Source organism: Dendropsophus ebraccatus, chromosome 2 (assembly GCF_027789765.1).
Source record: "Dendropsophus ebraccatus isolate aDenEbr1 chromosome 2, aDenEbr1.pat, whole genome shotgun sequence".
In the NCBI taxonomy this organism is placed as follows: Eukaryota; Metazoa; Chordata; class Amphibia; order Anura; family Hylidae; genus Dendropsophus; species Dendropsophus ebraccatus.
The window spans coordinates 62,944,129-63,016,217 of NC_091455.1; the positions used below are offsets into that span (position 1 = coordinate 62,944,129).

Consider the following 72,089-nt stretch of genomic DNA (forward strand, 5'->3'; position numbering starts at 1 on the left):
GTTCATCCTCGTGCCACTGTCCAATCAGGTCCCGATAGTTTTTCCTTACTTACTTCCATGTAGTCAGTTCTGCAATCTTCTTATAGAGTCCACAGGCAAACTCTATTTAAAGATTGCAGATAACACTGATCAATGCTATACACCCAAACAGCCCTGTAAAGTTGAAAAATAAAAGCACTTTGGGTCTTAAAAGGCGAGGAGGAAAAAAATTTAATTGGCCTGGCCCTTAAGACCAAATTCCACTGTGTTCTTTAAGAAGTCTAGCAAGGAAACAAAAATTCAGATCGGGCAGGGGGTGGGGCAACATAATAAAGAACTCTTATTTCCTGTTCCCCGTGCCTGTCCTATGCTGCACGGCGTCGCGCTCCAGGGCACCCATCTGCATTCTCCAGCTCTTCAACGTCACGACCCGGTTGATAGATGCCCTGCTCAGCCAGTCATTGACGGGACACGATTGCAGTCACTGAGTGGCTAATGGGGCATCTATCAGCCATGTCAGGCATTATCGTTGTGACGTCAGAACTGAGGGTAAAAATGCCTTCCAGCGGGGGTCCCAGAACTTATGACACAGCAATTTGCAGACATGGGGAGAGGTAAGTAGCTGTTGCTTATTATGTTCCTTCCTGCTGGCCTGCAAATTTTCAAAAGAGCCAGACTCTTTTAAGGAGATAAAAATACTTTTGACATAGAACCTTGATTTAAACAATAGGTCATTTTCTGAAGATGCATTTCTCCGAGCATGCTTTGCTCTGTCAAGATGCATCATACTCTTAAGTTTGTTTCTCATTCTGAAATGCCTAAAGTGTCTAAAATTTTAATTACTTTTTATCAAAAGTTACATACAGCTGACTGGGAACAACCAAAATCTTATCCCACACTCCACGTTGGACTCCAAAATTGAGATTTCATGATCATTTTCATTGGTCAAATTGACAACAATCTTATCAGGGCCATGTTCTCCTTTCATTAGCCTACAGCTCTGTAAAGTCTGTAGCCACCTTTCCTTTTGTAGAATAATTAGTATTTTTAGATTTGTACCATGGGCATAGCCACGATTCATTCATTTCATAGCAAAAAATGTATGGGGCCCATGAATCCTGTACGCCCCCCCCCCCCCCCACATACATACATACACTTGGTCTAAGTGCCACTGCGTTCCTTCATTCTACCAGCTCCCTAGCGCACAAGTGATGCCACTGTTAATGGTGACTCCCGAACACACAGAATGACACAAATACACACACTGATGCACATATATGCACACACACAAACACACATACACACTGACCCATATATATATATATATATATATATATATATATATATATATATGTATTTATATAAACACACACACACACACACATATACACGGAGACACCATTAACATCTACCATGAATAGACCATACACAAGGAAATCATATCCCAAGTTTAATAAAAACTATTGCTGCAAAACATCTTTATAAGCAGATCTGTCAACCAATAAATTGTTGCCATGAGAGGCAGTATAGGCTGGGGAGCATTTTCTTTTTGTAGTGTAGCTGCAGAAGAACATCTTTAGGAGCAAACATGTCAATCACTTGAGGCACTGCTGACAGACAGACAGACACAAAGATACATACATACATACATACATACATACACACACTGACATATACATAAATAACCACAGATACATACATACATACACACACACACACACACACACTGACATATACATATATAGCCACAGATACATACATACACACACTGACATATACATATATACCCACAGATACATACATACATACACTCACATATACATATATTGCCACAGATACATACATACACACACTGACATATACGTATATACCCAAAGATACATACACACACTGACACACATACATAGACACATCACTTACAGCTCCCAGGCATCCCCCTCCTCCTCCTGTAGTCGGCTGATCTCCACACAGTAGTATTCAGGACCAGCAGGTCATGTGATGAGGTCCTTCAACACTCTCCTCTGTGTGCAGGAAGTTGGCAGGTCCTTTTCCTCTGTTCCTCTTCTTCCGATGTTCAGCCCACTCACCCTGCACTACAGTGAGTGGGCTAAACATCCCAGTGGCTGATCCCTCTTCGGGCCAGTGGGGCAGAGATGCTGTAGCTTCTCTGTGTCCCCTTACTTCACAGGCCTCATAGCAGCTGCCTGGTCTGCCTTCATGCTAGCTAACCACTAATTTGTACCATTGTTTTAGAAATGCAAGTCATAATATAATTATCTCTTCAGTATTGAGAGATTCCAGCATTTGTTCTCCACTTTATCTGAAAAGAAAAAAAACATTGTTTTGTGTTATATCTATGATTTGTGTATTTCATCCTGTAAGTGTGGTGATTCTTTAAAAGCTTTTTTTTTAATAAAAGAGGGCAGAATTAAGCAGAAATAAAGCACGGTCCCTGCCAGCCTGCTACATATACAGTGGTGCCTTGGATTACGAACATAATTCGTTCCGGGACTGCGCTTGTAATCCAAATCCACTCTTAAACCAAAGCAAATGTTCCCATAAGAAATCATTAAAAATGCAGACAATTGGTTCCACCCCCCAAAAATAATGATTTATTATTCTGAATAACATGTAAAAGAAATGAAACAAACATTCAGAAACAGCAGAATATGTGATATTAAAAGTTACTGTACAGTAATGGAGAGGATGGGAAACACAAGGGCTGACAAAGACTGCAGGGAGCATGAAAGAGTGAGCAGGACAGATGTGTGCACATACATGCAGCACTCTCTGTCCGGGGAGAGAGGGGTTACAGCTATAAAGAGATTACCTCCACAGTCCTGTCCCCTGATGCAAGCCCCAGCCTGAAGTGGATCTGCTATGATTTGGAAGGTGAGGGAGACTTCCTGGGTCAGAGTACAGTGCTGTAGACCCCGCTATGCAGACCATGCCCCTCCTCCACTCCCCCTCCCACCCAGTACAGGGAGCTCTTAAACCAAAGCAATGCTCTTAAACCAAGTCACAATTTTGAAAAACTGTGAGCTCTTAAACCAAAACGCTCTTAAACCAATTTACTCTTAAACCTAGGTACCACTGTACTATAATTTGTAGTTGCCATCTATACCAGCTCATTGTTGGTGAAGATTCCAGCATTTAGGGCACTGACATCTACAGAAATGCTAATATTACTAACAATTATGATCCCGATAAGAAGTGCTGTTTTTGTCTATATAAGGTAAGTGCATTGAAAAAAAAAAATCCTTGATTATTGTGCAGCCATATGGTCACTACCATTATGGTTTAGTTATGTTAAGAGTCTTACAGAAACCAAATATGCAACATCACATCAGAATATTTGCTCTGTGAATTTGAATATTTGTATTATCATAAATGGATATTACAAGCAAATACTGTACAAGCGAATGGCAGAGAGCAAATCAAATGTATATGCTGCATAGTTAAGATAACATCATACAGGTTTGAAATGTATTCAATGGCTGCAAGGGGAGGTGGGGGCTGAGGGAATCATTTAAGTGGGTAAAGAGAATGAAGTCAAGAAGAATAGAAAATGTATGTAAGTGAGAAACTCTTGATTATTCCAAAAATAAACTTTCAAAAAAACTTTTAGAATAATGATATTTTTCCTGTTGAGCGCTGTATTTTAGTTCTGTTTAGTTCTATACAGCAATAAAAGATATAAAAGAACTGGTAAAACTACCGCTGTAGCCGCCACAGATATAAGACATAGTTCACGTACAGGGCCCAGAGCGGATTCTAAGGTGTCACTAGTGGAAAAGATGTTTTATCATTTATGCAACAATAAACAAATTCAGTCCATATGTATTTATGTCAATGACAGTTTCAATGCAATAAATAAATAAATAAATAAATTAATTACCTTGTTTGCAAGGCTGTGTAGAGGCATATACATAGTAATCCCGGAGGCTTGTAAAAGGCCCCCGGGATTACCATGGAGACGATCAGGAGCCAGGACCTCGCCGCGGGAGGCCACCGCTACCCCTATTTCTGAAATCCCACTCAGCCAATCAGTGGCTGAGCGAAACGTCAGGGAGATGGGAGCCACAGAAGCGGAACGTCAGGGAGATGGGAGCGCGGATGGGTAAAGTATTCACTGGTCAGCAGTGGGTTAATGGGAACGAGGCTTTACATACTTGCAGCGGAATGGAAAATCCGCTGTGAGTATGTAAACCCATACAGAATAACAGAACCAGGAGCAGCAGAATATTTGAGCCCACCGGAACATTAAGAAACAGGAGAACACTGACTGGTGCAAATAACTATAGATCTGGTAGTCCTGGTATGGTGGACAATATATGACTGTACTGCAAAGTCTTCTATAACAAAAACCCATTCTAAAATTCTGTAACTATGATAGTTAGGCTGGGTTCACACTACGTTCTTTTCATCCACTTCTTTGCTTTGGGGAAATGGTACATAGAATAAATAGCACCTATGATTTGCATAGGGAGCAAAAATATTTAGGAACTTCACTCATGAAAGGCCAGCTGACTCAACTGAAGACCTTCTGGGCATTCATGCCAATAAGGATAATAAGAATCAAGGAGGCTTTGGCATTATTAACAATTGTAATACTCTGCATGCGAAGTTCAAAGAATCTGTTAAGGCCAAATTCCCACTGTGCTGACGGTAATGGGTTAGATGTGATAAGATTAGATCAGTCATAGCAGAATTTCCAAAATACATCTGCAATGGAATTGATGTTATAAAGTTGCTGACTATTGGCTAAGCACAGGACAGGGATGAAAACATTTTCTTTCCTCTATTTCATTTGGCAGTTCATGAATGTTGTAGGGATGTGTCTACTGGCAGGGTCAGGAAAAAAAGGCTAAGCAGAGGTAGGTGCCCCAACTCATACATTGGATTTTGGGCAGGGGGTGCATGCTTAATAAGGAAAAACTAATATATATATATATATATATATATATATATATATATATATATATATATATATATATATATATATGTTTATCAATAAATTTTAGAACTACAATTTATCAGCACTGCTGCCATACAGGCCTGGGAGAGTTTAGCCTGCTCTCTGGTCTATTATCCCTGAGCAGGGCTCATGTCGGTGAGTTGTTCATGATTCATCTGACTGGCTGCAAGTAATGCAAAGTATGGCCGCTGCAACCTGAACAGTTTGGTTAAAAACTGACAGGCACACTAAGGGCTTTTTATGTGTAGGACAGTGGCGTACTACGGGGGGGGGGGGGGGATTATAAAGTGGGATAAAGAACCTACCTTATGGGGAACATTATTGAGAGGTTTACATACTAAGTTAGATGTCACTGCCTAACTGTATGTGACAAGTTCTATGGTCTGTACAGTCTGTTTAGCGCTAGTATATATCACTATGTATATCTCCTTCCTCCTTCACCCATCCGCACCCTTCTGATGGAAGCCAAACCTTGTTCATTATTAATACAGCACATAGAGCAGTGGGGAAGGGAGAGGATGTGCATGCTGCAGCTCAGCCCAGCCCAGCTTCAATGACTTTTCAGCTTATAAAAAAAACAAAAACATCTTTTTATTACTCTGCAAACAGCCATCAGCTAAGAGACAGGCATCAGTTGTTTGTCTCGCTATCCGCACATTTCCGCAGCTCTGAGCATGATAAGGAGCTGACAGATCCCCTTTAAATGACCTCAAAGACTATTTCTTTAATTGCACGTAATCATTTAAATGATTTCCTGGATCTGTAATCACTCACTGTGATAGGTATGATGCAATTAATAAATTAATAAGCCAATCTTACGTACTTTCATACAGGCAGACTAGCTTATCACATTAAGGAAGATACTATCTCAGTAAGAAAGCGTTCACGTCTGTCATCAAATATTATATCATTCCTAACATGAAGTCATTCTCTAAGCATCTAGATTTTATTATTCAGATTTTTAGATTCTAATTTCTTCATTTAATTTATCCATTATTGTCCTATTCCTTTAGGCAGTCTGTGGACCCGTGGGACAGTGTTACAACCACTAAACATTTTCATACTATACAATAAAGTTCAGTTTAGAGATGATAAATTGCTTTGAACTGAATTTAGAGCAATGTCCCTAGTCAGCTTTGTATGAAGGGCATCTGCTTAAGAGACAATACATTTGAATACGCCGAATAGTATATTGTCATACATAAATCACATATACTTACATGTTTAGATAGTCACAGTACAGCAGACAAATATCTTAAAGCAATATATGACTAAATATGCCGTCTACTTGATGAGGAAAGTCTAAAGAGACATAGATAAGCATGCACAAAAGCTATCATGTGCATAGAAGCAAGCACGTAACACACTTCTGCAAAAGAGGAACAAATACAAAATAAGAACAGAATTACAAAGCAGTCAATTAAATTTAACCAAACCAGATGGATTCCATCACTATTATGATACTGTAGGTGAGCTAAACATCTATGTGAAAAATGTAAAGCAAACCTGATGAAAAGACATATTCCTGCCTAAGGATACCATAAATAACAGAAAAAATGCAAATCTTGTTGATATACCGACATCAAAGGCATATAGGAACACCTGATTTCATATTGTCATCTGTGTCACCAGACACAGTCAACTAAAACAATCTTCAAGAGTAATCCAAGAGAAGTGGGTCTTGAGTGTCCATTGAAAACAAAGTATGAACCCGACAATAGAAGGTCAGGAGTCCATGTGTGTGTTTGGTAAAAATACATGCCTAAGAATTTCATTTTTCTCCATATTTGTGATATCCCTTGGTGGAAATATGTCCTTTATTTTATAAAAGTGCTGAGTTTAATGAGAATTTTTTAAATGTTTTAAGTAAATAACTTTTTACTATCTCAGCAATGCTGATAAGCATAGAGGGATGCATTATACCTAAATTCTCAGTTCCCATTATCTGAATTCATAAGCAGATCATTGGTGCAGCATTTATTTCTTCCATGGGCCAGGTGACATAGGAAAACAATTATCTTTTAAGGCTCTTAAAGAAAAGCCATATTAACACTCTGCTCCTTCCCAGCTTTATATCTGGAGGACTCACATTGTGAAGAGAGTAATTCCCTTAGGTATTAGGCAAATTACTATACATATCTTTACTTAACCCTTTGAGGACCAGGCCCAAAATGACCCAGTGGACCGCGCAAATTTTGATCTTAGTGTTTCCGTTTTTCCCTCCTCCCCTCCTAAGAGCTCTAGCACTCTCAGTTTTTTATCTACAGGCCATGTAAGGGCTTATTTGTTACAGGAATAGTTGTACTTTGTAATGGCGTCATTCATTTTACCATAACGTGTATGATGGAATTCCAAATATATTATTTATGAAGATATAAATTGATGAAATCGCAAAAAAGAATGCAATATGGTAACGTTTGGGGGGTTCCTGTGTCTACGTTATGCACTATATGGTAACAGCGACATGACACTATTATTCTATAGGTCAGCCCGAACACAACCATATGCAGGTTTACACAGATTCTCTAATGTTATATATTTTTTTTAAATGAAATCCTTTTTTTTGGCAATTAATTATAAATAAAATTGGACTATTGTGACGCTTATAACGGTTTTATTTTTTCACCTACGGGGCTGTATGGGGTGTCATTTTTTCCGCCATGATCTCTAGTTTTTATTAATACCATATTTGTGAAGATCGGACGTTTTGATCACTTTTTATTAATTTTTTTATATATATAATGTAACATAAAATCGGTAATCTGCGCACTTTTTCCCCTCTTTTCGTGTACGCCGTTTACCGGTCACAATGACACTTGTTATATTTTAATAGATCGGACAATTACGCACGCTACGGTATATTATATGTTTATCTATTTATTTATTTTTATATGTTTTATTTATATAATGGGAAAGGGGGGTGATTTCAACTTTTATTGGGGGAGGGGTTTTGGGGTAGTGTATTAGTGTTTTTAACTTTTTTTTTTTTACACATTTGAAGTCCCTTTGGGGGACTTGTACATAGATTAGTTTGATTTTTACACTGATGAATGCTATGCCATAGGCATAGCATTGATCAGTGTTATCGGCGCTCTGCTCATTGAGCCTGCCTGTGCAGGCTTAGAGTAGCAGAGCGCCGATCGGACCGCATGGAGACAGGTAAGAGACCTCCAGCAGTCCGTTATACCGATCGGGACCCCCGCAGTCACACTGCGGGGGTCCCGATCGGTAAGTGACAGGGGACTCCCCCTGTCACTTACACTTAAACGCCGCGGTCGCGCCGTGATCGCGGCGTTTAAGGGGTTAATGACACGCGGCAGCGCGATCGCTGCAGCGTGTCATTGCCGGTGAGGTCCCGGCTGCTCACTGCAGCCGGCCCCCACCTCCTATGAAGCGTGCTCCGCTCCGGAGCGCGCTTCATAGCGGGAATAACACCCGTGACGTAAGGTTACGTCATGGGTCGTCTGGGGACAGACTTCCATGACGTAACCCTACGTCCAGGGTCGTCTAGGGGTTAATATAGTGTCTAGGTGGATAAATGTATACCTTATTTAAAAGCTCTGTACCCACAATCTGACCCCCCCCCCCCAAACCACTTGTACCTTCGGATAGCTGCTTTTAATCCAAGATCTGTCCTGGGGTTCGTTCGGCAGGGGATGCAGTTATTGTGCTAAAAATTTACTTTTAATCCTACAGCGCTGTGTCTAACGGCCGGGGCTTACATTTGTATATGCATTAGGATGGCACCACCTCTCCGTCCTTCCTTCCCACCCTCCTCTTCATTAGGAATGATCCAGAACATTTACTGCTGTTTGAGCTTTGCACAGGTGTATTAATGATCCAGCCCATGTTCATTATACACACAGGTTGGGAATAGGAAGCAATCTGCCTGGAGCATTCCTAATGATGAGGAGGGTGGGGAGGAAGGACAGAGAGGTGGTGCCAGCCTAATGCATATACAAATGTAAGCCCCGGCCGTTAGACACAGCGCTGCCGGACTAAAAGTTGTTTTTATGACAATAACTGCATCCCCTGCTGAACGCACCCCAGGACAGATCTTGGATTAAAAGCAGCTATCTGAAGGTACAAGTGATTTAGGGGGGTCAGATTGTGGGTACAGAGTCACTTTAAGACTCCAGAAGGCTCAGAAACACATAAAAATAATTCTAAGATATTAATGATCCCAGATATTTATACCAATAATTACTCAAACTACATATGCAAAACAAAGGAACAATAATCAAAGCATACAGCACCTGTCATTTCAAAAGGTGAAACTAAACTTCATAGTGTTGACAAGTTGATTTTAATGCTCCCATTGCTGTAGAGGCTGTTAGCCTTCTCCATGGAACACAACTATTTCATATGCTGCGTTTACACGAAACGATAATTGGCCCGATCGTACGATTAATGATGTTGGAGTAACGTTTTTTTTTATAACGGTCAGCGTTTAGACGGTACGATATATTGTACAGAAATTCATTTTGCGATTGTTTTATGATCGCTTAAGCCTATCTCACACATTGGTTAAATCGGCGAACGACTGTTTACACTGAATGATCTGCGATTTTTTTGCGAACGACGATTTTAGAACATGTTGTAAGAATATAATGAACGATTTCTCGTTCGTCGTTTGATCGTCCACAGCGTTTACACGTACGATTATTGTTCGAATTCGATCGTTATCGTGCGAATTCGCACGATAATCATTCCGTGTAAACGCAGCATTACTCTGATCAATCAAATCACGGCAAATACACCTCTTTGCTATGCCATGGCATAGTGCTGAAATGCACAGGATGGCACTGTGCTTGGTTGATGATTTACACAGAACATGGGGTTACTGATGCACTGGGTTTAAACGAGGTTACACAAGGCACTAAGCTGCCACATTACAGCACTATATACATACAGCAGTAAGTTCACAGATATTTACACAAAGGACCGCTGCCCTAAAAGCCCCTATACACTTACAATAACTGACAAACGAATGATCGTTTGGCCCTCAGTTAAATCTTCCGCCCACCCCTTGTCTTCCCAATACACTGGAATGTTCTGCATGGAGTGTTCCTATGTTCTCTATGGAGAGGGTAAGCTGCAGCGAAAGCGCTCTCACTGCAACTTATCTCTCTCTGAACAAAGGGGTTGAAGGGTTTTTTTTTATCACGCCAGGCCCCTATCACCATCAACATCATCTGTTAGTGGTTGTTTACGGGCCTATACACGAGACCTTATGCTTCATGGGTAAAAATAAGAGCAAAGCCTTGATTTACTTTTAAGGGACAGTGTTACTCATCTTCAGCAGGCAGACTGGCTCATCTTGCAGGCACTCACATTCATCTCATGTTTGGTAAAATATGGAAGATCATATAATCCCCAACTATAATTTTAAACAGCTTCTCATAGCTTACCTGAACTTGGACATTCCTTCACAATCTTTACAAGACTCCTTCACAATTGTGGCACAAATATGTGGTAAAAAGGTCGCTGGATTCACCTCTCAAGAAAGGATGTTCCCCTTTATCGAGATAGTCGGTATTTACTACGATCGTTTATTCCATCTGATCTGAGCAAAAGAAGGAACGATGTGCAATTTCACTGAACGATTAGTGAACGAATGTGTAATTACAGGGAGTGATAAGCTAACAAATAACAAAGATTTTAGGGTCAGATCTAAATCAACAATCAACTACACACAAACGATTTGTCGATCGTTGCCTACAATTACACAGGACATTATTATCATTTAAATTCGAATGATATAACGATTTTCCACACGATAATTGTCCCGTGTAATAGGGCCCTTAGTCTATCTTGGGAAGACTTAATCAGCAACAGAGCTACGGCTGCTACAGAGGCCTAGCATAGAACTCCGGCAGCCATAGCAATGAATGGACACGCCATAATTGCGTTATGGAGGTGCCGATCGGGTCCCGGACATCCAGATGAAAGGTCAGTAAGCCATTTAAATGCTGCAATCACTCCTGATCATGGCATTTCAATGGTTAAATGACTCACATGGCAAGATCACCCCTGTTAGTCATTTGCTGTAAGTTTTCACCGGCTATGACACATGTTCAGCTTGTATGCTGTACATTTAGGGTGCGTTCACACTGAGTAAAATAAGCGGTGTAAAACACCAGTGCCTTGGTGTGACATGTAAATTGTTTGAGTGGAGAGCAGTGAAGAGTGGGGGTGTGTGAGGCTTTCCGTTGACACACTGGGGCAGGCAGGATTCTGCAGAATTACGTCTGTTTTATTCAGTGTGAACATACCCTTACTGTGCAGAGCGTTAAGGGGTTAAAGAGGATCTACCATCAGCTACATCCTCTTTAATATGACCCACAAATAGAACGGCGTCATCACAAGGAAGCCAGTGCCGCGGTCCGTTTTTTGAACCGCGGCCTGGTTCCCGTGTAAGGGGCCGTTCTATCCATGGGTACCGGGCTGGGTGCTGAAGCACTGGAGGTGGGCCGAGCCACCCACAGTGGGAGGAGACCCCCACCCCTCTATGACGCAGCTCCGTTGATTCTAATGGAGCCGAGTCCTAGAAGGGAGGGAATTCCCTCCCACTGGGGGCAGACCGGCCCGCCTCTGGTGCTTCAGCCCCGGCCCGGTACCCGTGGATAGAACGGCGCCATACACGGGCCATGGTTCAAAAAATGGACCGCGGCACCAGCTTCCCTGTAACAGCGACGTTCTATCAGTGGGTCATGTTAAAGAGGATGTACCAGATGGTACATCCTCCAGACATTGATAAGTCTGAATTCTTAATGACATTTTTAGTACTTCTGAACTTTTGCACACTATATTATATGTCTTCTGTTTCTGCTGACAAAATACGGGGGAAACTTGTTATACAACCTATATTCTTCTATAAACTTGCCACTTGCTCATTTTTTCTGTTTGACCCTGAGGTGTTACTTGAACAGCATCAAAACATACCTGATCATGCCATAGCGAAATTGCCAAAGGTGAATCACACAAGTACTGCTGTGAGTCAGACCGTGAGCCATAGCGCTGAGCTATGCCATGACACTTCAGGCAGAATATTGTTAAGTTTCTTGAGGTACAAATGGAAAAAATATGAGAAATGATGTCACAAAGGCAGGTCCTGGAGGATATTTCTGAATTATGCGGACGTTTGCAGAACTATATATCTTTCTTAAGTCTGCAGACGTTAGAATATGTTCTCTTCATAACCTCGGATTTTCACTCGTTGTAACACACTAAACTGGTTCCCATTGTTAGAGAAGTGAAGCTATCATTAGTAGCAGCTGAGTATCTCTTTTTTCTATAGTTGTATTTACTTTAGCTACTTTCTTTATGGTGTCCTTACACAGGTGCCATGGTTAGTCACTAGCAATTGTGATCCCCCAACTTGGACCTGGCACTTTTTATAGCAACATGTCCAGAATCCGCCTGCAATTCAGGATAGCAAATGCTAGTTGCCGTCAGTAGCGTTCACACCTTATTTACTTTACAATTTTATTTTATTTTTTTACTTTTTTTTTATTCTTACTTTATGTTTCTTGAAAATGTGTTTGTTTTTTACTTTGATGCTTTGCTTTTGAGTAGTAAGCTTTTATGAAAAGCAATGAATGTTTACGGAGGTTTTAGAGATCAGAGGGTGTGACCTGCCGCTTCTTATCCCAAGCTTCATACAAGACCTGCATCTGAAGGTGTGTGATCCACTCAAACTGGGCAGGGTCATGCTGACACTCTAATAATAAGGGTGTGTATAGAAGCGATGAGCATTAAACAAATTACCTAATAAACAGGGTGTATGGTCATAGGAACACGCTAAATAAAAAAGGATAAGGGTGATCCAGACCTCATGCCATTGGATTCATTGTTACAACATCATTTCTATAAAATTGCTAATGCAAAGTAATAATTCTGTCTGCTCAACATCCTAATTTTCTTTCCGTCTACAGGATGCACCATATAGATTTCACATAGTGAGGATTATGTACAAGTGCAGAGAGAAAGCAATAGTGCCATTTCAATTATTTTACTTCTATTGTCATATCAACTTGCACTATAGGAAGGGATTTCTGAATGTGTCAATAGCAAAATGTTCTTTTAGTCCTGGATATAAAAACAAAGGGGGCAGTTTTAAGCATAAGATGTCACAAAAAAAAGACACGTTGTTTGAAGGAAATGCAGCTGCCATGCCAATGTGTGGCTGTGCCGTGAAGTGTGAATAGGAATTTTTAAAGCCTCATTCGCTTCACTGTAATATCTGTCTACTGCAGTAAAACACTGAACATGCCAAAACGTGGCAAGAGTCACATGTGAACACATCCTCAATGAAAAGATTGCTTTAGACTTTGTTTCCCAGCTAAGCACACAAAGGCAAACAACTACATAATCTGTTTGCCATTGGCTATGTTCACACCACGTAAAAAAACACGGCCGTATTTCGTGTTTTTTATGTAGTGTGAACATAGCCATAGTCAGACAGTAGCAGTAAATTGCAGAAATAACAGTACAAACAATTAAAATATTGCTTGTGCCAGTCCTGTACAGGTACTAAAAAAAAAAAAAATTTAAAATCTCATTATTAAAATTTAAAATAATTCTCTATTTCCTAATGTTTTCAAATACATAAGTCAAATAAAAAAAAAAGAAAAAAAAGAAAGGTAATTGGAATTTCTGCATGTAGAAATGCTACACTATGAAAATATAACTTCTATGCCTCACGCTGAAAATGAAAAACAACTTACAGAAATTTAAACTCCCCTTTTCTTGTTTTCCTTAAAAAAATAAAATAAAAAAATAAAAATTATTTTTAGATATATATATATATATATATATATATATATATATTGGGATATTAGCTCTGTACAGCTGTACAGCAGGGCGACTAGCAGGAACTGCAGTCAAAGACAGTGACACAAACATATATTGCTCCTGTTTGTCTAGGCTCTGACTTAACACCAGCAGTCTGAGCTATACTGGTGGCGGACTACTGGTCACCCGATGCCAGGGGCGTAGCTAGGGGTTCAGCCTAGGGGGGGCGAGTGAGTCTGAGTGGGCCCCCAACCAACATTACCCATAGGGAACCTCAGCAGGTGGCAAGGCTTTTTGAATAATAAAGGGAATATTCTTCTACATTACTTATAGTGAATAAGGATACAGAGCTGTGTAAGAGGCTTCTACATCTGGAATATAGAGCCACAAAAAGATTAGAAGAATATAGCTGCCTTCTTCCACAGACAGCACCACTCTTGTCCTCAGTTTGTGTGTGGTATTTGACTAAAGTTAATAGAGCCAAGCTGTGATACCACACACAACCTAAGAGCAGGGGTGGCGCTGTTTTGGAAGAAAACAATTATGTTTTTTTTTTTTTTAATTCTAGAGAACCCTTTTAACTAGATTATCTTTGCCTAAAAATAATAGTGGTATAGGTAATAAGTTTTTGTGGTTGTGTGTGTGTGTGTGTGTGTGTGTGTGTGTTGTCACTCCTCTCACAGTCCTCACTCCCCTCCCAGTCCTCACTCCCCTCCCAGTCCTCACTCCCCTCACACAGCCCTCACTCCCCACACACAGTCCTCACTCCCCTCACACAGCCCTCACTCCCCTCACACAGCCCTCACTCCCCTCACACAGCCCTCACTCCCCTCACACAGTCCTCACTCCCCTCACACAGTCCTCACTCCCCTCACACAGTCCTCACTCCCCTCACACAGTCCTCACTCCCCACACACAGTCTTCACTCCCCACACACAGTCCTCACTCCCCTCACACAGTCCTCACTCCCCACACACAGTCTTCACTCCCCTCACACAGTCCTCACTCCCCACACACAGTCCTCACTCCCCTCACACAGCCCTCACTCCCCTCACACAGCCCTCACTCCCCTCACACAGTCCTCACTCCCCTCACACAGCCCTCAATCCCTTCACAGTCCTCACTCCCCTCACACAGTCCTCAATCCCTTCACAGTCCTCACTCCCCTCACACAGTCCTCACTCCCCTCACACAGTCCTCACTCCCCTCACAGTCCTCACTCCCCTCACAGTCCTCACTCCTCTCACAGTCCTCACCCCTCACACAGTCCTCACTCCCCTCACACAGTCCTCACTCCCCACACACAGTCATCACTCCCCTCACACAGTCATCACTCCCCACACACAGTCCTCACTCACCTCACACAGTCATCACTCCCCACACACAGTCCTCACTCCCCTCACACAGTCCTCACTCCCCTCACAGTCCTCACTCCTCACCCCTCACACAGTCCTCAATCCCTTCACAGTCCTCACCCCTCTGACAGTCCTCACTCCCCTCACACAGTCCTCACTCCCCTCACACAGTCCTCACTCCCCTCACAGTCCTCACTCCTCTCACAGTCCTCACCCCTCACACAGTCCTCACTCCCCACACACAGTCTTCACTCCCCTCACACAGTCCTCACTCCCCTCACACAGTCCTCACTCCCCACACACAGTCCTCACTCCCCTCACAGTCCTCACTCCTCTCACACAGTCCTCATTCTGTACCTGACAACGTCCAGAACTGCTGCTGGACGTCTTCACAGCCCCCCCTGGCAGCCATAGACGGTGAGGATCCCTCTAGCTGCCGTCCTCCCTCCTCACACAACGTTTTGCAGCCAGTGAGGGAGAGGAGGGGGAGGGGCCAGCAGCAGCAGCCTGTAGCAGCGTGTAGAAGGAAGCAGCAGGAAGAAGATCCAGCCCTGGCCGGGCTCGGCATCCGACAGCTGAGCGGGCCCCTCAGGAGCAGGGGCCCGCTATTCCCAGGTGCAGTTTTCCTCTTGGGGGCCCCAGCCACTACAGACATGTGTTAACGCTGTCTGCAAAAGCAATAGCTTTTGCAGACAGCATTAATCTGTCTGAGACCTCAGTGGGCCCCTGCCTGAGTGGGCCCGGGGGCGACCGCCCCCTTTGCCCCCACCTATTTTCGCTACTGCCCGATGCATAAAGGGTGTTACCTTACACAGTACAGTGTATAGTCCCAATAGAGGCTTTAGCACACCTCAGGCTCTCCACTCTCAGGAGAGAGCCCCTCCTGCACACAGTGTGCCTCCTCTCATGATAAGCAGACTCCACTACCTGTGCTGACTTGGGCAAGACAGGAAATCCCAGACTTGCCAGGAAGGGAAAGACAGACCCCACTACCAACCTGCCTGTCATTTGATAAAAATCAGTCCCATAGCAAGTATTTTGCTATGAGTTGTCAGCTTTCCTGGATTTCTCCATATCTGACTTAACTTTTCCTGCATGAGGTATGGACTTCCTGGTGCTCACGCGTGACAGGTATCTCGGGGCGATATAGTGATTCCTGACTACAATTCCTGTCACTGTCTCACAAGAAAAACACAGTGTTTGGTATCACCATGTGTAGAAAAGGAATAACAAAGTCATACCACATTGCAGAAAAAAAAATTAATTATTATTATTATTATAAATGATGAAAAAGTGATATATTCGTAAATACTGACAAAAAAACTAAAGATCACTATAAATAAAACCGTTATGGGTCTTGAACCATGACCCATTTGTTGGCTTCTGTTTTATTGATAATGTCACCTCACGTGTTCAGGAATATGAAGAGGATTCAGTTCACAGAAATATCATAAGTGCAGAGATAGACATATATGCAAATAAGTGTACTACCACATACTGCACTGGAAATGTTTCGACTTGTAGTGGAAGAGTCATTGGCTCTCTTCACACCCTTGGTTAAGTGCTGGACCTGCCAGAAGGAACCACTCATACATACACACCCAAGGAGTCTGGATACAATTCCAATGTAAAGCTTTTCAAATTGAAAAACAAAGGCAGAAGCAAGCGCCACCCTGAGATCCCATCCCCGGACTCATAAAGCTTTTACTAATTAAAAAGATTACGTTTTGTCAAGAAAACATCACATTTTAAAGCATTACAACTCCCTTCATTTGTTAGAATTTTTTTGACACATGTAAGAGAGTGATGGAGTTATTCTGCTTATGTGAGAACTGCTTTTATGTCTACTGTGATATACGGAATTATTGCACATGGAGGATTCTTAATTTACTGAAACGTAAATGCTTTGAGTTTGTAGGTCTGGTAGAGTAATATGTAAACCATGTAAATAATTGTTCATGCGTCTTGTGAACACATGATTCACTGGATTCTTACTGGTGTTAGCACCGGCAGAAATCTCAATTGTAGGTTTGTCATAGGGATGATTAGAATGTTATGGCACTAAGCTGTAGTGTAATCTGGTTTCATACTAGCAGAGTTGGTTTCTTTTCTTTTCAAGGCAGAAGGATATTTTCCGGAGCCTATAGGAAATCGAATGTGATCACTATGCAGTTCAAAGGCAGCAGTGTCGGCATTCAAGTCATCCCTAGATCAACACTGTAAGAGTCTACTTTTTAAAACAAAGTATGTTGAGGATTTATACTGTATAACTTTTAGTGGTAGATTAACTGGCCACCAATTGTCTTTGCCTCGAATACCCCCTTAAGGTGACAGTATCCTTATAGATCTGCCACTACAGTGCAAGTTTTGTCGCACTGGTCTATGTCTATGTGGCTGAGTAGTGACATGCCCATACACCCACATGACAGCCACACCCAATCACTGGCCTTGGTAGTGTATGGAGTCAGGCTGCTGAGGCCAGTGATTGAATGCAGAGATAATGTAGGTATATGGGTACATCACATAGCCTGATTTACAGTTTTGAGAACAAAAACAAAACAAAAAACTTTATAAGCATATAGTGTAGTGTTGCCATTCTCCTGTATAAAGCAGTAAGCCATATGTTACCATAAACTGCTGAACCTATGACAGGGCTTAGAAGGCAAGGAGCACAATATGTAAATCACATTTTGCTGGAACAGCATTGTGTCTATTTGAAGTACCCCTTGTAGTTTCAGTACAGTACCTCCAAGAACTCATTCCCCTTAAGTAATTTATTTAAAAGTTGTAGTGAGCATTCCACACATTTCACACGTGTTAAAGTGTAACTGTCATATTTTTTTTTATTGCAGAAATCAGTAGTATAAGAGATTTTAAGAAACTCTGTAATAGGTTTTATCAGCCCAAAAAGCCTCTTTCTGTACTCAAGAAGCAATCTCCCAGCCTCCCCCCCTGACTTCTTATCTGTGCATTATCAGTCAAACACGTCTTCATTACAGAGAAGCCATGAAGACGGGCTCTGCTCTCTCCATTCTATCCTTATGGAGGGGGGAGGGGCCAAGGGAGATGAGGGAGCAGGAAGAGGTGACATGAAGGTCAGTTGTTTGTAGACTGTCTGGGCACCTAAGACGCAGGATTCTGGGGTCAGAAAGGTCAGTGCTTATCTAGGAACTTACTGAGAGAAGATTGCAGGGTGTTGTGCTGTGCAGGACTGCTCTGTGCTCAGTCACTCCTAACAGCCCCTCCCCTCTCTATAGCCACATAATGGACACAGAAATCCTGCTTCTTCTGAAGTGAGGGGGGAGGCTGGGAGATTGCTTTTTCAGTACAGAAGGAAACTCTTTTGGTTTATAAAAACCTATTACAGAGTTTCTTAAAATAGCTTGTACTGTTGATATTTAATGTTTTTAAAAAAATGACCCTTAAATGACAGTTACGCTTTAGCGACTCTGTACCCCAAATCTGCCCCCCCCCAAACCACTTGTACCATCAGTTAGCTGCTTTTAATCCAAAATATGTCCTGGGGACCGTTCGGCAGGTGATTCAGTTATTGTCCTAAAAAAACTACTTGCAGCCCCCTGTGTCAAATCGGCGTGGCCTAGAGTCTCTGTGCCTTAGGGTTGCGACATCCCTCCATCCCTCCCCCCGCCCTTATCATTAGGAATGCCCAAGAATAGGATTTCTCCTATTCCTCAATTTTCTGAACAGTGCACAGGTGATGACTGGGGCATTCCTAATGATGAAGAGAGCGGGAAGGACGTCGCAAGCCAAAGGCACAGACACTCTAGGCCACGGCAGTTTGACACAGGGCAAGTTTAAAAGTTATTTTTTAGGACAATAACTGCATAACCAGCTGAATGGACTAGGGATGGTCCGAACCTGGTTCGTACGAACCCGAACTCTCAGAAAAGATTCCCGCTGTCTGCCCTCTCTGTGGAGAGGGTGGATACAGCGGGAGGACCGCCTGGAAAACTGGGATACAGCCATAGCCATAGGCTGTATCCCAGTTTTCCAGACGGTCCTCCCGCTGTATCCACCCACTGCACGGAGCGGGTGTGTGACGCCAAGCGTTTAGGTTCATACGAACCCAAACCTCGGCAGGTTCGGACCATCCCTAGAATGGACCCCAAGACAGATCTTGGATTAACCCTTAGGCAACCCTGGACGTACCCGTCCAGGGCCGCCTTCGTGTGTTCAGAGCAGGGCCGCATGGCGCGGTCCCGGGTGCGGTCCCGGGTGCGGCATGTAGCCTTAGCAGGCACGGTCCGATCGCCGTGCTCGCTAATAAAGTAATCGGATGCAGCTGTCAAAGTTGACAGCTGCATTAGATTACTTGAATGCAGCCATCCCTAGTGTCTAGTGCTTATACTAGAAGTCCCCCAGGGGGGCTTCTAGTATAGGTGTAAAAGTAAAAAAAAAAGTGTTGTTATTAATAAAAAAGCCCCTCCCCTAATAAAAGTTTAATTCACCCCCCCCCCACCTCAAACAGCCCCATAGACTAAAGGATAAAAGCGCTGTAAGCCTGGGAATAGAGCGATTTTAAGGAACATATATTTGTTAACAATGGTTTGAATTTTTTACAGGCCATCAGATACAATGAAAGTTATACATGTTACATATCGTTGTAATCGTAACGACTTGAGGGACATATATAACAAGTCAGTTTTACCCCAGGGAAAGTGGTGTAAAAACGAAAAAACCCCAAATAAAAGAAATTAGTTTTTTTTTTTCAATTTCACCACACATTGGATTTTTTTCTAGTTTTGCACTGTCCTTTATGAAAAAATTTAGCCTGTCATTCCAAAGTACAATTAGTGGCACAAAAAATAAGGGCTCATGTGGGTTTCTAGGTGAAAAAATGCAAGTGCTATGGCCTTTTAAGCACAAGGAGGAAAAAACTAAAACACAAAAATTTAAATTGGCCCTGTCCTCTAAGTGTTAAAAGCAGCTATCCGACGGTACAAGCGGTTTGGAAAGGGGGGGGACAGATTGTGGGTACAAAGTTGCTTTAAGGCCAATCAGATGGTGCAAAAGTATAAATTGCTATTTTTCCACCGATATGCCATGTCAATGTACCATATGTTGTGCCCACCCTCTACTCTAGAAATACACATCCATAAATCCGGAACCCATTAATGAAAATGCAGTTCATAGGGGTCTATGCATGAGCTAAATTGTCTATTGTTCAGGATATCCACAAGATATCCACAAGTGTATAAGTGGATAATCCGCAGTCTGAATGTTGGAACTCCACAAAAACAGTGGTCTTGCATGCATGCTGCAACTCCATTCAAACTCTATGGGACTGTTAAAGGTGGCAAATAAGATAGTGGAATACTGCGCACAGCAGCTGCATTCACAAAGAGGCACTCAAGACCTCTATTTTTGTAAGTGGTTGGGGTCACAGTGGTCAATCCTTCACCAATTGCTTGTCATCTGTCCCATAGCTTTGTCATAACTTATAATTTTTGGACAACCTTGTGTTGCCATAACATTTTTTTTGTTTTGTTAGTAGGTGTTTTTTTTTTGCTTGGATATGCTTTAGTTTTATTACTACTATTATGGGATACAAATGGCATTGTGTAATTGCATCAGTTTTCATAATATTTTTTAACTTTCGACTGAGAGTTGTGTAAGGACTTTAGCGGGACAAGCTGTAGTTTTATTACTACCATTTTTGCAGTATAAGTGATCTTTTGATAATCTTTTTATTTTAATTTTTTTGGAGGCAAGTGATATAAAAAAAGAAATTGTCATTATTTATATTTTAATAGCATTTACAGTGTGAGATAAGTAATATATTTTTTTTTATTTTTTTGGGAGGCAAGTGATATTAAAAAAGAAATTGTCATTACTTATATTTTAATAGCATTTACAGTGTGGGATAATATATATATATATATATATATATATATATTTATATATATATATTTTTTTTATTTTTTATTTAAATAATATAGGTTTACGAAATGTAGTGATACCTATAGGGGGGATTTATCAACCTGAGACTTTTTTCCATTGTGCAATCTGCTTGCTTGATGGGAAGGCAAGGCACATAGGGGCCTAAATCATGGAAAAATCTATACCAGCACTAGAGCCAGTGTAGAATGGAACATGAGGGTGAGGATTTAGGTAATACTGTAGTACAGATACACGGTCTTGATAAATCCTTCCATTGTGGATTTTTAGGTAGGAAGGTAGAAGGATGATTTTTTTTCCTCCAAACTTTTTAACCCCTTGGAGCAAAATGTTACCTTGAATACTTTGAGGGGTGCTCTTTACAATAGAGGGATTTATGGGGGTAACTAACATACAGGCCCCACAAATCCACTTTAGAACTGAACTGGTCCCTAAAAAATATGAAATTTTCCAAAAAATTTGAAAAATCCTCCAACATCATTAAAAAGTAAAAGGACATTAATCAAATGTTGCCAACATAAATGATGCACATATTGTAGACTGTGGATTAATAAGAAGTTCAAACGGCATCACTACCTTTTTTTTTTTTTTTTTTTTAGAAAAAGAGACCTATGAATAAAAAGAAGAGTTTCATGCAAATTTGGAGTTTTATCCAAACAATTACTGACTGTATCAACATAAGTTTACAACGAACATAAAGAAGAATATGTACACCGAGTAATACACATAAGATCATAACAGCTGATGTACTGTATATGTCATTGTGCAGCAACGAGCATGCACTTATAATGGATATATTCATTATCAGGCATTAAGGGGTTAAGAAGAGAAAAAAAAGGAAGCTTTAACAGGATATCCACACATGGTGTGAACCTAGCCTTAGCAAACATGGGCTTATGTCTCACAATACTGTGCTTTGTGCTATATCTTAATTACTTCCAAGCCTTAAGGCTTGACGAACCGATGACAGACACAGTCATTACAAGATCTGCACTTTCTGGCACAGTAAAATTCAGGTTGCAGACTGTACTGGAAGATTACAAAACTAAAGATCACAGCAGTGTTTACCTATGATAATATTATTATCCGTATGCACATAATGTGCAGCAATGTAATGTATAAAAGGATGCATTCATTCACACAAGTCATGGCCTCTGCTGAAGCATGGCATTTTCTGTGCCATAGGCAAACATAAAGGCCCATGTCATAGGAAGCCAAGTATTGGCTTATTTTACTATAATGTTTTCCATTTATATGATGTGCTACTTCATGACAAGGACATGCTGCAGGACAAGAATGTAGTCTTGATGGATATCACAGACCTACCAGAATACGCTCTCACACCTTGCTCAGTGAATGTAAAGTGATTCATACAGTACTATGTGCATCACTGCTCAGTAAAATGTACTCTGCCTACAGGAACAGAGAGGCCAGTAATAGACAGGAGTCCCTACTCACGTACATTAATACTGGCCAAAGGTAGCTTTAAACAATGGCCGTTCACGAGGAATGGCTGTTGCTTATACATTGTAGGAACATAGCCTTAAAGCAAATTTCAACCACGTTAGGTACTGGGGGCAGAACACAGACGTGTAATCTTGTTTTGTGTTCAAACTCAACTTCTATTCTGTTTCAAATAGAAGTATTTCCATCTTATTTATTCTTTACTAAACAAACTTTTTAGAAGCAAAAAGAGTGTCCTGGTCTCTGTATCTTTCCCTAGATTTTTTAAAGTTGTTTTAACCCTTTCACGACCTGGGATCATTAATACATCAATGCAGGGCCGATTCTAGCTTTTCTGCCGCCTGAGGCGAGAATGCACATGTCCCGCCCAACCCCGCACTGAAGATGATAAGTGGACCGGATCCTCTGCAGACATTGCGGACTTGTGGCAGGTCTACTGTACGGTATTTCTGCACCAAAATAAACACATTTTAAATCTGCCGCATATCCAACAGTACCAGCAAAGTGTATGGTCTATAGAGTATACAGAAAATATGCCCAACCATATTGCAACCATACTTACTGGCCACATCCAGTATACTGAGAGATATGTGATATACAGAACAAATAATACCACCACACCAGGAACATGTATTACCACCACACTGTGCTGAGTATTGTTAAAACCCAGTACATAAAGGGCTAATAGCAACGCTATACAAGGGACAAATCCTGACCATATATTACCACTGCCTAATGATGTCATACCACCATATTGTTACCGAATAAAAGTTACATACATTGGGGCTACGGTTGGCGTTTTTGGCAATTTCTATTTCTATACAGACATGTATATACACACACAAGCACACACATACAGCCAGGCACATACATACATGCATGCATACATACATAGAGACACATACATTCACATATATACATACAGCCAGACACATACTGTATATACCCATTCAGACACACACATGTGGTACACACAAGCACATACATACAGTGACATACTGTATACAAATATGGACTTGAACAAACTGTACCTACAGAAAGACACATACAAGTACGTATACACAGGCATATACATACATACATACAATTTCATATACACACACACTCAGGTACATATACACATACAGTCACATATACACACACAGGTAGATATATATATACACTCATACAGTCACATACACACACTCAGGTATATACACATACAGTCACATACACACTCATATATACACTCATACAGTCACATACACACACACTCAGAAATATTCACATACACACACACACACACTCATACTGTATATACACTCATACAGTCACATACACACACACACTCAGGTATATAAACATACAGTCACACACACACACACACATATATTCACATACAGTCACATACACACACACAGGTATATACACATACAGTCACATACACACACACACACACACACACACTCATATATAGACATACAGTCACATATACACACAAACCGTCACATACACACACACTCGTATATACACATACAGTCACATACACACACACTCAGGTATATATAGTCACATACACACACACTCAGGTATATACACATACAGTCACATATATATACATATGCACACACACACTCAGGTACATATATACACACACTCACTCAGGGACATATATATACACATACAGTCATAATTACACATACACAAACACAATGCTGAAGTACGTACATAGTCCTCCTCCCCTCTCCTGTATGTTGCCGGGCAGTGTGTGGGCGGAGCTTCCTCCTGCAGGGGGAGGCACTGGCCAGTAACCCCTGTATACTGTGCCTACACCTTGTGTAGCAGATCTCCTCCTCCTCCTGGAGCAGTGTAGTGTGGTCGGGCTGTCAGCGCTCCCAGCACAGGACGTCCTGGCATGGTGAGCAGTCATCCAAGTGATGAAAGTCTTCACTTTGCCTCATGGCAGATGCGGCCCTGCATCAATGGCCAGGTCGTTTTCGCTGTGTCTGCCCCCTCCCCTCTGTCCCCTGCCGCTGTCACAATCTTGTGTCAGCGGCAGGGGCGAGAGGGGAGGGGGCAGAGCGCACACGGTCGTGCACCCTGCCTTCCCTCCCCCAGCCGGCCTCCGTAGCCAGGAAACCGGAAGCCTGGGGCTTCCGGTTTCCATGGCTACCATCAGGGCTCTGCAATGACTTCGCAGAGCCCTGATGGACACCGGACAGAGAATTCTCCCTTTGTCGTGCTGACTGCAGTATCTATAGGGTTAACCGTGGCTCCAGGTTGCAGCTATCACTGATAGCCGGGACCCGCCGGAGCAGCTCCTGCGCCTGTGTTATCCTACATTGTAAATTAACGTTGTTGCAGCGGCGGAAAGAGGTTAAGTTGATATGGTAGATATTTAGCATAAAAATGATCATACCAGCATTGTATAAAGGATGATAGCTAAATATCACTTTATTAACTTCTATAGTTTGAGTAGTATCAACTTGAATCCTTTACATAGCTGACACAGGGGAAAGTAGCTTGGTCCTCTAATTCAAATGCCATTATAAGAAGAATATTAAACGTGACTTTTACTCTTTATCTGAGATGTTATATTATAACAATGCCAGTTTTTATCCCTGCAGTTAAAGGCGACACGTGTGGCTGCAGGATGTTCTGTACATATCGGATCTGTTTGTGTCCCTCGTAGCTATAATTGGGGTAACCAACTTGTGTATGTGAAGGCCCAGATCATCTCACCAGCAGTTAGGACAGTGTTTCGCTTCACAGCAATAAAAAGGATTGCAGCCCTATGTAATGGAAGGATAGTGCCTTACCCATGTGTCCTCCATACCTGAACCTGTCAGATGCCAAACAGAACTAGGATAAATTGCTAAAGATAATATGGTCCAGTTAGTAGCAGTCCAGATTTCTCATTCATGACACTGCTACAAAGGTGACGGTGGCTGGCGGTCAATGGCAGGAGACGTTATGGGTGCAGTGTCACCAAAAATCGTTCTGCTAAGTGCCTAGAAACAGTCCGGGCATAGACAGAGGCATGTAATGAAGGGGCGCCTGTGTCTGGGTGGTGGACAAGGGAACTAAGGGAGCTGCATGTGTTTGCTGGCGAATCATATGATCCTCTCTAGTGGTGATCTGTCTGGACCATTCAGAGCCTGTTTGTCATGTGTACTAGTCCTCATGTAACTACAGCTCCCCAAAAAGCTTGGCAAGAACAAGCCTAAATTAAGGGCATTTTTTTAAACAAATATTCTCATCTCAGTCCAGTGCCCCCTCTCAAATATTCTCAACTGGGCAAAATATCTTTGAGTGTATCACACAGGCATGTCTAGCAGTCAATGATCTCTCACCAAAAAGTAAACTACACTACTCAAATGTTTATTCATTTTTAGCCAAGAAGAGCTGTCCAACTAAGCTGTCAGGTACCACAAAGATACAGCAGGTAGCACTACATACTAGCTGAGAGTACACCATGAGGGAACTCTATTTGACCTTCCCTGTTTATCTAATGAGTGATGGAAGCTCCCTGCTCACTTTTCCCCTTCTCCCCCCCTCCTCCTCGATGGACAGATAGGGCTCTTATTGTTAATAGAAGATCACAAAGCTTGAGTTATTCAAGTTTAGACTAAAAATCTATCTACTCTCCCATCTCAGAAGTTTTTATCTTAATTCCCTCCTGGGATATCCTATGTTTGGCATATAGCCCTCTCAGGGCCGGCTCCAGGGTTTTGTGGGCCCTTGTGCGACAGAGCCTCAGTTGGCCCCTTCATGGACCACTCATGTGTAGCCCTCTTATAGATGCCTTTAAAGTTATTTCCTTTCTTTATGCCTTATTCTGTGGTTAGGATCCCATCTGTAGTTAAGCTCCCTATTTTAACCCCTATCTGTATCTGTGCCCCCTCTTAGTGCACATATCTGTAGTTAGGCCTCCTTTCTGCCCCTCATCAGTAGGTGAGCCCCTTTGGGCTTCAATCTGTAGTAAGTATCTCTTTGTGCAAAAAGAGCTTTATAAACTGTGCCACTGCTCCCCCCTCCACACAATAAACTCTCACTGCCCCCCAATAAACTGTGCCACTGCCCCCCAAGATAAATTGTGCCATCGTCCTCATAAATCAGTGTTTCCCAACCAGTGGCTCAACAGTTGTAGCCAAACTACAACTCCCATCATTTCTTGCCTGCAGTGGATGATGGAAGTTGTAGTTTTGTAGCTACTGGAGAGTCACATGTTGGAGAACACTGCATTTAATAAACTGTCCTCCTAAATCTTTGGTTCGCAATCAGTGGCTTTTCAGCTGTTGCCAAACTACAACTCCCATTATGCCCAGCCAGCAATGCATGGTGGGAGTTGTAGTTTTTCAGCAACTGGAAAGTCACATGTTAGAGAACACTGAGCTAATAAATTGTCCTACAAGTCACTGTTTCCCGACAAGTAACTCTTCAGTTGTTGTCAAACTACAACTCTCATAATGTCCTGCTAGCGGTACATGGTGGGAGTTGTAGTTTTTCTGCAATTGTAAAGTTAAATGTTATGGAACACCACACTAAATATACAATCCCACAAATCACTGTTTCCCAACAAGTGACTCTTCACTTGTTTTCAAACTACAACTCCCATCAAGTTCTGCTAGCAGTGCATGATTGGAGTTTGAGTTTTGCAGCAATTGGAGAGTCTCATAGTCTCTAAACACCTTACAAAACACTGCCCCACTCCCCTTTGTACACTCCCCATCTCCTGGCCCTGGAGCTGAGCTGCTCTGCGAATGCTCTCTACCTACCAGCCAGTCTCAATGAAGGAAAGCAGCCCTGGCAGGACTGGGCCCCGGCACTTCCCCAGGTAAGCCGGGTACTGACGCCGGCCCTGAGCCCACTCCTTCAATGTTCACCACTCTCTTTCATTAGCTTTTATCATGTGTGTGGACATTGGGGTGGATTTATACGGTTTACCCTATATGGTTGTTTACTATATTTTTCACACTCCCAATGGATTCAGGTTTGCACACCACCAGGGCCGTATTTACCACTAGGCACCTGTGGTCCGGTGCATAGGGCAGCACCTTACAGGAGTGCAGCACCAGGGAGCAGGGGGGAGGAAAAAAACTTTTTTTTTGTTTTTCAGACTTGCCAGTAAATCTGGTGTCTTTTCGAGGGTGGGTGAGGGGTATGGTGGCAGGGCCGGCGTCAGCACCCGGCTAACTAGGGCAAGTGCCGGGGCCCACAGCTGCTGTAGGGGCCCAGTCCCATCTGTTACTACATTTTTGTTTCTGTTAGTAAAAAAAAAAGAAAAGTGTAGTAACAGAGGGGACTGGGCCCCTAGAAGCCGCATGTGACAGTTAGGGGCCCGCCGATACATACTGGGGTCCCCGGGCACACGTCTCCCTGCACAAATCATCCCTACAGCCGAGTAGTAGGGAAAAGGACCTTTTAGTAGAAGGTAGAATGACCTTTGATGATGTCACGGGTCATGTGATTGGACACCTGACCTGATAGAGGGCTGAATGGTAGGCTTTCTAAACTTCTGTATGTGTTGGGGCTTCTAGTTGTTTTGTGTATAGAGGTCCTGCTGTAATATATATATAATATATCTATTACAGCAGGACCTCTCTCTCTCTCTATATATATATATATATATATATACACACACACACACAGCAGGAGCTGTATGCAGAACTAGCAGCACCAGCATGGTGTATGTATGTGTGTATATATATATACCATACTGGTGCTACTAGTTCTGTATACAGCTCCTGCTCTGTGTATATATAGATATACCATGCTGGGGCTGCTAGTTCTGTATACAGCCCCTTTTCTGTGTGTGTGTGTATATATATATATATATATATATATATCTATCTCATGCTGGCGCTGCTAGTTCTGTATACAGCTCCTGCTCTGTGTTTGTGTGTGTATATATATATATATATATATATATATATATCATGCTGGGATGCTAGTTCTGTATACTGCTCCTGCTGTGTGTGTGTGTGTATATATATATATATATATATATATATATATATATGATGATCCTGTCACTGTGTCTGACTCCTCCAGAGTCTTGACTACCGCAGAGATCAGGAGATACAGGAGGAGAAAGATATGCAGCAGCCGCATGTTTCTTCTGCTGCAAATCTTTTCTCGCCTGTCTCTCCATGATTTGCTCCCCAAAGGGGCCCGCCGAGGCTCTGTCGCCCAAGGGCCCACAAAAACCTGGAGTCGGCCCTGTATGGTGCAGTTATCCAGTGACAGTATGGTGGTATTGGTCAGGTCTGGTATGGTGGTATTGATCAGATATCAATATGATGTTCAAGAACTAGAAAATCATGATGCTAATTAGTGAGTGAAGATGGGGCGTCCTCAAGTTTAGTGCCTAGGGCAGCAGCAGCTGTAAATACGGCCCTGCACACCACCCAAAATAGTGATGAAAAGTGGTCTTCTATGGGAATGGTCTTTTCAAAGACAATGGTCACTAGGCATTATTTCTGGCGGACTGAAAATCCATCACATGAAATCTGGTCTGGGTAAGAGGGTTATCTTCTGAAAGAACAGGTCTTTTGGAGAGGTCCACTGTATATCCAAAGGCTCATTGGATATACTTACAGCCAGAAAGACTTGTTGTCACTGTAAGCTACCGGTGAGCACTTGCCATAAAGTACCATAACATATAGGGCCTGGGTGCTAGGACCCAGTATATACCCCCTGGTGTTGAGGATGATACCTCCTGATGTAGGCCTAGCACACAGTGTATTTACTCTGTGACACTTTGTCAAAGTAAAGGAATGTGTCTGAGAAGACAGCACTACAGGTAAGGAAAACGTATAACATTCTCACCTGGTGTAGATACTATCACAAGACGTCTACAAGTGAGCCAGCAAAGAGGTTTCCTCAAGAGGCATATACTACCATATTACGTACAGGAGATGACCCAGTTGGGTTTGAAAATAGCATACTAACAAAATCAGAAATATATGTATAAAAAATACTCATCTTCTCTGTAATGGCATTTGAATTAGAGGACCCGGCCTTTTGCCTCTGGTGTCAGCCACATAAAAGATTTAGGCTATGTTCACACACCATAAAATAAAGGTAAAATATGGCCAGAATTTTGAGGTAAAAAATACAGCTGTATTTTCAATGTAATTATGCGCTCCATTGAAGTTAGTGGAAGATTGTCAGGCAGTGCACATACTGTACCAGCTGGAATTGATTACGACTGTCCAAAGAATGAAGGCGTTCTCAGCACCATTCTTACCTTTATATTCTGGACATCTCATATCTTACTGTATAAAGGATTTCTTGGTGCTCTCTCCATTTAGAGATGCCAGTTATCATTGCTGGACAGTGCCGCATATCTCCGCCTACATCAGGGTCATAGCCTCCCCCCTTCCCCTATGATGTAATTATGGCCTATACCCTGCCCCCCCTCTGTGACATCTTCAAATCCGTGGCAAGAATGTAGAGCCATACAATGACAGTACAGAGCATCGCAGTGGATTTCGCTGCAGAACTCGCAGCGTTAAAAATCTTCTGCGATACTGACGATCGCATTTAAGCGATAATCGTTCCGTGTAAACACGGCAAACGATTAAGTGATGAGCAAAAAATTGTTCATTTTGATCTTTGAACATGTTCTCAAATCGTCGTTCACTAAATCTTTGCAGATCGCTTTGTGTAAACAGTCTTTCAAAGATTCACCCTATGTGAAAGATGGGCTTAAACGATCTTAAAAACTATTGCAATAACGATTTTTCTTACAAATCTTCTAACGATTTTTCTCCGTCTAAACGCTGATCGTTATAAAAAACAAATTGTTGCTTCAAAATCGTTAATCGTTCGATTGGGCGAATTATCGTTCTGTGTAAATGCAGCATTAGTCTAATGGTGGTTTTACACGGAACGATTTAGCGTTTGAATTTGCACGATAACGATCGAATTAGAACGATAACCGTACGTGTAAACACAGCGAACAATCAAACGATGATCGAGAAATCGTTCATTTTGAACTTTCAACATGTTTTCAAATCGTCGTTGATCGTTCGCAAAAAATTCGCAGATCGTTCCGTGTAAACAGTCTTTCAATGATTTCACCTATGTGTGAGATAGGCTTAAGCGATTGCAAAACGATCACATAGCGATTTTTCCATACAGTGTATCGTTCCGTCTAAACCCTGATCGTTAAAAAAAATATTGTTCGTTCAAAATCGTTAATCGTGCAAATCGGGCAAATTAAAACCACCACAACTTGCTAAGCTTCCCCATGGTGTTTGGGTGCTGTTTCTCTGGAGCTGACATTGTTTGGGTGGTGTTTCTCTGGAGCTGGGCTGTGGGGCTGACATTGTTTGGGTGCTGTTTCTCTGGAGCTGGGCTGTGGGGCTGACATTGTTTGGGTGCTGTTTCTCTGGAGCTGGGCTGTGGGGCTGACATTGTTTGGGTGCTGTTTCTCTGGAGCTGGGCTGTGGAGCTGACATTGTTTAGGTGCTGTTTCTCTGGAGCTGGGCTGTGGAGCTGACATTGTTTGGGTGCTGTTTCTCTGGAGCTGGGCTGTGGGGCTGACATTGTTTGGGTGCTGTTTCTCTGGAGCTGGGCTGTGGAGCTGACATTGTTTGGGTGCTGTTTCTCTGGAGCTGGGCTGTGGAGCTGACATTGTTTGGGTGCTGTTTCTCTGGAGCTGGGCTGTGGGGCTGACATTGGGTGGTGTTTCTCTGGAGCTGGGCTGTGGAGCTGACATTCTTTGGGTGCTGTTTCTCTGGAGCTGGGCTGTGGAGCTGACATTCTTTGGGTGCTGTTTCTCTGGAGCTGGGCTGTGGAGCTGACATTGTTTGGGTGCTGTTTCTCTGGAGCTGGGCTGTGGAGCTGACATTGTTTGGGTGCTGTTTCTCTGGAGCTGGGCTGTGGAGCTGACATTGTTTGGGTGCTGTTTCTCTGGAGCTGGGCTGTGGGGCTGACATTCTTTGGGTGCTGTTTCTCTGGAGCTGGGCTGTGGAGCTGACATTGGGTGCTGTTTCTCTGGAGCTGGGCTGTGGAGCTGACATTGTTTGGGTGCTGTTTCTCTGGAGCTGGGCTGTGGAGCTGACATTGTGTGGGTGGTGTTTCTCTGGAGCTGGGCTGTGGAGCTGACATTGTTTGGGTGCTGTTTCTCTGGAGCTGGGCTGTGGAGCTGACATTGTTTGGGTGCTGTTTCTCTGGAGCTGGGCTGTGGAGCTGACATTGTTTGGGTGCTGTTTCTCTGGAGCTGGGCTGTGGAGCTGACATTGTTTGGGTGCTGTTTCTCTGGAGCTGGGCTGTGGGGCTGACATTGTTTGGGTGCTGTTTCTCTGGAGCTGACATTGTTTGGGTGCAGCATCCCTCCAGTCAGTGTCCTCATGTCTTGCAGTATAAATAATGGATGTGCTATGTGTGTAGGAGCCAGGAATGCAGCCCCCCTCCTCCTCCTGCTCCTCTTGCTCCTCTCCTCTGTGGAGCTGGACGTGCTGTGACTCATACGCCGGTGACACAAGGTGCGGGACTTTGCCCTCCCCAGGTACTGAATATGACTCGCTTCACAGTCACAGGAGGGAGTCAATAAAAGTTTATTTATGAAACCTGGGAGTCCCCGCCCTGCAGGCAGGACACACCCCGACGGCTTTCCACTAGGGAGGGGACAGGTGCACAGAGTAATCAGGGAAGAAAAGGCAGACAGGAGGCTGAGTGTGCGGCATAGCCGACAGGAAAGACAGGCAGAGCTGCCCTGACTGGAAGAGCGCCGGGAGCCGGGGCAGGGAGGCAGCAGCAGTGCGGGAGCATTGTACACTGCAGCTCCACTCTTCCATCTTCTCTCTACCTAACCCGCTACCTGCCGCGTACATCATGGGGTCCACAGCGCCGTGCAGAGGATTGCTTATTGTGGGCTGCTTCCTGGCACTGGTCCTGGTGAGTGCTTCCCCTTTAAGAGATCCGACCTCCTCATCACCCCATCATGGTTCATGAATACAGCCACAGATAATAAGGAGCAGTGCATGGTCCCATAGCTGTATGCTATACCTGTAACTGGCCTATGTATATCTTATAGCAGGCCACTCCTTATGCTGAAAACTTCTGGAAGTAATTCCAAGTTCCTATGTGCAACCTAGTGGCTGATGTGTGGAAATAACTGCTATGTGATCCTCCATAGGGTTGTATGGAGCTGGAAGAAAGGGATCTCCGATTACCTCAGATCTCTATTGTACTGGCAGATCTAGGAGGTAGTTGGTACTTACAGGTGAAGCTGAGCTGGGTATTCTGTCACTTCTGTAAGGATACATGGCAAACTCCGATCTGCTACATCTGTATCCCAGATCATTGCACTATGTTCCTCTTGTGTAACCATTCTGCCTTTTTATATATGTTATATATGTTTATATGGCTCTGGACCAGTGTTCCTCCAGCCTCTGGCTCTCTAGCTATTGTGAAACTACTACAACTCCTATCTTACTTTTGGATGTCAGAGCCTGATGGGAGTTGTAGTTTTACCACAGGTCGGGAACACTACTCTAGAGAAGCAGAAGTAATAGCTGAGAGGCTTGGTTGTGGTTTGTGTGTAGTAACACACTCTGACTTTATATTATTTGTCATTAGTTATTATTGGTGTATTAACATTACTTTATTATACTGCTACTATATCATGACACTGGGATAATGTTTCAGCCTGGTGTCCCATTGTAGTGTTGATGAATGAATGGTCGCTGTATGTCAGGTTGTCACACATCAGAGCTGGCACACTATCCACACTGATTCCTATTGTTAAACAGTATACAGTATGTGTCATTTGTGTTTGTATGAATACAATTGATCATTGCTATTGTATTGGTTTTGTATGGGATCATAAAGTCCAGTCCACTGTTGCTTAGTATGTATGCAGTAACTTTTCCATTTTACATGGCTTCCTATGTTTTATGGAAAAGGCCAAAGAGCAAGGCAGTCCACTCACTGTGTGTAATAATAATAATAATCATCTCAAACCTATAACAAAGCCGTATTTGTGCTTTAACTATGTGGGGCCTCACTAAATGTACATAACTGAGATCATGTAAAACCCACAGAAACCACATGATGAGTTGTGCCAAATGACAAACCTAGCACTGCTACATCTGTCCTTACACTATTGAATGGTAGGAGACTGAACCTTTATTACTGTTACTACCTCTTTAGCATACAGTATGTTACACATTTGCCTTTTGTATTCTAACTAGATACAGTTTACCTTGGTTAATGTGTGCCAGGCCTAGCTGTTTGCCCATTAGGTTTATCAGTATGGGTATTGTCAGGATATAGTAAGCCTTGGATTGTAATGTCATGCTTCTTGCCTCTGTAATGTGAAGCGGAGTGTGCTTACGTGCTTGACTTGCAGGAAACCCTAGTTTGTTTTATGCGTGTACTGTCGAACTTCTACAGTTTTTTATAGGTGAAAATAAGGCGTATAGTGATGTGATACAATATAGCAGTTGTCTGGAAGCAGGTGGTTATAATGGAAAAGCTGTCATAGCATTCGTTATTGGTGGAAACAGAATATTTTGTATATGGCTGTAGTCACATGTAGTATATTGTGATCAGTATTGTGAATAAAACTGACAGGGAAAAATTACAATGGAAAGATTTGAGTAAAACATACTGGTCAAACCTCTGTGTGTGAACTTAGACTAAGAGGCTAGGATAGATAGTTAGAGTGTGTGTGTATATATAGATAGGAAACAAAGAGATACATAGGGGGTATTTTTTTTATTGGCTATCTACTTAAACCCTAATTTTATCCAGTAACCCTTAACATATAGCACAGTATGTACATCTTCTAAATATACATAAAACATTTCAAGTAACATACAATTAGACATTGTAGAGTATGAAAACCCACACAGAACTTTCATAGTAAAAGAAAATAAATATTTTTAGCACCAACAGATTCTGCAGCACTTTACAATTCTGGGGGTACATACATAGACATCAGACATTACAGAGATATACATATAGTTATCCATACATGAGGAGTGAGGGCCCTGTTCACATGCATGAGCTTACAGACTATCAGGAGGGGGTGGGAGACAACGGGCAGAGGGGCAAAGTGCTTCATTGTTACTATGATCCCGCCGTCCTTATAAATAAGGCAGTGCAGGTAAGGGTGGGTGAACCAGTCACTAACCAATGCCTGCATGTGTAGGTCTAAGTGTACAAATGGAAGTTAGGGATAAAACAAAAGATAATACCCAAAGCAGCGTCCTTGTTATGAATCAGATCGTACTGATACGTCTGACAGCTATGATGGATAGCTCTGTTTTACAGAAGACGTATGTAAATAAAACAATAGGAGACCAAAGCGGCTTCTTTTGTTCCTTATGATCGCGCCACAATCTTACATTTTTAATGTTGTGATGACTGCTCTGCCTTCACGCTAGTTATAGAAGTTTGTAGGATTATTTGTGCTTGTATATTAGTGGGTCTTGTATACGGCATACATGTAATATACATATTATATACCAAAGTTGCTTCCTTTAAGAGCCGTAAAGATAGTGGATGGAGATGGGGAACTCGTGTTCTCTACAGTTGTCCTACTTTTATCTAGGCCTTGTTATTTCCAGTTTAAAGTAGACAACCAAAGTAAGGGGAATTGGGCCATTAGTTACAGTTGTGATTTGGCTAGTCGCTAGTCAATCACACCTAGCTTGCATTGAGGGAAGTGCTGGAAAAGTCACTTACAACTGCGGCCAAAAATCCATCACCATATGTTTTTGGTGACTGTCATGTCACAGTTGCATTATATCGCAATGGGACCACATTGAAGATCATGCAACATTGTGACCTCTGTAGATATCATAATGACCAACTGAAAAGTTCAGAGGTCAGTATAGTGCCCGTTGTACAGGGCTACAGAACTTGTTGGCGCTACTTTAATAAAGAATAATTGCTCTTGAAATCCATGAGATAATCTCTAGGTTGAAAATAAGACTACAAATGAATTTGAATGACAAAAATTAGACCTTTAACTAGTCCCTGTTGAATTTAGTTCTCTGGGTGCTGAGGACCTCAGTGTTGATCTTGGGAGGCATGTGGTAGTATGTGCAGTAGTGTTTGTTTGCAGAGGATTGAGGGCATAGAGCTGTGGGACTTTAAACAGACACGGCCAACAGACCTTTTTTTTATTTTTTATTATTGTCATATGAGAGTATCTTTTGTAAAGCAATAGATTGAAACCCTCTGAATAACCTATTGAATTGTGCGCTCTACAGCTGCTTTGTTTCCAGGAATAAGCAGTAAAGTGAGCTGTTCCTTTAAGAAGGGAGAATGCTGATTTATTTCTTCCAGTGATGCTGGGTCTCATGACCCCTAACACAGGTTACTGCAGAAAGGCTAGCACAAGTCCCAGGAATGTGGAGGGGTGGGCACTGAGGAAAGCAGAATGACAAGCAGATTAAATGCTTTGTGATAAAAAAAAAAAAAAAAAAGCTGTATAGCTTCCACTTTTATTTGGAAGAGATTGTAATTTCTAGAAGATTCTGCAAGATGTGCATCACAGGAACAATATGTCCACAACATACACATTACTAAATTCCTAGTGTTCTGCAATATTTTACAGAGGATGATGTAAGGGTCTACAGTATATATGCTGTATACCTTAGAGAAGTATTGGACATGGTCTATACAGACAATTAAAAAAAAAAAAAGAAAAAAGAAACTATTGCAAAGTGAAAGCAGATCTAAAATGGCATCTTGGGACATATAATAAAAAAATAAAAAATAAAGTACAACTTGATTTAGATGTGATGATTTGGATGGGCAAGTATTCTTGTTTTTAATGATACTTTACACTGTGTGAAAGAAAATATGCTACCTAGCAGAAGTGAAGTACATAATCTTGATTGGTTTACATTATTGAAATTTTTTTATTTCTTATTTTAGCCATCGGTCCTGGGAAAACCATGCCACAAAGTAAAAATGATTGTACAATCTGATATCTACTCTGGATCTATGGTTGGCAAAGGTGAGTTGATTTTATTTAAAATGGCAGTGATCCTCTGTGTCTGTTCACATGTGACTTCATTTAATTTTAGCAAATGGTTGCATAATCTTGGTACTGATGTGTGGATAGGCCTTTTAAGCTGAGGGACTCTTTTGGCTTGTGGGCAAAACGTCTTGAGAGCATGAAAAAGTTCCAGGACGTTGTTAAAGCGACTATACTTATACTACTTATACCTGTTTGTGGCTTATGTGAAGTCCATTCTTCTGTTATGTTTGTCCACGCTGGTTGAGCTTTCATTCGGCTGAAAAACAAACTTTAATTGAAGAGATGGCGTGTCTAAAAGGCGGGGCCAGGAGCGTTCGTGCCCAGGTGAAGTGCTGCCTGTGTGGTCTCCGTCTCCCCCTGCCTCTCTTTCCGCCCTCTGTCCGCCCGCCTCTCTTTCCGCCCTCTGTCCGCCCTCACAGGACTCGTTGTTATTGCACTTGCGCCGTTGTTGTAACCCCCTGGCGCCGCTGCCATGATGTTGCAGGTCAGCGCCGCCTTTGTGGTGTGTCCCCTGCGCGTCGTCATATAGCAGCTATCTGCTGCTGTCGCTCCGCGGAATAGGAGCAGCGGCAGCAGACGCTGCTGTATACTATAAGCTGCCCCGACGATCTAGCGATCACCCGGGCAGCCCCTCCCTTGGAATAGCTGCGGCAGTGAGCGTCGGACGAGGAGCAAACAAGTGCTGACAATGCTTGTTTGCTCCTCCAGTTGGCCCGTGGAATAGGGCCTTAAGGCATGGATATCCAACCTGCTGCCCTCAAGCTGTTACAAAACTACAATTCCCATCATGCTTGGGCAGCCAAACTTTGCCACCCCGCCGATCAGTACATTTTGCCCTGAAATCTTCTTTAAGGGCACATTCACACAGTACTTCTGAAATAAACAACAGCCGTTGTTGCAGGTTTATTGACAGTGTGAGCTTACCTTAAAGTGTATGGAACACAAACACTGTATACGCTACAGCCACGTTCTCTGTAACTGCTGGAAATAATTGACAGGTCTATTTTCTACGGCCGCAGTTGGCTGAACAGCAGCCGTAGAAAATAGGCTGTGCTCACGGTTTAAAGTACGGCTCCCGGATGTACTTTACGCTTTGGTCAATGGTAAATTGGGAGTGCAGGCACACTCGAATGTGCCCATATTCCAATTATTATCAAATGATATTCATCTGGCCGATACTGCAATATCGACTGGGTGAACATGTAAGACGGGATATATGAGCATGGCCTAAGGTTGTGTCACACTGCCTGTTGCTTACTTGTACATGTGAATGGGGTCTTGAGGCAGCCCACAACCCCATTGTTGTGTATCCCCAGCCTTATAGACATGTTGCAGCCACTAACTTGTATGGATTAAATCTTAGTTGAGGAGTGATTCCAGTCAGTTCACTAGTATCGGGCCCTATTCACACCTCATTTTGCCCAGACGTTGGCAGTCTGTCAAAAGTATGCTCATACATGCCACGTTATGCTTCTTTCAAGCCTTTGAGTCTTATAGACAAAATCTGCTCTACTAGTGACTACATTTACTAATTCTTAAATTTATATGGTTTCTGTACAAGTTTTAAAAGGGCAGCAAACCTCTCTTGGGTCCTGCACTGAAACACTACTAGGTAAAAGCCTCTTAGTTGCCCAAAAGTAAACAAAAGTTGAGCTGAGATTGGTTGTTATGGGCAATGAAGAGGATCTTGCTATAAGACCACACAATACATCTCCCACATGTTCAGCCTGTTGAGGTTAATGGGAACGCTAGGAGTAAGTTGATGTACGGTTTGCCAACATTTACTGTTGAAGTGTGAGCAAAACGTGGTATGAATGGATCCTTCGGGGGAGATTTATGAAAGGGTGTAAATATACACCTGGTGTAAACTGCCCACAGCAACCAATCACAGCTCAGCTTTCAGCTCTGGTACAATATAAGAGGAGCTTTGATTGGTTGCTGTGGGCAGTTTACACCAGGTGTATATTTACACCCTTTCCTAAATCTCCCCCTTACAGTTGATTTTCTTCTCCACAGTATTTTTATATCTCCAAACTACTGCTAACACCCAAGTCAGGATTGTCCATAGATCATATTACAAACCCATGATAAGATTTTGGATTTTAATAAAAAATCTGAAACACAAAGCCATATTTGCCACATGTCATTTTTTTCCTTTGCCAGAAACAGTAGTGACCAGTGACTGAGAGTGAGGCACCACACCTAAATTTTATTTTAACCCATTTACTGGTGTTTTGAGGCCTCTGTGGCAGATTTTGAAAATGAATGGCAGCTAAAATTGTCATCTAAGTGGTACATTCACTCTAAGAAAGGAAAATATATTGCATGTAAACATATAGACCATAGGGCCCTTGTGGTAAAACGCTAAAAAAGAGGGGGAATGATATAAAAAATTAAAGGGTCTTTAAAAGAGAGTAATGCCCATGACAGTTACCCATATTCAGCTCTAGTATGTGGTTAGCAATGTCACATGGTGAGTGGTCAGATCCCCAAACTATATGGTAGCAGCTACGTCTCATAGTAAGGACACGAAAGCCTATCATGCCAAGAATCGTTATATCGTTTGCGTTTAAGCGATTAATCTTTCAGTGTGTATGCAGGCAACAATCAAATGACGAGCCAAAATTTGTTTGTGTCTTGCTGATCGCATTTTTACAGCTGCCCATAAAATCGTTGTTAATTGTTCACAAATTTTTCGGTGTATGTACACATCATTCGTTTGTTATTACAATTGTTCATATACTAGAGTATACTGTACAATTACGGACAATCCTAAATTGTAATCGTAACTAACAACTCGTTCAGTATATTATGATGAAAGATTTCAGGTCGTTCGGAAAAGTGCTAGTTTGCAATCGTTAATTGGGACTGGCAGAACTTAAAGCAGGGTGGCGAGCGATGGAATCCGTGTCGAGTTATCCACGTGATTTCAGTAGTGTTTGACTTAAAAAAATCTGTCAGATAAACCTAAACCTCAGTGTGAAGTCAGCTTCAAATGTTAAGATGTGTCTGAAGGTAGCTGAACACACAGGATGTTTTTGATTGATGACATGCATGCGAGCAGGGCCCTCACTCCCCATGTATGGATAACTATATGTATATTTCTGTAATGTCTGATTTTTGTCTATGTATGGACCCCCCAGCATTGTACATTTCTGCGGAATCTGTTGACGCTATATAAATAAAAAAAATTATTATTATTATTGTTTGAGTAAGCAGTGACTAGCTTACCAGTCTAAACAAGTGAAACCACTTTTTTTTTATTAATTTGTGGCTGAAATGGTGTTCATCCTTGTGGACATTCATATAATTTTTTTGTGTTCATATATTTCATTCTGTTGGATATAGAACTTTTTCTGATTCGGCTTTTTTCCCCTCTTCTATCCACTAGTAAACCTGCAGTCGTGTATGCATCCCAATGATGTTATCGGTGGAACAGACAACCCTGATTTTGCAATTCACCATGTGGATCCCCATTACGCCATATATGCTAAAAAGCATATTACAATGTCACATCATTCCTTGTCATTTAATATCATTCTCCGGGATAGTGTTTCCTTGACTGAGAAGAAAATTCGGGTTAAGCTTGTAACTGAAGAGAAGGTAATTCCTCTATTTTTCTATCATTTTTTCAAATTCACATGACAAGTAGTCCAAGTAGGTCCTGTTTTGTTGGCTGTTCTTAGAAATGTCCTTCCATTGTGCAGGCAGCTGAGCGGTGTTGTATCTGTGCACCTATTGTTGGTAGCTTCATTCTAACAATTCAATACACATTACTTTATCTTTTCATTACACAGAATACAGTATTTCTTTTATCTGAAATATTTGTCACCAAAGAATTCTTGGCCCATTACCATGTAATGCTGGGAGGGTAATTCTAAGAATAGTCTGAAGAGAAAGCACTGCAGAAGTTGAGTCTGATAACCTTGTGCTACAGAATCACCACTTCGTCTATTCCATAGACCAGACCACAATGCTGATCAACATGAAACCTCTCCTTTAGTGGTTAGGGACTTTCCTTTGAATTTGTTTGTAGCTTAAGTGTAAAACTACCCTGTTAACTCAGAATCTTATCCTTTTGCGTGTTTAATATTCATTCTACCTTTTCCAGGTTGGTAAAACAAGACTTGTCAGAGAGCTTTTAAGGAGAACAAAAAGAAGATGGCGGCCTATGCCCTTTTCAGTGCATGAGAACTATAGAGGAAAATTTCCAGCTCACGTTCAACAGGTACAACCTAACTGCATCTCCACTGTGAACCTAAAACTTACGTTATGCAAGTATGTTTGGCCTTGCCTGTCTGTTATGCACCTGTCCAACCTTTCTGAAAAGCTTTGCCTGTCCATACTGCTGTTTTTAAGTCTGGGCACATGACCTTTAGGCCTCATGCACACATGGGTTCTTTTACTGTATGTAAATCGGGATCCTGATTCAGAGTTACACATCTGAACTGACATGTTGCACAACTAAAGCGCATTCATCCTTGTGCCTGCCCTAGAAAGGCTCCTTTCTGGAGCCTTTTCTGTGTGTTGAAAACTGTTTTATAGTAGGTTCTAAGATGCAGGAATAAATATGTCCACACACAATAGGAAAGTGATAAAAGCAAGACAAGATACAAAGCCAGATATAGAAGATACAAATACAAAGCTAAGTCAGATATAAATGCAAAGCTAAGTCAAATACAGTACAATATACTTAGCTATCCCAGGGAAGGGCCCCGCCCATACACACCTTCTTCTGCTGTTCCACCAAAATGGCCCCCCTCCTCTGCTTGTGTGCATCAGCTTTTATAGTCCCCTGAGTGTCATGCATCTATACACTAAGGAAGACCTACAGTCCAGCAAGGCCCTTAGCCCCCTGTACTTTGGGCAAGCGTAGATCAGCATCATGTCTTATTTGGGGGAGAATGTGAAGACTCTCACAAACACAGTTATAAAACATCTATCTTACAGGTAGCTCAGATAAGGAGTCTCCATAAACATTAGGCCAAGAACAATAGTGAATTGAAGGACTTCACACTTAATCCAGGATGACTGTCTCAAGTTCCTGTATACTACACTATATGCTACACTATACATAGAGATTCACTGTGCTAGTTATTTATTTAATTGATAAAACCACACAATATAAATAAATAAAAAAATAAATATATATATATACACAAAAACTAAAGATATTTTGGAAGCCAAGTTGCTCTCACCTAACTGCATTAGCAGGATTCATGTTTCCAGACAATTGGTCGTGATGGATTACTTTTAGCACTAGGGGTGTGAAAGATGAAACTAGACACGAATGGTTTCCTCTAAAACTGGCAATTTAGAAAGGAAGATGTTTCCATGTCAGTTTAGTAAATTCTCTTGTATACAAAGTTACTATATAATATTGGAATCTCGGCCGATGAAAGTAACAGGGCAGTGATGGGTCTGTAACCATACAAAATTCTGCATGTCTAAGGAGCGGTTCTAATATATGTAAGGGATTTTGCTTTATGCAAATTTAATATGCATAAAGAAAACATCAGCAGCTCATGTTATATTCTTACTATACTTATTGCTATAAAAGCATTGTCAGAACTAATGTTCCGAATCGAGACAGCTCCTGGGGGAAGATTAGTGCAATCCTCTCTGCTGCGAGAAAGAGGAAGGTTTTGTATATAAGCAGAGTTTGCTCTTAAGCGCCACCTTCTGTTCATTTTAGAGCACTGCTGCCTCACAATGGGGAAACCTTTTTGTCTATTAATCCAATTGACTTATTATTATTTATTATTATTAATGTATTAGGAAGACTTTTGCTATGATAAAAAGAAAAAAAAAATTGTTAAGGCACACTGACAACGTATTACTGTACTACTTTATCTACTAGCGTACTTGTTGGTTAAAATTAGAGTTGAACAAATTTACAGTAAAACCAAAGTGAATCAATTGGTTAGCTCGGCAGTCGGCTTATCAGGCTGCCTTTTGAAGTCAGTGCCGCTCCTCCTCAGGTGCCTGGAAAAGCTAGATCCAGTCCTGGGATACATCTCCCAGTTTCCCAGGATTGAATCCAGCTTTTCCCATCACCTGAAGCAGAGAGATTTGCTTCATTTTAACAGTAAATTTGCTCATCTCTAGTTAAGATGTCCTCCTGTGAATTATCTAATATGTATTATATGGGATTTTAATGACTATATATATATATTTTTCTCCTGCAGATCCAATCAGACACTCAGCTGGACTATGATATCTTATACTCCATCACAGGCCAGGGAGTGGATCAGCCACCTGTTGGATTGTTTGAGATAAATCCTGAAACTGGTGATATTTATATTACTAGCACAGTTGATCGTGAAGAACATCCATTTTTCCAGGTATGTGTTCTCATCCCCTATTTATATTTTTCATCTTAAAGGGGTTGTCCGGCGATAATTATTCACAGAATAACACACATTACAAAGTTATACAACTTTGTAATGTATGTTATGTCTGTGAATGGCCCCCTTCCCCGTGTCCCACCACCCCCACCCGTGTACCCGGAAGTGTGGTGCGCTATACATTACCTGTCACGTGCCGACCACGGTCTCCGATCGTCAGCAGTGACGTCTTCTTCGGGAGGCCGGCGGATCTTCCCGAGTGCCGCCCGCCCTCTGCAGCGTCATCCGAAGCTCAGCCGCGATTGGCTGAGCATAACTGTGCTCAGCCAATCGCGGCTGAGCAGCTGATGACGTGGCCGCCACACTTCCGGGTCTAGCGTGGGTGGGGGGAAACACGGGGAAGGGGGCCATTCACAGACATAACATACATTACAAAGTTGTATAACTTTGTAATGTGTGTTATTCTGTGAATAATTTTTTATCGCCGGACAACCCCTTTAAAGTCAATCTATGACAAAGTGATGGACCTAATAAAACTGGTAGTTGAGCTTTCACTATACCTACTTAGATACTATGTATTCTGCAATTGTTTTGAGTGTGTGATAGATAAATATATACACAGTGGTACCTTGGTTTAAGAGTAACTTGGTTTAAGAGCGTTTTGGTTTAAGAGCTCACAGTTTTTCAAAATTGCGACTTGGTTTAAGAGCTCCCTGTACTGGGTGGGAGGGGGAGTGGGGGAGGGGGTGGTCTGCATAGCGTGGTCTACAGCTCTGTACTCTGACCCAGGAAGTCTCCCTTACCTTCCAAATCATAGCAGATCCACTTCAGGCTGGGGCTTCTTCATAGCTGTAACCCCTCTCTCCCCGGACAGAGAGTGCTGCATTTATGTGCCCACATCTGTCCTGCTCATTCCTTCATGCTCCCTGCAGTCTGTCAGTCCTGATTGGTCCATGCTGAACCCCCCCCCCCCCATCCCCATTGCTGTCATGTGACCACACAGACCTGACAGCAGCCCTGCTTCTCTATTCTAGCCTGTTGTACTACACTACTGCATTATGGGGATCTGCAGCTCCATCCTGTATCTACAAACTGCAGCTGCTGTGTTATCAGGTTTATGCAGTTACTATACATTATACTCCACATGCTGATTGCTATACTGTACAGTAACTTATAATATCACATATTCTGCTGTTTCTGAATGTTTGTTTCATCTGTTTTACATGTTATTCAGAATAATAAATCATTATTTATGGGGTTTAGAACCAATTGTCTGCATTTCTATGATTTCTTATGGGAAATTTTGCTTTGGTTTAAGAGTGGATTTGGATTACAAGCACGGCCCCGAAACGAATTATGCTCTTAATCCAAGGCACCACTGTATATATAATTTTTTATTTTTTTTTTTTCAGAGTGTGTAATACATTTTATATAATTATACATACGGACTTTTTACATATGTAATAAATTTTATAATTCTATACTTTTTTTTCTTAATAATGTGTGTTTTATTTATAGCTTATGGCTTATGCAAAAACAAGGGATGGTTATGCCCCTGAATCTCCACTCGACTTGACAATCATAGTAGAAGACGACAATGATAATGCACCTGTTTTCACAGAACAGACGTTTTGTGCAGAAGTTCTAGAGCACAGCAAAGCTGGTAAATCAATAATTTTTAAAGTTTGTATTTATGTATCTACATGGTTTTTGTAAATTCAACCATCGACATGATACAACTTGGCATACACAAAGTAATACAATATAAATTCGACTGAAACCTCCCAGGTGACTTTGTCGACATTAATGTCTTTTTTTAATTACATATAAATGCCACCTGTGTGAGATGAATGAGGTAAAATAGGTGTGGACATACAAGAGCAGACAATTGCCCAACCGGCCAAGCAATTTCTACTGTGCTCAATAGCAGTTGAAATATGTCTAAGGTTTCCTCCCATTGAGCTTCACAATAGCTGGGGCACTATAACACCCACAACTCCTTTGATTTCGCATTTGGCAGGCGTCCTAACCCACAGACCCAACAATTGTCACCTTCTGACATGCTATTATAGCATTTCGCAAGACGTTTATTTGGATTGGAGGATTCCCTCTCTTGAAATGGTTCTCCGAAGTTGTGTAAAAAAAAAAAAAAAATACTGCAGTACTACACTTCCCGAAAAGCTATGTTTTCTCTAAGCTACTTATCACAGCCCATTCTCAGCACTGTACACAGAGCTCATGCAGAACATTGCTCGTCTAGACAGTAGACTTTGTCCGCACTTCATGTCTGCAAAGACTGCTATATTCTCTGCCTGCTCCTCTGCTTGGGGCATTTTTCAAGCACAAGGTAGCATACTGTAAATACCCCTTCTGTTACCCTAAATGTCCCCCCCCCCCCCAAACAGAAAACAGAAAAACCACACGTGTAAACGACATGAAGATGGTGATGTAGGTGCCTTGGCTCAGCGACCGGATCCAGCCAAGTTGCCTGAGATGGCTAAGGATGATGTGATGGTTTAGAAGAGAGGGTGGAACCAGGGAGCTGCTAAGACAGTTCCACATTGAAAATGAAAGAACTACACATCTCCTGTTGGTTAAGAATTTGTTTTGTCTTGGGGTTAAAATGTTTGTGTGTGTGTTGTGTGTTTTTTTGTTTTTTTTGTTTTTTTTTATTTGAGAAGCCATGTATGGCCATGGATATGGCTTAGATTAAAGGGAACCTGTCACCAAGACAGTACTATCTAATCTATTGGCCTCATATTATAGAGCAGGAAGAGCTGAGCGAATTGATATATATTTTTATGAGAAAATATTCAGTATAACTTGTTACTATGTTTGATTGAAATCCCTAGACATTGTGTTAGGAGTCCAGTGGGCGGTATCACTCAGTGGACTGGACTCCTTAGCATGGAAACATCAGAGATTTCAATCTATAAATCACAAGTTATACAGAATCTTTTCCCATAAAGATATATATCAATCTGCTCAGCTCCTTCTGCTTTATAACCTGATGTGGATCGCATTTAGGTAGCATTTTCATAGTGACAGGTTCCCTTTTAAGGCACAATGACTTACTGTTCCTAATTATCTGGGTGGTTTTTGTGCTGAACCAAAGTCTGTTTTTCGAAATGCATAAATGAGCTCTAGTATCTGCACCTCGTCTGGCCTAAAAAAAATGTTTGTGTTAATGCGTTCTTTTTTTTTTTTTTTTTTTTTTTAATAGGGACTGTTGTGGGAAGGGTGAATGCTACAGACAGAGATCAGCTAGGCACACGGCACACCCTGCTAAGATATTATCTTGCCCAGCAAATTCCTCCGTCGCCTCCTATGTTTAACGTTCATCCAGAATTCGGAATAGTCACTACATCTTCAAACCGGCTTGACAGAGAGGTACTACATTTTCTTATGACACATGAGTTTCTGTTATCTACGTGACATATACAGTAATAAGTAAAAAATAGCAGTGAATAAGATGGCATGCTAGTTTTTAGATATATTCCATGCCCAGTAGTGTTAAAACATGGAGTACAGTTAAAATAACTCACAATGACTCTTTAATACTGTATATAGTATATGTTTCATCCCTTGTGAAGAGCCTGGCTTGTTTGCATATATTTCATGAAGTTCTGCCTATCAAATTCCTGTCTAGCATATAAGTGTAAACCCAGAGCAAACACCAGCCATCTAAAACACTAATAGTCTATGGTCCATGAGTTCAGGTCAAATTGGCCTTTTCACCTGGTATCCACTCCTGGAATGGCCACAAGTCAGCAATATACAGTCGTAGTTACTTAGAGATTACTTGTCAAATTAAACAGAATGAATTTTGGGTTCTTACTTTTTATGTCATGTCTTATGTGGGTTTTTTTTTTTAGACTCAGGACCACTATACCCTTATTATCCTAGTTCGTGATATGGGTGGAGACATCGGTGCTTTATCTTCCACTGGAACTATGTCTATAAGCGTCCTTGACATCAATGATTTTCCTCCTGCTTTTGTTAAGCAATCCGTAAGTGTGTTTTTTTGTAGCAGCCATTGTAAGTTAAAATTCTAATGACTGATTATTGGGCGTGTGGAATAAATGTTAAGGAATGATACATGGCTTTTGGGGTGTTTGGTGAAGTCCACATTACATATACTATTTAAGCACCCTTTTTCAGTCCAACATTATATATTGCCCTGTGTAATAGGGCCAATGATCAGCAAATAAGTAAATTCTCGTTTGTTGTTTAATCACTTTGCACTGACCTGCTAATAGGCAGGCTGTGTAGACAGTATGGCTGGTAAATGATGGAAGGAGGGGACTGCATACGCAATCCAGTGTTTGTTTTTGTGGCCCTCCCCTTGAGATGGTTGAGCCTTGTTATAGGCTCAGTAAAAGAGCGCTGATCAAAAAGATCTGGGTCTTCAGACCCTGACTGACCACACTCTGCTGCATGCTTCTCACATAGATTTGAGCTAGTCTATGTAAAGTGGCACAGAGCTAGGAGAGAACGCACTTGTGGCACATTTTAGCAATTGAGTGGGATCTGAAAACCCTGACCAATCATTTGATGTATCGCTATGAGGTGCTAAAAGTTTTTTTGTAAAGGGACAGTGTCATTTAAGTTCGGCCTATGAACTGTAATTTGTGAGTGCATTATCCTTATTTCCTTGTCCCGTGTTTCCATTTATCAGTATCAAGTAGAAGTGAATGAAAATGAAAGTGGAATGGTCATACTGAGAATCCCCGTTGTGGACAATGACATGCCTAAGACACCAAACTGGAGAGCTGTGTATTCCATCACCCAAGGCAATGAGAAGGGCCATTTCAACATTTCTACTGATCCAAACACAAATGAAGGACTTCTAGCTGTCATAAAGGTGAAAAAAGGAAAAAAAAAAATCTTGTTCATGTTTATTTTCTTTGCAAATATCATTGTTTTTAAATCTTTGTATACTAATTTACTATATAGTTTTCCTCTAAACTGAATTGGGTCATCAACACACACACACACTAAACTACTACTCATGTCTATGGGCATTTTTTTTTTTAAGGAATGCTTACTATATGGATAAACTACACTTTGGGCTTATTTATTAGCATTAGCACCAGAGATAGTTAGGTAACTGATGCATGCATGGTACAAATACCGTAGACTAGAAGTGAAATAAGTAATCGACTTGGTTTGCAATACTTTTATCAATAGATTTTAAAGTACGATGATTATAGATCCGGTGTCGCATACAGAAAATAGGCAGGTTTTGTCAACAAACCTAAATTACTGAGTATGTAATGGACATGCTTAGCAACAGGGTGTAGCACATCATATTAGATTATTGCTGTATAGTGATTTGAAATGGAGACAGTTGTAGAAATTATTTTTTACTTGTGTTTTTAGCCAATAAACTATGAGGAGATCCAAAAATTTCTATTGCAAGTGGCAGTTGCTAATGAAATGAGCCTTATAACCCAATCTGGGACAAAAAGCAGTGGTGTAAGCACTATTCCAGTTACAGTCATTGTGAAAGATGTGGATGAAGGACCAGAGTGCCAGCCTGCCTTTAAAGACATTCGTGTAAAAGAAAATCAGACAGCCGGAGCCGTTGTTACAACACTGTCAGCTACTGACCCTGAAACTAAAAGCACATCTGGAATTCAGTACGTTACCTTCTTTATTCCAATGATTTTGTTAGACATAAGCTTTCTCTTAATTCTACAATCCAGTATTTCCTTTCTTTAAATGTTTAAGTAGAAGTCCGGTGAAAATTTTTATTAAAGTATTGTATTGCCGCCCAAAAGTTATACAAATTACCAATATAGACTTATTATGGGACATGCTTATAAAAGTGCTTTTTTTCCCTGCACTTACTTCTGCATCAAGGCTTCACTTCCTGGATAACATGGTGATGTCACTTCCTGGATAACATGGTGATGTCACGACCCGACTCCCAGAGCTGTGCGGGCTGTGGCTGCTGGAGAGGATGATGGCAGAGGGATGCTCAGTGTCCCTCCAGTGCCCTGTGTCCCTCAGTGTCCCCCTGCCATCATCCTCTCCAGCAGCCACAGCCAGCACAGCTCTGGGAGTCGACCCGTGACATCAATATGTTATCCAGGAAGTGACATCACAATCTTATCGAGGAAGTGAAGACTTGATGTAGTAGTAAGTGCAGGGGAAAAAAAAGGACTTTATAAGCATTTCCTGTAATAGGTGTATATTGCTGATTTGTATAACTTTTTGGGGGGCAGTACTATAATTTATTAAAAATTTTCTTAAATAAAAATATTCTTTAATAATTATTGTCTATGTAATTAGATGCACCAGCTTGAAATGACTCTATTTTTGCATATGTAGCCTCCCAGCTTATGTGTTACTTCTATAGCACACACCTGCTTATACAAATATGCTGCTAGATACCTGCTGAGACCATGTTTGCTAATAATAAATCTGTTGCCACAGGTACAAGGTTCTGTCAGATCCTCTGTCCTTGGTTATGATTGATGGAAGTTCAGGCCGGATAACAACAGCAAAAATTTTGGATTACGAGTCAAAAGAAATTCCAAACCATCAATACAATGTAACCTTTTTGGCAACTGATCAAAGTAAGCCTTTATTACTTTTATTAGCAATGTTTTATCTTCTGAAGAGTGTAATATGTGGATAATAAATATAATGGCAATGGGGCATTCTGTAGAAATACATGTTGATGTATCCAGGAAAAAAAAATCCATTTACTTCAGATGCCCACTGTATGGAATATAATGGATATGCAGTATAGCAATTTTATGTTGAGGTTGTGGTTATTTCCTATGGCTGGTCAGAAAATACAGTAACAGAGGAGAAGCATTCTTGGCAATTGCATCACTATCAAGGCTCATGTGTAACCATATTGTTTTACCATGGGAGAAAAAGTGAAATGACACGTGTGATCTTCTGATACGGAAAAAAAAATTGTGTAACTTACATTCAATCAATTAAACTAAATAGATGGCTAGAAATGGGGGGGTTATATATATATATATATATATATATATATATATATATATATATATTATATATATATATATATACAGTATATATATGTATGTGTATATGTGTGTGTGTGTGTGTATATGTATATATATATATATATATATATATATATATATATATATATATATATATATATATATATATATATATATATATATTCTTTTTTTTTTTTTAAATTAAAAAGGGTTTAAACAGCTGTACCTATAACATCTAACACGTTCTCGGAAGGCAGTTAATCTTATGTTTCTTTCATTTCCCTTACAACTAGGTGGAAAATCTGGTACCTGTACAATAATGATGATTATTGAAGATGTGAATGACAACTACCCCATTTTAGATGGTAGAAGTGATTTAACTATTTGCCGAAATGGCAGATCATATACCACAATCAACGCAATTGATGATGATAGCATGCCCCACGGCCTTCCATACATCTTTGCCTTGGATAGTAGTAGAGATTCAACTATCAATAACTACTGGCGCGTTACATCTCAAGATGGTAAGCACTGTGCTTGGTTTATGCTATTGGTTGTGTATATTATAAAGAACTGTTGATCGTCACATGTGGTTACCACTGATAACAAATAAAATGTGTTGCTTGGTAGTTTGTGGCTTTTGACTCTGCTGGTGTTATATGAAAATATATGAATAACCCTATAATTTTGGGATTTATTGCCACCTTTTTGACTTTTGGGTGATAAACAGAGGGAAGAGTTCATAAAACTGGTAACATTGAACTGTACGTATTTTTTGAAAGAACCGACTTCTTTAACCAAAAAGTACTGAACTGATACTACGTATCTATATGTTTTCGTTAGGTACTTCTGCGCGTATAGAAGAAATTGTCGACCTTCCACTTGGGAGTTATCCTATTCCATTAAGTGTAGTGGATAAGCAGGGCTATGGTGTTACCCAGAATATCATTGTGCGAAAGTGTGATTGTGCCGATAGTATCAACTGCTCCAACCGAGCCGCAGATAAAAGTGTGTCTCTTGGAGGACTGGCTATTCTTGTGATGGTCTTGTCAGCCGTGTTGTTTGCTGTACTTCTTGGTAAGTTCAAATATGTTTGTGGTCTTGTTGAATGTAAAGCAAAAATGACTGCCACGTTTTATCAATCAAAACCATATACTGATACATATTTTATTTATATACCCCATAGGTTTGTTAGCAGCCTGTCTGTGTGGTTCTAAATCAGGTCCAAGTAAAATCGGATTTCCTGATGATGGACCCCAACAAAACCTACTTATCAATAACACAGAGGCACCTGGAGCAGATGTTATGGTAAGTACATGGCATTTTTTGTTTCATGTTAAAGGTGGGATGTTCAAACATGAATGCCAGACCAGCAGTGGTAGCTCAGTCACCGCTACTAGACTGAACATGCACTCGTGACTCGTGGCAACGATGTGCTGTCTAATATTCTAACAGCTCTAAGGCCCCATTTACACAAAGCAAGAGCGGCGGAATTGTCCACCAGGGAATGCCGCCAGCCTCCGTGTCATAATGACACTTTATGGGAAGCTCATGCGCCGCATCGCTCAGTGTCTATCCGCGCTGAAGAATGAACATGTTCATTCTTCAGCGGCAAGAGATGCAGCGCGTGCCTCCCATAGAGTGTCATTATGACACGGAGGCTGGTGGAATTCCGCCGCTCTTACTCTGTGTACGGGGCCTAAGGCTTTGATGAATGCCCTGGAGCCAAATCTGACAGGGGAGCAACTGCCCATGCAATATGCATTCTCCCGAGTCCCAGCTATCCCCTACATTGAGAAGACATTGTGCATGTTGGGCTAGGGCAGCTGTATAGCAACCTGGGTCAAAATTGCATAGCAACAACCGGTTAGCAGTGAATATTAACCAAGGGTGAAACCTACTGAATGCTGGAGGGATGGTTACTATACCTAATTACAAAATTACTGCTCGGGGACAGGGGAGGCTTTTTATAATAGTGAGGAAAAACCCTATTAACATGCAGCCAATAGCAAGAAGTTAGGTGCAATTTACAGAATGAACATGCTTTTATATTGGTGGCTTTCAAAATTGGAAGTGGGTTATGGCTACTTTGATCAACTGGAAAGGGAAAAGCTTAATATGTCATGTAGGGTATAGCCGCAATAACCCTAGTTGGATAAAACGAGTTATCACCTGTCATAAATACAGCAAATAGATGGACAATACTACCTCAAAATAACCACAATAATATTGCAAGCCACAGCTATAGTGCTAGAAAAGCTTTCAAAAAACTCTTTCAAACTGTTCACTTGTCTCTGCTTTAGTATTAAGTTGGTGTTTTTTTTTCCTTACAGGAAGGCAATTTCAAAGTCCCTGTAATCATGGTAAATCCTGATACTGTTGGGAATGCCCCACCTGGTTCTCATGAAAGTGGACAACAATTTACACACATGGGACAACACCTAAAATCATCAAATCTGCATTCTGAATCGGCTGCTGGTAGAAATCTGCATTCAGAATATACAGCCGGGAGAAATCTACTTTCTGAGTCTGCCGGTGGTAGAATGACACTCCAGTCTTACAGAGACGGACATCACACGATGGAGGCTGGCAGGCACACCTATGGAGAATGGCATAGTTTTGTGAACACTCACCTTGGAGATGTAAGTATCTGGTATGTGAAAGCGTATATCTGATTATGGTAATGTACAACAAAGGATAGGATAAGGTTTTTTAGCTTATATTATGGCAGTCTACCAGACACAAAGTTGGAAACGCAAGTATCAATGCCGTCCATAGCAACAAACAGCTTTTTTATTTTTTAGAAAGAATTAAAAATGTGTGGTCCCCTTAGAAAATATTATTAGTGAGATTTCCACAGTAGAGATGAACAAGCCTGGAGCATGTTCTGGGTTGTCCGATCCTGGACCCACTGAATTTGTTTACTGGTGGCTGAAGTTGGATGCAGCCCTAAGGCTGTCTAGAAAACTTGCATACAGCCAATGGCCATGTTCACATGACGTGAGACACCGCCCGTTCCGTGGCCCGGCTGGGTCACATAACGACCAGTGTCAGAGAAGATCATCCCGGCCGGTACTGCAGTACCATCCGGTTGGTCTTCAATGCTGCTGAATTCGGATGCAGGCGCATCAATGTGCACCGGCATCCTAATTTCCCGCTGCACGCTTCATTGTGTGCACTGCACTACCGCTGTTCAATGAGAACTGTATACACTTCACCTGGGATTCCCTAAGCTGCAGCACAATGTAAGTTCAGTAGTAATCACTGCTATTGCCGATTTTTAACAATGGCCGTGATTACTATGGAACTTGCGTTATGTGAACATAGCCTATGACTTTATCCATGTTTTCCAGGTCTCCCTAGGGCTGCATCTAATTTCTGAAGTTACCGGTAATCGAATGCAGAGGGTCTAGGGTTGCGTGAGGTTCACTTATCTCTAATCCACAGTACAGAGTTAAAACAAATAGAAGTCATTTTAGTACGGCTCTGATAGAGATGGGTGAGGCATGCACTTTACATGGCTCTGAATTTACACAAGGGTATAAAAGTACATACAATTGTGCTAAAATTTGTTTAATTTCATTGGCAGAAACTATACATGTGCGGACAGGATGAAGAACATCAACATGGCGAGGATTATGTTAGGTCATACAACTATGAGGGAAAGGGGTCAGTGGCAGGGTCTGTGGGCTGCTGCAGTGAACTTCGAGGCGAAGAGGACAGACTGGACTTTTTAAATCAATTGGAGCCTAAATTCAGGACATTGGCAGAAGTCTGTGCAAAGAAGTGAAAGCGTGAACATTTTATCCACAAATAGGAATTTTTTGAACATTTTGCCTAGGTCTAAATTCTTCTAAAACCTCAAAGTCACTTGCAACTAATCCTAAAACTATTTGGTTTCCTAAACAACATGGACAATCCTGTCTGATATAAAGAGAACTTTTCTGTTCCAAACTGTTTTATTTATCAGAAATACGATCACTAATATGAAATATTGTATTGGGTTCAAGCATTGTCCACTTTACAGTTTTTTAAGGGTTCAGCTATGAATTTTATGACCATTCTCCAGATGGATGCTGTAATAAGTGTCTATTTTTTTTTTCTTTGTTTTAATACCATAAATTTTTTTTTTTTTAAATGTTCGTCAAACACACATTTATTTTAGTCTGATACAAAATTTAAATTAATCACAGAACTAGTTCCTTTCTTCTTTCTTTGGTGTAGCTTTTAACTAACAATTACTGCTTATGTCCTTAGCACAGAGGAGGAGTAGGGTTTACTTTCTTGCACAACACTAACATAGTTCTGCACCTTATCAGGTTTTTTTTTATACATTGGTAGACTCTAGAAAACTACCTGAACTAATAAGTTGCTATTCATTTGAATTTGTAGTATACTTTAGCATAAACTTTTTTTTTTTTGTATTTATATTTCTATGTAGCAGACATAATGCAGAGCTAGTGTACTGCTGTTGTGTCTGTTGGGGAAAAACAGACAAAACACACACCAGTAGGCCATAGGCTATAAACATAGTTTCAGTCAGAGGCTTGGCTTAAAGCACATGGGACAAAATACCCAATCTTGAACTGTGCCTCCAAACTATCATATATCATTTTTACTGCTGGTCCCCTTTATATAAAATCGGGGACCTTTTAAGGGCGCCCCAGGGTCCTGTTGTGAGTGCAACTTCAGTAACCAAAAGTTATGCCTGTAGTTTCTGTTGTACATAGTGGTCACATATGAAGTTGTGTGACACAAAAAAATTACATTGACTTCGATAAAGTTTAAAACTCATTTTCTGCTGTCAAAAATTTGTTTGTATTCCCTCCAATGTAAATTGCACTGGTTTTATTTAAATTGTTAATTTGTGTTGTATATGTTAGGTACTGTATACAACGTCTGTGGAATTAAGAAAAGTTGTGAAAGTGATGTCTAAACTAGAGTGTACACTTGGTGCCTTGCATTTAGTGAAACGGAATGTGTACAGTCTATTTTTTTTTATATATATTTTTTTTCTTTTTTTTTTTTTTAAGCTTTCAAAGTTTACTTTTGTAGACGTAAACAAATTAGAATTACTGCTTGCAATATGAAATGTACAGTGTTAAAATATTTTTGTAAGACTATGCTTTTTAATAACCGTTTCTATTCATAGGTTGCCAGGAAAATACTGTACAATGTGCATGAACTTGCTCTAGACTGTTTAATACTTTTTGCCAGATTTCATTCATGTAGCAGTAGCTGTTCAGTCTGTTTTTTTTTTTTTTTTTGTGGATCAACAAAAAAGGAAAGTGATAGTTAAATGATTGGGAATGGTATAAAATTATTAAACATCCATATTTGCGATTGTCACAGAGGTTTGTTTCTAACCTAAAGATTACAGATCTGCAAAAGTTACGGACACTCCCTTGACTTCTGTGCTACAATTACGGTCCTTACTAGGGCTTGTCAATAATGTTTTGATTAATATGGATTTAAAAAATTACAAACAGTGTGAACAGCCCAATTGAAATCAAAGTGCCCTAAATTTCTCCATAATTGCAGATCCACAATTGCAAACAAAAGTATGCAACGTGTGAATGTAGGTTTTAACAGTCAGTCAGGGCACATTAACAAGATATTTCAACCCATCAAATCTGACCGCTAACTTTGCTATATCTGCATTTAAATACAGGTGAGGAGAGAGGATATGATTTAAAAAAAATATATATAAATATATATTTTATATTGTCACACTGTAAATTTTGCCAGATGAATTTCAATTTTCATAACCTCTTCCCAACATCAAATACTTCTGGATAAGAAGGCAGAAATGTAGATGGCCACCATGTAGCCTACCTGATGAGCTATTGTCTCATCAATAGAGATGAGCGAACCGGGTTCGAGTCGATCCGAACCCGAACGTTCGGTATTTGATTAGCTGGGGCTGCTGAACTTGGATAAAGCTCTAAGGTTGTCTGGAAAACATGGATACAGCCAATGACTATATCCATAATTTCCACATAGCCTTAGGGCTTTATCCAACTTCAGCAGCCACCGCTAATCAAATGCCGAAAGTTTGGGTTCGGATTGACTCGAGCATGCTCCAGGTTCGCTCATCTCTACTCATCAACTCTCCCTCTATCACTTGAATTTTGCCATTGCTAGCGTAAAAGTCCTGCTGCTTTTAAATTTTCTATTGTACATGAAATGTCAAATAGGGTTTCCATCCAAATGAAGAAAGTGACCATATTAGCCACATATCAGTTGCCATAAACTGGTAATTATGGTTTGTTTGTTGTGTTTAATCTCAGCAGCCACACTGGTCTTCATTTCTCTCATAAATATTTGATATACTGTCACATTTTCAATAACGTCTTGGATGCAGAATGAATTGCTAAGAAGATAGTGTTAACCAATGTAACTGCACTTCCCACAATTTTTGCAGAAACAGAAGTTGTCGCCACAACAAAACTGCATAATGACTCCCCCCACCCCTTCCCCCGCAAGGTTGCATCCTCTTTCAGAATATTGTACAATTATGGAATCAAATTTGTTTCAAAATAATGATGTTTTAGATAAGTGCTAATAATATTCCTAAAATATTAACGTCATGCATTTTGTGCAGTATTTTTAAATAAAAGCTGAATGATAGAATTGTCTTTGTTCTTTTTTTAAATTATCTTTTCATTAGGCCATATGTAACTAGAGCATAAGTTTTTGTTCCATAGGGAGCCCTCACACATCCTTTTTGTGTGGCACTTGCCTTTTTTGTTCTGCCACTTTTTTTTTTTTTTTTATTTCATGTGTGAATTATTTTTTTGTGTGTTTTTTTTTTTTTTTAGGTGTTTTTGTATGCTGAATGTTTTTTTTTCCCCTCCTCTGCCATCACATTACCTAGTTGGTGGACCACAAAAGGTGACAATAATGCTAGGGGGGAAAAATGTATAGTATTGATTCATTTGTGAACTTGTCTGCCGAAAGCTCACAGCTCTAACAATTTTTTGTTGGTCAATAAAGGTATCACTCCTAAAATACTTTGATTACAAGTATCTACCACACTAGGGGGAAAAAAAGTCATACACACAGCAATGGCATTTTTGAGGCAACTAGAACAATCCCATCCCAAGGTCTATGGCACGAAAAAGAAGCCAGTTTGAAAAGAAACAAAAAACATAAGCCTGCTGCATTTTGGTAAAATTGCCAAAGAGCCTCAAACGCCAGAGAGGAGAGAACTCCACACCAAAGAAAGCTATGTGTGTTATATAGATCCTAAACTTCCATTGACCTCCAGCTGACATCTGGCTGCTGTGGTTTGCCACAAAAAAAAAAAAAAAAAAACCATGGTGTTTTTAAGGTGGTGTGAAGCCAGCCTAAAGTGAGTTTCGGGTGAATGCAATACAGCCAGAAGCTCTTATCCAATGATCCAAACTATAAGGGTCCATTTACGCAGAAAGATTATCTGACAGATTATCTGCCAAAGATTTGAAGCCAAAGCCAGAAGCAGACTATAAACACAGATCAGGTCATAAAGGAAAGCCTGAGAGTTCTCCTTTTCAAATCCATTCCTGGCTTTGGCTTCAAATCTTTGGCAGATAATCTGTCAGATAATCTTTCTGTGTAAATGGACCCTAAGGACCTATTCTTACAGTTAGGATTATCAGACCTGTGATTGGGCCAGAACCTGCAGCCTTTATATGCATTTCAAAATTAATCCGTATTACACTTATCAGACACTTCTGTAAGCCTTCAAATGTGTGGTCATTTTTATTTGATTTTCATAAATCATTTATCCTAAGATTTGAACTTATCCCTTATAGGCAGGGCCGGATTAAAGAGGGGGCAACAGGGACACCTGCCCATGGGCCTCCACCACTAGGGGGGGGGGCCCACCAGCAGGAACCTGGAAGTGAGTGAAAACAGTACCTGGGGAGTGAAAACAGTACCTGGACACAGCACTGGACAAACTACATGCTGTCCAGGGAAGTAGGGAGGTGTAGGATTAATCTTGTGTAAATATCTTCTGCCCCGCAAATTTAGAGCCCTTTTACACAAAGATTATCTGACAGATTATCTGCCAAAGATTTAAAGCAAAAACCAGGAACAGACTATAAACAGAGTTCAGGTCATATATGAAAGCCTGAGATTTCTCCTCTTTTCAAATCCAGTCCTGGCTTTGGCTTCAAATCTTTGTCAGATAATCTGTCAGATAATCTTTCTGTGTAAAATGGCCCTTAGACTCCCCCCTGGCAGGCCCTGAGTGGATTCTTCCTGTCAGGATGTCTGTCTCCTGCCGATGACCTCATTCCCCCTTCCCCGCCTCACTGAGGAGAATACATCGCGGGACCTGAGCAGTGAAACCTGATCTCTCCAGCAGCAGCAGGAGGTGACATCATGGAGCCTGCTGGAGGATCTGTCACAGCGGCTGCCTGGCTGAAGATACAGTACAGAGCCAGGAGAGAGAAGAGCCATCCCCCGCCCAGATCAGGTGAGTAGGAGGTGTTGTTTTGTGTTGGGGCACATCAGAGCAAGGGTATATACTATGGAGGACATTACAGCAGTGGTATATATACTATGGGGCACATCAGAGCAAGGGTATATACTATGGAGGACATTACAGCAGGTGTATATATACTATGGAGGGCATTACAGCAGGGGTATATACTATGGGGGACATTACCGCAGGGGTATATACTATGGAGGACATTACAGCAGGGGTATATACTATGGGGGACATTACAGCATGGGAATATATACTTTGGAGGACATTACAGCAGAGGTATATACTATGGGGGACATTACAGCAGGTGTATATACTATGGGGGACATTACAGCAGGGGAATATATACTATGGGGGACATTACAGCAGGGGAATATACTGTGTATGGGGACATTACAGCACGGGAATATATACTATGGAGCACATTACAGCAGGTGTATATACTATGGGGGACATTACAGCAGGGGTATATACTATGGAGGACATTACAGCAGGGGAATATACTATGTATGGGGACATTACAGCAGGGGTATATACTATGGGGGACATTACTGCAGGTGTATATACTATGGAGGACATTACAGCACGGGAATATATACTATGGAGGACATTACAGCAGGGGTATATACTATGGGGGACATTACAGCAGGTGTATATACTATGGAGGACATTACAGCAGGGAAATATATACTATAGAGGACATTACAGCAGGTGTATATACTATGGAGGACATCACAGCAGGGGTAAATACTATGGAGGACATTACAGCAGGGGTATATACTATGAAGGACATTACAGCACGGGAATATATACTATGGAGGACATTACAGCAGGGGTATATACTATGGGGGACATTACAGCAGGGGTATATATACTATGGGGGACATTAAAGCAGGGGAATATATACTATGTTGGACATTACAGCAGGGGAATATATACTATGGGGGACATTACAGCAGGGAAATATATACTATGGGGGACATTACAGCAGGGGAATATAATATGGGGGACATTACAGCAGGTGTATATACTATGGAGGACAATACAGGGTTATATATACGATGGGAGACATTACAGCAGGGGTATATATACTATGGAGGACATTACAGCAGGGGTATATAATATGGAGGACATTACAGCAGGGGTATATATACTATGGGGGACATTACAGCAGGGGTATATATACTATGGGGGACATTACAGCAGGGGTATATACTATGGAAGACATTACAGCAGGGGTATATACTATGGGGGACATTACAGCAGGTGCATATACTATGGAGGACATTACAGCAGTGGAATATATAATATAGAGGACATTACAGCAGGTGTATATACTATGGAGGACATTACAGCAGGGGTAAATACTATGGGGGACATTACAGCAGGGGTATATTCTATGGAGGACATTACAGCAGGGGTATATACTATGGGGCACATTACAGCAGGGGTATATATACGATGGGAGACATTACAGCAGGGGTATATATACTATGGAGGACATAGATTCTTCCTGTCAGGATGTCTGTCTCCTGCCGATGACCTCACTCCCCCTCCCTCGCCTCACTGAGGAGAGTACATCGCGGGACCTGAGCAGTGAAACCTGATCTCTCCAGCAGCAGCAGGAGGTGACATCATGGAGCCTGCTGGAGGATCTGTCACAGCGGCTGCCTGGCTGAAGATACAGTACAGAGCCAGGAAAGAGAAGAGCCATCCCCTGCCCAGATCAGGTGAGTAGGAGGTGTTGTTTTGTGTTGGGGCACATCAGAGCAAGGGTATATACTATGGAGGACATTAAAGCAGGGGTATATATACTATGGGGCACATCAGAGCAAGGGTATATACTATGGAGGACATTACAGCAGGGGTATATATACTATGGAGGACATTACACCAGGTGTATATACTATGGAGGACATTACAGCAGGGGTATATACTATGGGGGCACATTACAGCAGGGGTATATACTATGGGGGTACATTACAGCAGGGGTATATACTATGGGGGACATTACAGCAGGGGTATATACTATGGGGGCACATTACAGCAGGGGTATATACTATGGGGGCACATTACAGCAGGGGTATATACTATTGGGGTACATTACAGCAGGGGTATATACTATGGGGGACATTACAGCAGGGGTATATACTATGGGGGACATTACAGCAGGTGGTATATACTATGGATGACATTACAGCAGAGTTATATACAGTATATAGCCTGTGTGCCGCATATGCTTTATACTGTAAGTAAAGATATAGGGCTGGACGGCACTGTGTGGCACTGTGGCTCAGGTGGGTGCTTCAACCTCAGTGGACGGACTCCAGGACCACCTTGGTAATGAAATAGACCGAGAAGAGGCAGCACTCCAATGTATGGTGAAAAACGGAAGATAATTTATTCACCCATCAATGTGCAACGTTTCGATCTCCCAATGAGATCTTTTTCAAGCAACAAACAAGAGTGGAACATCGACTGGTATATATCCTCAAAGGTCCACCCCCAGTGCCTCCCCCAATTAATTACATCATAGATATTATCATACATAAACAAAATCAAAATCAGTGCATCAGTGCACATAATACAAAAATCATGTGCATTCAGCCTCAATAGTGTATAGGGGCTGTGGAGATAATTCATGATCGGTAAACAGTAGCCTCATATAGTCCATATAAAATTAATAATCCAAAAGTCCATGATCCATAGGGTTAATGGAGGGGGCCGTTACTCACCAGACAGACTTATCAAGCAGCTGTTCCATCTCACGCTCCGTGTGTCTGCTTCTGTTTGTAAACAACGCTACTAGGCATGCGTGAGGGAACGCGTATATTCTGGGACAGCCGAGGATGACGTCATCACATAGGGTCATCATCCGAAGTTCGTGCATGCGCACCAGGGAAACACAGATCACGGGAGCCATCTTGAAAACGGGAAAGCAACCCTTCCATAAAGCATTCTCCTAGGGTCCATGGCAACCACCCTTTAACCACCAAAGCGATCGCAACATATTCAGGTAAGAGCATAGCATCACAAACAGAGTGCTGCAGCACGCAGAACATGTATCCCAGCACCCGCTCGGTGTCACTCAGGGAATCTGTCCAGCTGGTTGGTACCCTGTCTTCATGGGAAAAGAAAGGATAAATAAAATACTTCCATCTTCCCTGGACCGGGACCTTCCTTATTTGCTGTATGCAACTCCATAGTATGCAATGTCGCCCAAACCTTAGTAGAAGGGTGGAATATAGGTGGAATATAGGTGGTGCAATCCGGTGTATGACTAAGCGATGACGTCCCTTCGGCATTCCAGATGAAAAAATTCTGATATAATGTTAATGGTGAGCATACGAGCCGCGATCGATAACCAGATCTAAAATGCAAAAACATATAATATCATTAGTACCGACCAGGTAAAACCACATTCCAAAATGTTGTGATAGTACTGTGACAGTGTAAAATATATATACAAAATTATAATACTAAGGGAACTAATACACAATACCTCGGACTAAGTAGGAAACAGCTTGGAGACTTCTGGGATCTGTCACATAAAGGCTCTCAATGAGAAATCATTGTTTAACCCTGTCGGGTGTAACGTGTTTAGTTTAGCTATCCATTGTGCTTCTCTTCTCTTTAGCATATTCTGTCTATTTCCACCTCTACGGGGGGGTGGTATATGATCAATTATACAGAATTTCAGTTGCTGTAATGAATGTCCATGTAATTTGAAATGTCGTGGTACTGGTAATTCACATTTCTCTGTTCGAATAGATGATTTGTGGTTGTTTAGTCTCGTACGACATTCAGTTGTCGTTTCCCCAACGTACAACATAGGGCAGGGGCATTGCAAGACATAAATAATATACTCAGATTTACATGTAAGGTGATACTTCAGTCTATATTGCTTCTGTGTAATGGGATGTATGAAATGATCCCCTTTAATCATAAGTGGACAGTTATCACAGTTCATGCAGGGGAAGCTGCCAGGTTTCAAAGAAGAGGCAAGATCAATCTTGGTCGGGACACAGTCTGCATGTACCAATTTATCTCGAAGACTAGGGGCCCTCCTGTAAGAGAACAGTGGTGGGGATTGTAGTAGGGCAACATCAGGGTAAAATCTAGACAGTACACTCCAATGTTTTCTAATAATAGCTGCAATCGCAGGACTCTGTTCACAAAACATTGTGACAAACGGTATCCTCTCACTGACCCTCCTATTCCTAGTTACATGTCCGCTTACGGACTTCTCTGCCTTAACCCTCTCAATACTACGTCTGATTAGTTTAGTCGGATACCCCCTCGTGGTGAATTTATCCCCCATTTCCTCTAGCCTTTTTTCATAAATGGTCTGGTCATCTACTATGCGTGTAACCCTCAATAGTTGACTACGTGGGAGGGATTCTACCATTTTTCGTGGGTGCAGACTCTTATACATCAATAAATTGTTTTTATCCGTGGGTTTAAGGTAGATGTCAGTGAGTAGGGCCCCGTCCTGTATATACACCCATGTATCCAAGAATTGTACCCCCACCTGTGATGAGGTCATGGTAAATTTTATATCTCTATCTGTCTCATTCAGGAAGTGAAAAAATTCTTCTAATTCAGTCTGTGTCCCCTGCCAAATGAGAAAGATATCGTCTATGTATCGCCACCACCCAAGCACCTTGCGAAAGTGGTGGGACACATAGACGACAGTCTCCTCAAGGTCAGCCATAACAATATTTGCGTAAGTGGGGGCCATATTGGACCCCATCGCCGTCCCTTTGTATTGGACGTAGAACCTGTCCCCAAATAAGAAGTAATTACACGTTAAAAGAATCTCTAACAAACTTATCAGAAATTCTTTGCAGTCAGGTGTATAGTGGGAGTCACTGAGTGCCTTCTTAACACTGTCGAGACTGCGATCATGATTAATACAAGTGTACAAGCTGGTAACATCAAAAGATGCTAAAATAGCACCATGTGGAACCCTAATCTGCTTCACTTTATGTAAAAAATCAGTTGTGTCACGGATATATGACTTTGCTCCCGTTGCGTATGTCCTAAGTACCTTGTCAATGAATGTGGCTGCTGGACTGAAGATGGAATCTGTACCGGAGACTATTGGGCGTCCTGGAGGATCACTCAGAGATTTGTGAATTTTGGCTGTATATGGCCTGTGTGCAGCATATGGTATGTACTGTATATAGTCTGTGTGCAGCGTATGGTATGTACTGTATATAGTCTGTGTGCAGCATATGGTATGTACTGTATATAGTCTGTGTGCAGCATATGGTATATACTGTATATAGGCTGTGTGCAGCATATGGTATATACTGTATATAGCCTGTGTGCAGCATATGGTATATACTGTATATAGCCTGTGTGCAGCATATGGTATATACTGTATATAGTCTGTGTGCAGCATATGGTATGTACTGTATATTGTCTGTGCGCAGCATATGGTATGTACTGTATATAGTCTGTGTGCAGCATATGATATATAGTCTGTGTGCAGCATATGATATATAGTCTGTGTGCAGCATATGGTATATACTGTATATAGTCTGTGTGCAGCATATGGTATGTACTGTATATAGTCTGTGTGCAGCATATGGTATATACTGTATATAGCCTGTTTGCAGCATATGGTATATACTGTATATAGCCTGTGTGCAGCATATGGTATGTACTGTATATAGTCTGTGTGCAGCATATGGTATGTACTGTATATAGTCTGTGTGCAGCATATGGTATATACTGTATATAGTCTGTGTGCAGCATATGGTATATACTGTATATAGCCTGTGTGCAGCATATGGTATGTACTGTATATAGCCTGTGTGCAGCATATGGTATATACTGTATATAGTCTGTTTGCAGCATATGGTATGTACTGTATATAGTCTGTGCGCAGCATATGATATATAGCCTGTGTGCAGCATATGGTATGTACTGTATATAGTCTGTGTGCAGCATATGGTATATACTGTATATAGTCTGTGTGCAGCATATGGTATATACTGTATATAGTCTGTGTGCAGCATATAGTATGTACTGTATATAGCCTGTGTGCAGCATCTGGTATATACTGTATATAGTCTGTGTGCAGCATATGGTATATACTGTATATAGTCTGTGTGCAGCATATGGTATGTACTGTATATAGCCTGTGTGCAGCATATGGTATATACTGTATATAGTCTGTGTGCAGCATATGGTATGTACTGTATATAGCCTGTGTGCAGCATATGGTATATACTGTATATAGTCTGTGTGCAGCATATGGTATATACTGTATATAGTCTGTGTGCAGCATATGGTATATACTGTATATAGTCTGTGTGCAGAATGTGATATATACTGTATATAGCCTGTGTGCAGCATATGGTATATACTGTATATAGTCTGTGTGCAGCATATGGTATGTACTGTATATAGCCTGTGTGCAGCATATGGTATATACTGTATATAGTCTGTTTGCAGCATATGGTATATACTGTATATAGCCTGTGTGCAGCATATGGTATGTACTGTATATAGTCTGTGTGCAGCATTTGGTATGTACTGTATATAGTCTGTGTGCAGCATATGGTATATACTGTATATAGTCTGTGTGCAGCATATGGTATATACTGTATATAGCCTGTGTGCAGCATATGGTATGTACTGTATATAGCCTGTGTGCAGCGTATGGTATATACTGTATATAGTCTGTGTGCCGCATATGGTATGTACTGTATATAGTCTGTGTGCAGCGTATGGTATGTACTGTATATAGTCTGTGTGCAGCATATGATATATAGCCTGAGAGCAGTGTATGAGATATAGCCTGTGCGCTGCATATGATATATAGCCTATATATGTCATATGCTGCACACAGGCTATACTGTATATTCCATATCATGGGCTGCACACAGCTGTGTATTTTAATCCTTAGGGTACGTTCACATGTACCATATCCGCTATATATTCTACACAGCCTTTAAGTACTTTCTGGTTGCTCCTTACTGCTTCAGCTAGTGTACATGGTTGGGAACTGAAGATGCGACTTAGACTTGCAAGTCCAGGTTCTGCCTGTGATTCACAACTCCATATGCTAACTGTGGTGGCTAACACAGTGGGCAAGAGAGCACAGAAAGTACTTAAAGAGAACCATTCACCTAAAATTAACTGTCCCTATAATAAAAGTTTCTCTCTCCCTAAGTCTATTCCTGAAGATACATCTGTCTTTGCAGTCTGTATCTTATACTGTACCCAATCCTGTATAGCGGTGTAAGTATTGCTGGGCGCCGCCATCTTGATGACGTCACTTGCGTTCCAGCGGTGCGTTCCAGCGATGCGTTCCAGCAGTGCAACTGACGTCATGAAGATGGCGGTGCCCGGGAATACTGCACCGCTATACAGGATTAGGTAAAGTATAAGATACAGACAGCAAAGGCAGTCTGTATCTCCTTAAAGTTTACTTATAAAGATACAGACTGCCTTTGCCTTTACCTACTCCTTTGTAGCGGTGTAGTAATGCCGGGCGCCATCTTGATGACGTCATTTGCGTTCCAGCGGTGCGTTCCAGTCATCAAGATGGCGCCCGGCTCACTACACTGCTACATAGGATTAGGTAAAGTATAAGATACAGACTGCAAATGCAGTCTGTATCTTCATGAGAAAACTAATAGGTTTAATTAGGACAGATATACACAGCGATCTCGCGCTGTATAGCGCGAGATCACTGTGTATTTACAGAGCGGCGGGCAAGGGCTCATGGGAGCTCTTCCTGCCGTTCTGCATGCCGGGAGCTTCCTGTCACGCGCCGGCTCTTTTGAAAAGAGCCGGCGCGTGACAGTGAAAAGAGACATGAATAAATTAAAAACACGGACCGAAAATTTATTAATTCTATTTACAAATATTAATAAAAAAGTAATTTAATTAGAATTAAGGAATAAAAAAAAAATTCTTCTGTGATTGGTTCTCTTTAAGTGCTGTGTTCTCGCATTATGCATTATTAACATAAACACATTATTAACATAACATAAAAAGTGGGAATACACCCCTCCCCGTCCTGTCTCTAGGGCCTGGCATCTTCTTTGGACTGCAGCCTCTAGTGACCATCATATGCAGAACAGAGGAGGATGCTGAGCCACACAGCCAGGAGTGAGGAGGGGTAGGTGCTACAGTAAGAAGCCACCTAAATAGAGCACTGTATGGGTTATATTTGAAAAAAAAAAAATTGGGGGCCTTCAACAAAATTTTCGCCCAGGGCCTCCACCAACCTTAATCCGGCACTGCTTATAGGTGATTATTATCTGAGCAGTGGGGTCGGAAAACCACCAATGGTGAGAACATAGGTCCCTTGTCAACGATTTTTAGTAGAGCAGTGATCAAAAATCCCCACTATGTTCCAGCCACAAGAGTACACTGCAACAGACCTTAGAGCTTATGATGTAAGAGTTGGCAGATCAGATCTAGGAGTAGGTGTCAGGTCCTGCTGCAGAAGTGACTGTGCCTGCATTTCAGCCTTGAAGTCAGACTGAATGTCCGGCCTTAAAGGGAACCTGTCACCCCCCGTACCGGGGTGACAGGCTCCCGACCCCCCTTAGAGACCCCTATACTTACCTCATCCCGCCGGGTCCCGCTTCTGGATTCGGTCGGGTCCCGGAGATCTCAGCCGCTGCAGCCCGGCGCGCGCTGACAGATGAGTCCAACGCTCATAGAGAATGACGGAGCGCTGGACTCTCCTGTCATTCTCTATGGGTGTTGGACTCATCTCTCAGCGCGCGCGCCGGGCTGCAGCGGCTGAGATCTCCGGGACCCGACCGAATCCAGAAGCGGGACCCGGCGGGATGAGGTAAGTATAGGGGTCTCTAACGGGGGGTCGGGAGCCTGTCACCCCGGCACGGGGGGTGACAGGTTCCCTTTAAGAGAGAGCCTGTCTGAAAGCTGCAATGAGGAGACTAATTGGAAAATGGCGAGACCAGAACGTCATATGACCAGCTATGTGAGAGTGCAGCCACAAAGAGATCCTGTGACTAGAGAGTCACCTGCAGACTAAGTATGCTACAGGTGGGCTCAGAAAAGATTGCAGTCTGACCAGACAAGTGCTTGGCAAGTGCCTATCATATTACGGTGGTGGCCTGTTTGATATCCTCTGTCGTTTCCAGTGTGGACTGGGGTCAACAGGGTAAAGCTCCTTTGTAGGAAACTTGAGAAGATGGCTGAGGGCAACAATGGCACATGTCATCTCTGTGGGTCCATGATTAGCTTATCCAAAATGGGTACATTGTAAGAAGTAGTTTACCTAAGAGCCTGCCTGTGTTAGTGAAGAGAGAGAGAGAGGGAAGGTCTATAATAAGAAATGGCTCCTAAGCATCCCAAATGGTGACCATAACCTTTCCCTAAGCTAAAGCCTCACCTGGTGATGAAGAATTTGTCTGCAGTTAAATGCTCTCACCTCCCTGGCTCCGGCACTGATGCCACATGTCGCTACTCTGGTCCCTGGGTGTTACCTGGTCTGAGTTGGGACCTGGGTCATGACAAGTCAGGGCCGCTCAGCCAGTCAGTTGCGAGGCGGGACCCCGTTATGGGCGCTGACTAGCTAAGCAGACCTGACATGTTACCCGGGGGACCGAAGTGGCAGTACGAGGCATCGACTCCTCCTAAGCTCCCCCTCCCCAGCACTTTTACAAAAAAAAAAAAAAAAAATCACCCCGCCCAGACTTAAAGGACAACTCCCACAAATTTTTTTTTGCTTATTTAACACACATTACAAAGTTATATAACGGTCCTCTTCTCCCGGGCGGCATCTGGTGCCGATGACGTCATAGCCGGGGGGGTGGTCCGGGTCTTCTTCCTCCTCTGCGTCTTTATCCACTGAGGAAGTACAGATAATAATGAAAGGAAGACGGAATGAACAAGTGACTATAAGCTGCACGGCCCTTTTTCTGACTGCAACAATCTCTGGCTCAGTGATATGATAAACTTAATTTATTTTTGTTTTAATGTTATACAGAATTTAGGAGAAAAATAAAGTGTAAACTTAGCAACATTTTTAATTTCCTTCATGGATGTCCACCATAGATAGTGAGGTCCTGGCATCCTCTTGGTCTGGAGGCACTAGGGGACATTACTACTGAACCGAGGCACTGGGTGGGTTGGGGGCATTATTACTGTATGGAGGCACAGAGGAGAGCATCCCCTTGGCTTGTCTCAGTAATATATATATATATATTTATGGAGCCACGGGGGGCATTAGTACTGAATGAAGTGTATGTGTGTGTGTGTGGGGGGGTATTATTATTGAATGGAGGCACTGGGGGACATTTTTACTGAATGAAGAAATGACGGCAAGGGGGCATTATTGCTATTAGGAGGCACAGAAGGGCATTATTACTATATGGGGAAAATAACTCAAATTTGATGTGACCCATCAATTTTATTTTTTTTAATATATGTTGCCCATTTTCCCTACTGTATTTGAGGCCCCCTGTTTTATTCTATGCTTACTGTAAGGTCCTTATAGGGAAGGCACAGCATGAACAAGGAATATCCAGAAAATAATGTATAGGCTGACAAACCATACCCCAACATGCTCCATTTAATAATAAATTCAAATTGAAATTTACATCCTTGCGTAAAGATTTTTTTTAATGGACTTTGAAGAATCTTTTATATAAAGATCAGTGTCAAAAGGCTAACTAATGATGATTAAAGGGAAATACTTAATCCACTCTAATTTATGAAAACTGTCTAAGCTTTCATTTTTAAGAACTCTATAAGGAAATAAAAATGTGCCATGATTGGTTGCTTTGAGCAATACTGACAGTTTTTTCCCTACGGGTTTCATACATGCTCTTCTACTCTCTATAGATGTTTGTTACTGCAATAATAACTGCACACCACAAGATGGCGGCATAACCTAAAGCAAAGGGTCTGGCAGAAAATTTAAAGGTAGTAAAACTGCCAATTTTGTTACATTTTCATAAACATTATGTGAATATGAAGGTTAACAAATAACTGCCTGAACTATCAAAGTTTAACAAGAGGTTCAAGTATTTAACCATGAAAAACATATATAGGTTAGATAGATTTAGTTTAGGACATTTTCTGTTTTCCAGTATATACAGTACAAGTTACAGTTGATTGTATCAACTGCATTGTGTATTACAAAAATATACCCAAAGATACACTTGGAAGATCCCATCCATTTTCGATCTTGTGGGAGCAATGGCTGACAGCAAAAAAACTACTAGCATCTGAAAGCTGTGGGAGAGCAGTCAGCACGCTTAACAAGCTGAAAATGTTGAATGACACAGAGAATTGATCAGCACTTTGCAACGCTGGCCACACTTCTAATTAAAATTCAATAGACAGATATTTAAAGGGGTTTCCCATGATACTATATTAAACTTCTTTGTGCAATCATGCAAATCATATTAGTGTTTTAATTGGCATCACTTAAAATAAAAAAATGAAAAAATAAAAAGAACATGGGTGTCTAGATAGTGATGTTACATACTTACTATGGTGCCCTCTGTTATTTATTTGATTCTTTCAGAATTTCCTCCCAGTGGAGTAGATTTAGTGCATTTTGGACTGACGGACGATTAAATCTACACTTGGAATTCTTTTGATTCCCTCGCAATTCTTTGCACTTTTAGGCTATGTTCCCACACAGTATTTTTGCTCAATATTTTGGTCAGTATTTTTTAACCAAAACCAGGAGTGGATTGAAAACAGAGAAAAGCAGTGTTTACTCACTGTTAAAATTTTGTGGATGGCTGTCATTTAATGGCAAATAATTGTCGTTATTTTAAAACAATGGCCATTATTTGCCAATAAATGGCAGCCATCCACTCAATTTCAACAATGTGTGAACATGGCCTTTCTGTGTTTTCAATCCACTCCTGGTTTTGGTTGCAAATTATTGACCAAAATACTGAGCAAAAATACTTTGTGTAAACATAGCCTTAAAAATTATACAATAATGAGGAAAAAAAGAACGACCTATATTTCATTTTCATCAGGGGATTTGAACCAAAGAAAGAACTGCTGGTGGTCTCTAGACAGAGGATTTACCCCTAGACCACAGCTCCAACACATTTGAGATTAGAGTTTCAAATTTATGCCATTAGTTTATGTTTCAGACATAAACTAATGGCATGTTTACACAGAGAGGTGTATCCTCTGTCCTCTTTTTAATCCATTCCTGGCTTTTACTTAAAAAAAATCTGTCAGATAAACCGCTCTGTGTAAACGCACCATAACTGCAGAGGACTGATCTGCAATCACAGACACTGGCTGACAGCTGAGCGAGCAGGGGGGTCAAGCAGCATTGATTATTCATGAAAAAGAGGAAGGAGTGGTGAGGTGTGCTAGAGTGTGGCACAAACACTGAGGCAGACCTCCTCTTTAACTCTTCATTACAGTTGGAGCTCTTACATTGTTCATAATCTACTCCACAGATAATTACCAAAAGTTACCATGCTTACAAGGGCAACCAAAATATATATGTTATCTGGAGAGGCTTAAGAGCGTTTTGGTTTAAGAACTCACAGTTTTTCAAAATTGTGACTTGGTTTAAGAGCATTGTTTTGATTTAAGAGCTTCTTGTACTGGGTGGGAGGGTGAGTTGGGGAGGGACATGGTCTGCATAGCAGGGTCTACAGCCCTGTACTCTGACCCAGGAAGTCTCCATCACCTTCCAAATCATAGTAGATACACTTCAGACTGGGGCATACATCAGGGGACAGGACTGTGGAGGTAATCTCTTCATAGCTGTAACCCCTCTTCCCCCAGACAGAGAGCACTGCATTTATGTGCCCACATCTGCCCTGCTCATTCCTTCATGCTCCCTGCAGTCTCTGTCAGTCCTGATTGGTCCATGCTGAACACACCCCTTCCCCATTGCTGTCATGTGACCACACAGACCTCTGACAGCAGTCCTGCTTCTCTATTCTAGCCTGTTGTACTACGCTACTGCATTATGGAGATCTGCAGTTCCATCCTCTATCTACAAAGTGCGGCTATTATTTTTAAGGTTTATGCAGTTACTATACATTAATACTTTATAATAAGATGTGTGCAACGTACGAGAAATACCTTTGTATTGCAGCTCTTCAGTACTCGCTCCCAGAAGTCGCAAGAACGTATACTCACACAGATGCAGGCTTTACTTGTACTTATATCTTTTTAATCGGTATCTCGTACAGGACAAAATCAAATGCTCACTGGCTGGCGTGCTCTCCTCTCAGTCCAAACCATCCAACCTCGTGGCGGATGTTTCGGAGGATAGGCTCCTCCTTCCTCATGCGCCTATCCTCCGAAACGTCCGCCGCGAGGTTGGATGGTTTGGACTGAGAGGAGAGCACGCCAGCCAGTGAGCATTTGATTTTGTCCTGTACGAGATACCGATTAAAAAGATATAAGTACAAGTAAAGCCTGCATCTGTGTGAGTATACGTTCTTGCGACTTCTGGGAGCGAGTACTGAAGAGCTGCAATACAAAGGTATTTCTCGTACGTTGCACACATCTTATTATAAAGTATTGCTGAAATATTGCGGATTAAGTGGGATCCGTTGCGATGTGGATGGACTTACATGCTGCCTAGAGAGTGCGGTGTTGGTTATTTATTGTTAGAGACTTACTATACATTATACTCCACATGCTGATTGCTATAGTGTACAGTAACATATAATATCACATATTCAGCTGTTTATAAATGTTTGTTTCATTTGTTTTACATTTTATTCAGAATATAAAATCATTATTTTTGAGGTGTGAAACCAATTGTCTGCATATCAGTGATTTCTTATGGGAAAATT

General features: G+C 41.5%; 1 protein-coding gene across 2 annotated transcripts; it reads left to right on the forward strand.

Moving 5' to 3' along the window:
- Window positions 1–32,112: 32,112 nt before the first annotated feature.
- Window positions 32,113–55,808, forward strand: DSC2 (desmocollin 2). Of its 2 annotated transcripts, none has more exons than XM_069957670.1 (16): window positions 32,113–32,379; window positions 36,376–36,457; window positions 39,873–40,084; window positions 40,593–40,709; window positions 42,670–42,825; window positions 44,347–44,491; window positions 46,052–46,218; window positions 46,704–46,838; window positions 47,507–47,692; window positions 48,211–48,470; window positions 49,270–49,412; window positions 50,111–50,341; window positions 50,661–50,894; window positions 51,004–51,125; window positions 52,151–52,459; window positions 53,407–55,808. In XM_069957670.1, the coding sequence occupies exons 1-16, from the start codon at window positions 32,317–32,319 to the stop codon at window positions 53,605–53,607; spliced, it is 2,763 nt and encodes a 920-aa protein (XP_069813771.1). In that variant the 5' UTR covers window positions 32,113–32,316; the 3' UTR covers window positions 53,608–55,808. The 2 variants fall into 2 exon arrangements, with proteins under 2 accessions (XP_069813771.1, XP_069813772.1); XM_069957671.1 differs by having other exon boundaries at window positions 52,151–52,470; window positions 53,407–53,495.
- The last annotated feature ends 16,281 nt before the right edge of the window (window positions 55,809–72,089 follow it).

What these genes read in the sequence shown, in the direction of transcription:
- DSC2 (XM_069957670.1), top strand. Translation starts at nt 32,317, where the DNA reads ATGGGGTCCACAGCGCCGTGCAGAGGATTGCTTATTGTGGGCTGCTTC. An exon ending in GCTTCCTGGCACTGGTCCTG is followed by an intron (nt 32,380 to 36,375) that starts GTGAGTGCTTCC and finishes TTCTTATTTTAG; the next exon opens with CCATCGGTCCTGGGAAAACC. An exon ending in AGCTTGTAACTGAAGAGAAG is followed by an intron (nt 40,085 to 40,592) that starts GTAATTCCTCTA and finishes TACCTTTTCCAG; the next exon opens with GTTGGTAAAACAAGACTTGT.